Genomic DNA, 72,089 nt, shown 5'->3' on the forward strand with positions numbered 1-72,089 from the left:
ATACTTGTTCGGCTTTAGTTAGAGTTTTTGAAATGAAGGTTATTGGTTTTCCTTCCTGAGAAAGAACAGCACCAATAGCTAGATCGGATTAAAGTGAATTTTTTATTATAATCAGGTTCTACCAATTCGATTAGTGCAATTAAATTATCTTTGAGCTCGTTAAAAGCTTTTACAGCTAAATCGTCCAACTGTATGGAAGTTTAACGGGACATTTTTTTTGATACTTTACCATTTTGACCTTCCAAATACTTTGATAGCGGTCTTGCAATTTTTACGTAGCTTTGTACAAATTTTCTGTAAAAGCCGGTAAGGCCTAGGAAGCTTCTAAGCTCTCGAATGTTTTTGGAATTGGATACTTTAATATTGTAGTTATACCCGTTACTCGTAGAGTAAAAGGGTATACTAGATTCGTCGGAAAGTATGTAACAGGCAGAAGGAAGCGTTTCCGACCCCACAAAGTATATATATTATTGATCAGGATCACTAGCCGAGTCGATCTAGCCATGTCCGTCTGTCCGTCTGTCTGTCCGTCCGGATGAACGCTGAGATCTCGGAAACTATGGGAGCTAGGCTATTGAGATTTGTCGTGCAGATTCCTGAGCTTCTTACGCAGCGCAAGTTTGTTTCAGCAATGTGCCACGCCCACTCCAACGCCCACAAACCGCCCAAAACTGTGGCTCCTACAGTTTTGATGCTAGAATAAAAATTTTAACTGAAATGCATTGTTCTCATCAATACCTATCGAATGACCCACTTTAAAGCCCACAAACCGCAAAAACCTGTGACGTCCACAATTTTCATGCAAGATAAAAAATTTTAACTGAAATGTATTAGTCTCGTCGACTAATACGCCCACTCTAACGCCCATAACGCTTAAATCTGTATACCGCCGGTAGGTGGCGCATTTTAATCTCGCTTTGCTGCTTGCATATCTCCATTTAGCTGAGTAACGGGTATCTGATAGTCGAGGTACTCGACTATAGCGTTCTTCCTTGTTTTTGTCTGTTTTGATTACATTGTGGGAAACAACGTAGCCAAGAAATGTGGTTTCTAATTTGAACAAATTGAAAAAAAATTGAAATTTTCATATTTGCGTTCAGCAATATATTAATTATGACGATTAAGTCCTCGAAATGTTGTTCTATTATTTTAGAAAATATAATAATGTCATCCATATATACGTGACATGTTTTACCTGCTTGTTCTCTCAAAATATCATCCATTGCACGTTGGAATATTCTGGGAGCGTTTGTTAGCCCAAATGGCATTCTCAAGAATTCATATTTTCCGTTAGTTATAGAATATGAGGATTTTTTAATGTCTGTTTCTTTCATTAGAATCTGGTGAAACCCAGACTCCAAGTCGATCGTGGAAAAGTATTTAGCCTTTCCAAGATTTGACAAAATCACTGAAGGATCTTGCATTGGATATCTTTCGGGAATGGTGTTTTCATTTAGTTTCTTATAGTCTATAACTAATCTTAGTTTTGCAGTACCACCTTCATTAAATCCTCTTTTTGGTACCACTAAAACTGGAGAATTATAAGGACTCTTGCTTGGTCTTATAATTCCTTCTTTTAACATTCGATTAACTTCAGAGTTTACGAAATCTGAAGCCGATAGAGCATAGGGATACTGCTTGCTATAAATAGCTCTATCGTTTTCAGTGTTTATCTCACCGCGAATATCAGTCCTGATAGGAATTTGCATGTTTATCTTCGAGTGCTCTTTATTGATAATATTTATAATCTCATTTTCCAAATTCATTCTTTGGTTTGGAATTGATTCACTCATATTGTTTATTTCATTGTTGTCGGATAAATCAACGACGGCGTGTTCAGGACTTTTTAATCCCAAACTAGAATTTTTGTCGGATACTTCAACGACGGCGCGCTCTGGATTTTTGAATCCCAAACTATAATTTTTGTCGGATACTTCAACGACGGCGTGTTCAGGATATTTTAATCCCAAACTTGTTTGGCTTTGATTTGCCTCTTCAGACTCAGTTCTGATTTTGGCCTTTTCATCAAAGTATTTTCGTATAATAAATTCCTTTAATGGAAGAATTTTTTTTTTCTTCGTGTAAGGAAAGTTGGTTAAAAGAGCTGTCATTATCATAAATCAATTTTTCCTCTTTGCTCCCATATTTTATTACTCCTTTTTCTGTAATGCATAACACTAAGTACAGTGTGCATTCGTTATGACTACAGTGGCTGCGCGTGGAAACTGCTGACTGCTGGTTTCTCTCATTGAATCTTTTTTCTGTGCCTTGTTGTGGCGATCTTCTGCGTTGGCTGTCCGCCCCTTGTAGCCGGCTGTACGATTTGCAGGATCTAGTCATGTGACCACTTTGAAGGCAAAGAATTAATAATCGATGCCTTTTCGCATACCCGCACCGTCCGTTGGCGAAGCTCCGTTGAATTCTCTACAGTTCCCGACTGCATGTTGCCCTCCAGAAATTGGACAACTTCTAAGGCGACCCTGTTGGTCTCCATGGTCTTGGTCAATGCTTGCATGAAGCAACCGACGCCTCGGATCCTTCCCTTCGACGTCCACAGTAGTACACACTAAATTGGCATACTCCGTTAACCAAGCACTAAAATCCATCGCAGCATGCCTGGCCCACTTTACTCGTTTGTTTATAGGAAACTTGGTCACAAGGTCTTTTATATGCGTTAAATTCCCCAAACGCTGATCTGCCTTCGCTGACGGCAAGATGGCTGTGAGGATACTCACACGTGTTGCGAACGGTACAATCTTCGCCAAGTTGTTCTCCGAAAAGCGAATACCACTTGAATACCACTCAACTGGTTGCAAGCAAGTGTCATACCTAAAGCGCATCTGCTCCACCACAGCGTCCAAGTTCCTTGGATGGGTCAGAAGAGACTTGACGGCCTCACGTGCCTCATCATTTAGCGCCTTCAGCAAGCCTTGGTTGTTATCCAGATCCGTACAGTTGTACGTTTGCGTTGTCTCAGTAAACGCACAATAAAAGATCGGCCAGTCCTCTGGCTGACCATCAAATACTGGCAGATCGCGTAGCTTGCGTGGCATATAGATTCCATTATTTTCGTTTGGGGTCATCCAAGCGTAGGATCCATCTTCTGTCGTCGGAGTCATGATGTTCTGGATGCTCACACCCGGCGGTGCAAGCCCATGCTCTGTCTGCGTGGTACTTGTTGCACAAAATGGTGGATGATGACTGTTACTCGCTAACAGTGCTGGCCCGCTCCAAGATGGCGGTGCCTCTAATGCCGCACTGTTCGTGCTGACCCCGTTTTATGGGATCCCGTTACCACTCGTGAACAATTGCGGACCAATCCGGCGGCCCTGACGCTGCATTAACCACGCCGACTTCGCCAAGTGTTACGCAATCTTTGTGCATGTTCATGTTGTTCCGGGCTCTCACGCCTTCCATTTCCCTCTCCAGCGTTGCGATTCTCTATAAGAGATCCAACATTGGGAGTGGCTGGACCTGTCCTGGTTCTATAGCTCCAACCGTGGTGACAACAATTCCAGGCTGGGAAGCTGTTACCGTGGACGCAGTCGTCTGGCTGTGAATCAGGGGCGCCGTAATAGCTCCCACTTTCTTCTTCACCTGCTTATTTCCCACGCCACTACTCGCGGGTGTAGGAGCCGCACTCATTAACACGAGAGTTACCTGCTCCTTGTTCAACCGGTAATTTCGCTTGGGGGACTGTTGCATTGCTGTATTCTTCTCAGGAACTCCATCAAATCTGCACGCTGTCCTCGTCCCAACGTTGTCCGCGTCTATCCCTGCGCTGCCTGCGCCCGACGCCGTCAACGTCTTCAAGCTGTCCGCGCATGTCGCTAGCCTACCACAATCTGTTAACTAATCTTACCGCATTATGTCCATAGAGTAGAGTAGAGTAAGAATCTAAATAGAGACACCATTTTCTCTGCCGCCCTCTTTTGAGACTTTGCCAATGATGCCACCCAGGCGAAAAACGATAATTTCCCTAGTTTTTAAAATGGTTGATGTGGCCTCGTTATTCGATATCGCGGTGAGCTTTATAGGAAATTATATATCGAACCGCTCTTACTCACTGTTTTGTTTTTGTAATGTCTTTATTTCTTGCTTCCTCAGTAAAAAAATAAAACTTGTGCAGAGTTGGTGGCATATTATACCACGGATAAGGCTTCACAAAATGTCTAAGCGTTTTTAGAGGGCATTCTCTAAAATTTTATAATTAAATGTCCTGATTGCATGAAACATCGATCAAAATATAATTAATTTAATCTTTTTTCTGCTTTAGACACACACATATAACGCAAGACCTTAGGAACAAGCTAATAACACTATGTATAAGTAAGTGAGTCGATTCTGTTTTTAGTCTACTGGTACCTGACCTAACAGCAATATTAATATTGTACAAGTCTAAAAGAAAAGGAAAACTTAATCAATTAATTGTATTTAATCGGAATAAATAAATGTATGGTTGGTGTACACAAAAGATTCGCTGGACACAAATCAAATTCCAACACGTCACTGTTTTTATGGTAGCCACTGACATCATACGAAAAATAATGTAGACAAATCGAAATTTTCGTAATATAAATGAGATGGTCGTTTTCTACAAATAATTTTGGGGCTATTCAATAATAAAATATGTGAAAAATGTTACCATTCGTTTATTATATCCGTAACTCGTAGAGTAAAAGGCTATACTAGATTCGTCGAAAAAGTATTCGACAGGTAGAAGGAAGCGTTTCCGACCTGGTAAGGTATATGTTTTCTTGATCAGGATAACTAGTCGATTCGATCTTTCTATATCCGGGTTTCCGTGGGAAAGCTGACATCGCGGAAATGTTAGAATGTTGGGATTAAGCTTTCAGATTCTTGGGCATCCTACTCAGCGCATTTTTTTTCAGCAGGGTGTCACACCCACTCTAAAGCCCATAACGCTAAAACTCGTCTAGCGCCCACATTTTCTAATATTTTGTAAGGAACAGTCGGGCTTGAACCATTTTTGGCATGTAGATGGGTACTGAGAACTAAAACCAAACATAACAGTCTAGAAAAGAACAGTCTAGAAAGAAAAACGGCGAACAAAAGTAAACAGAAAACAAGGAAGAAAGCTATAGTCGAGTACCTCTACTATCAGATACCCGTTACTCAGCTAAAGGGACCAAATGGAAATGGAGATATGCAAGCAGCAGAGCGATATTGAAATGCGCCACCTACCCGCGATCTCACTGATTGACTGATTTAAGCGTTATGGGCGTTAGAGTGGGCGTGACAAACTTTTTTTTGGGTCAATCCATAGGTATTGACGAGACTAATACATTTCAGTTAAAATTTTGTATCTAGCGTGAAAGTTGTGGGTGCCACAGAGTGGTCGTGGCATATTCGCGTAACAAACTTGCGCTGCGTCCGTGGCTATAAAATCCCAATTCTCTATCTTTGATAGTTTTCGAAATATCGGCGTCCATACTTACGATTTGTTGAAGTTTGTGGGTGGTTTATGGGCGTTGAAGTGGGCGTGGCAAACTTTTTTTAAGTTAATCGATAGGTATTGATGAGAGCAATACATTTCAGTTAAAATTTTCATTCTAGCATCAGAACAGAGGGAGCCACCGTTTTGGGCGGTTTGTGGGCGTTAGAGTGGGCGTGGCACCCTGCTGAGACAAACTTGCGCTGCGTAAAAGGCTCAGGAATCTGCATGCCAAATCGTAATACCCTAGCTCTTCTAGTTTCCGAGATCCCAGCGACGGACATGGCTTGATCGACTCGTCTAGTAGAGGGGCGCCCAGTATTGTGGGACTTGACTCACAAGCAGCATTTCGATGCTGTTATTAAGATGAGAACCTAGAAGGAGATAGCGCTGGTCATGGACAAAGATTGTTAGTTTTAATTTTGCATTATTAAATATTTGTAATCATATATAATAAATATATATATATATACATATATTATTAAATATAAATATATATTATTAAATATTTGTAATCATATATAATATATATATTTTATATATTAGGCTTACAGCCTAAGGTACCACAAGGAGATCCTCTGGAGAAGGAGCATGCCGAGTGGGAATTCAATTCGTATGTGGACTTATTTCCGGACGTGTCCTCGCAAAGAAGGTCTATTGCATCCGCCTGTTGATTTCCGTCAATTTGCATGCATTTGCTGCCGATTTGGACCATTCTTGCAGTGCCTACATTTCTACATTCCACCAGATGCTCTTCGTGGATTTGTATAATTTGTTCTTCATCAAAAAGTCACACAGTTTGATGTTGACCATCAGGTCAGCTTCTGTACTTTATTTGTTCAAATTATAATCGCGAGTTGAGCTGTAGACGACAGAAGTTTCCTGGTCCTATGTCCGTGGATGCATTTCGATCTACCAAGTCAGGGTCGCCGTGTAAATGTTCTCCAATTAATTCAACCAGGCCAACCTTTATGCTTGAGTACTCTTTATTGAATAATTCTAAACTCTATTGCAATTACCCGTACAGCTAGTGAGAGTGTAGCTGCGCCGCCAGGGACGCCGGCAGAGCAGCGTTCAACGCTTATGTATGTTATGTTCACATGGTGACAGAGCGGTCGCGCATTCCCAGTCCCAGTGCACTCAACGGCGATTATATTACCGGGCACTTAAAAAACTGTTTGGAACTTGTATTTGTGTATACATATTGTGGCCAAGTGCTACAATGGGTTTGTAATGCATAACACTAAGTACAGTGTGCATTCGATATGACTACAGTGGCTGCGCCTGGAAACTGCTGACTGCTGGTTTCCCTCTGTCAATCTTCTATCTTTTCCTTGTTGTGGCGATCTTCTGCGTTGGCTGTCCGCCTCTTGTAGCAGGGTGTGATCCCTTTGACGGCATCCATTAAACTGACACCCACCATGCGATTTGCAGTATCTAGTCATGTGACCACTTTAAAGGCAAAAAATTAATAATCGATGCCTTTTCACATACCTGACCCTGTCTTTTGGCCGAGCTCCGTTGAATTCTTTACAGTCCCTGACTTCACGTTGCCCTCCAGAAATTGAACAATTCTAAGGCGACCCTGTTGGTCTCCGTGGTCATGGCCGATGCTCTCATGAAGCAACCGACGCCTCGGATCTTTCCCTTCGACGTCCACAGTGGTACACACTAAATTGGCATACTCCGTCAACCAAGCACTAAAATCCACAATGGTCGGGAAAGGTTTAATCATCGCAGAATGCCTAGCCGACTTTACTCGTTTACTTATAGGGAGCTTGGCCACAAGATCTTTTATATGCGTTGGATTCTCCAAATGCTGATCTGACTGCAAGATGGCTGTGAGGATACTCACACGTGTTGCGAACGGTACAATCTTCGCCAAGTTGTTCTCCGAAAAGCGAATACCACTTGAATACCACTCAACTGGCTGCAAATAAAAGTCATACTTAAAGCCTTGGTTGTTATCCAGATCCATACAGTTGTACTTTTGCCTTGTCTCAGTAAACGCACAATAAAAGATCGGCCAGTGCTCTGCGTGACCACCAAATACTGGCAGATCGGGTAACTTGCGTGACATATAAATTCCATTATTTTTGTTTGGTGTCATCCCAGCGTAGGATCCAGCTACTGAAGTCGTTCTGGATGCTCACACCCGGCGGTGCAAACCCATGCTCTGTCTGCGTGGTACTTGTTGCACAAAATGGTGGATGATGACTGTTACTCGCTAACAGTGCTGGCCCGCTCCAAGATGGCGGCGCCTCTAATGCCGCACTGTTCGTGCTGACCCCGTTTTATGGGATCCCGTTACCACTCGTGAACAATTGCGGACCAATCCGGCGGCCCTGACGCTGCATTAACCACGCCGACTTCGCCAAGTGTTACGCAATCTTTGTGCATGTTCATGTTGTTCCGGGCTCTCACGCCTTCCATTTCCCTCTCCAGCGTTGCGATTCTCTATAAGAGATCCAACATTGGGAGTGGCTGGACCTGTCCTGGTTCTATAGCTCCAACCGTGGTGACAACAATTCCAGGCTGGGAAGCTGTTACCGTGGTCGCAGTCGTCTGGCTGTGAATCAGGGGCGCCGTAATAGCTTTCACTTTCTTCTTCACCTGCTTATTTCCCACGCCACTACTCGCGGGTGTAGGAGCCGCACTCGTTAACACGAGAGTTACCTGCTCCTTGTTCAACCGGTAATTTCGCTTGGGGGACTGTTGCATTGCTGTATTCTTCTCAGGAACTCCATCAAATCTGCACGCTGTCCTCGTCCCAACGTTGTCCGCGTCTATCCCTGCGCTGCCTGCGCCCGACGCCGTCAACGTCTTCAAGCTGTCCGCGCATGTCGCTAGCCTACCACAATCTGTTAACTAATCTTACCGCATTATGTCCATAGAGTAGAGTAGAGTAAGAATCTAAATAGAGACACCATTTTCTCTGCCGCCCTCTTTTGAGACTTTGCCAATGATGCCACCCAGGCGAAAAACGATAATTTCCCTAGTTTTTAAAATGGTTGATGTGGCCTCGTTATTCGATATCGCGGTGAGCTTTATAGGAAATTATATATCGAACCGCTCTTACTCACTGTTTTGTTTTTGTAATGTCTTTATTTCTTGCTTCCTCAGTAAAAAAATAAAACTTGTGCAGAGTTGGTGGCATATTATACCACGGATAAGGCTTCACAAAATGTCTAAGCGTTTTTAGAGGGCATTCTCTAAAATTTTATAATTAAATGTCCTGATTGCATGAAACATCGATCAAAATATAATTAATTTAATCTTTTTTCTGCTTTAGACACACACATATAACGCAAGACCTTTGGAACAAGCTAATAACACTATTTTTTAACATCACTGTGGACGGCAGTTTGCGTAGGGACGAAGCGCACCAGGAGGGTGTGCGAAGGCGACTACTATGTATATATACACGAAGAAATTAAAATCTACAGTAATCGTCCACTTGTTACGAGTGATACATCAATCGAAAGGTATTGCAACAACTAAAAGGATTGCATACCAAGACTTTAAGAAAATCAATTGGTTTGAGAGAAAGAGAAAAAGTACAAATTTTATCTGTTGGGGCCGGTGGGGATAATTACCCCCAGCTGTTCACCTAGTTGTGTTCTCACTAAAAATACGCGTCAAATGAGGAATGACTTAAAATCAGATGCTCCGTTCAAAAGTAACATGCAAAACAAGATTTTGGGGGACTTTTGAAAATAAAACAAGGAAGAACGCTATAGTCGAGTACCTCGACTATCAGATACCCGTTACTCTGCTAAATAGAGTTATGCAAAAAGCAAAGCGAGATTAAAATGCGCCTCCTACCGGCGGTATACAGATTTAAGCGTTATGGGCGTTAGAGTGGGCGTGGCAATCGATAGGTATTGACGAGACCAATACATTTCAGTTAAAATTTTTTATCTAGAATAAAAATTGTGGGCGTCACAGGTTTTCGTGGTTTGTGGGCGTAAAAGCGGGCGTGGCATATTCGCGTAACAAACTTGCGCTGCGTATAAGGCTACGGAATCTAAATCTGAAATTCAAATTCTCTCTTTGATAGTTTCCGAGACATCCACGTTCATATTTGCGATTTTTTGAAGTTTGTGGGCGGTTTATGGGCGTTAGGGTGGGCGTGGGTCAATCGATAGGTATTGATGAGAACACTACATTTCAGTTAAAATTTTTATTCTAGCATCAAAACTGTAGGAGCCACAGTTTTGGGCGGTTTGTGGGCGTGGCACTCTACTGAAACAAACTTGCGCTGCGTAAGAAGCTCAGGAATCTGCACGCCAAATCTCAATAGCCTAGCTCCCATAGTTTCCGAGATCTCAGCGTTCATCCGGACAGACAGACGGACAGACGGACAGACGGACATGGCTAGATCGACTCGGCTAGTGATCCTGATCAAGAATATATATACTTTATGGGGTCGGAAACGCTTCCTTCTGCCTGTTACATACTTTCCGACGAATCTAGTATACCCTTTTACACTACGAGTAACGGGTATAAAAATAACTGTCAGTTTGTTTCAAAATGATGTTTTAGGATCTTCGAAATTTTAGATGGTTTCGATATAAGAAACATTAGTTCTACGACTTTAAAAAAAAAAAACCGCTAGTTTAGCGGGAAAACAGCTATAAAAAGCGAAATTTTGGAAGGCACTAACTTCTGTACTACTGAAGCTACAGACTTGGGCTATACCTCGTTGTAAAGGTATTTTGAAGTTTTAATTTCCCAAAAACGGCTCAATCGATTTCCTTGAAAACTTGTATCTTATTTTATTGTATAGCCCATGAGACTCTTTACATTTTAGCATATAACACGTTATTGTACGTTTAAAAATTAATTAAAAATTAAAAAAAACTTTTTCGGCACGCTACATTAAAAAATGTTCGTGTGTGTAAAATCTTAAATATTTTGTTGAAGCGGGACAAGTGAGTACATTTTATAAAGTGTTTTTTTCTGATGTAAAATTATTTTTCGTCACAAATTATGATAAAAGAACTTCTGTATGTTTATTTTTTCTATTTTTTACCTCGTTAAGAGGGGTTTTGGTTTGATTACTAAGACATCACAATAGCTCTAAAGCAGAAATACATCACAATTATAAGAAAATACCTCCGACTTCACTTTCATAAAGCAATTGGAACTAGACTTAATAAATGAAAAAAACGTTTTCGTTCTTTGCTAAATAAAATATAATTTTTCGGAAGAGGCACAAAATTTAAATATTAAGTTACAAGTTAAAAAAAAACAAGGAAGAACGCTATAGTCGAGTACCTCGACTATCAGATACCCGTTACTCAGCTAAAGGGACCAAAGGGGAATGGAGATATGCAAGCAGCAAGGCGAGATTAAAATACGCCACCTACCGGCGGTAGACAGATTTAAGCGTTATGGGCGTTAGAGTGGGCGTGGCAAATTTTTTTTTGGATCAATCGATAGGTATGGACGAGACCAATACATTTCAGTTACAATTTTTTATCTAACATTAAAATTGTGGGCGTCACAGGTTTGGGCGGTTTGTGGGCGTGGCAAACTTTGTTTTGGGTCAATCGGTAGGTATTGATGAGAACAATACATTTCAATTAAAATTTTCGTTCTAGCATCAAAACTGTAGGAGCCACAGTTTTGGGCGGTTTGTGGCGTTAGAGTGGGCGTGGCACTCTGCTGAAACAAACTTGCAACTCTCAATAGCCTATCTCCCATAGTTTCCGAGATCTCAGCGTACATCCGGACGGACAGACGGACATGGCTAGATCGACTCGGCTAGTGATCCGGATCAAGAATATATATACTTTATGGGGTCGGAAACGCTTCCTTCTGCCTGTTACATACTTTCCGACGAATCTAGTATACCCTTTTACTCTACGAGTAACGGGTATAAAAATAATAAAAGCAGACTATTTAAAAAAAATCAGTTACTTTGAACTAAAATTGTTCCGTTCTTTGCTAAATAAAAGATGATTTTTTCGGAAGAGGCACAGAATTTAAATATTTAGTTAAAAGTTAACAAAAATAATAATATTAAAAGCGGACTATTTAAAAAGAAATCAGTTACTTTGCACAAAAATTGTTTTTTTTTAATATGCTAAGAATTGCTTAAGGGGGTATTCTAGTCTAGAGGCTCTAGTTTCGAGCCTTTTTTAACAATTAATTAAAACTAAACAATTGATATTTTTACTGTCGGGTTTTTTATAATTTGTTTATTTAACTTAGAAGAGTACAAAAAATAAAATTTAAAAAAAAAATATTTTTTTTTCATCGAGTTATGCGTCCTTGAAGTAGAGGGGGAAAAAAAAAGGCCGTGTCCTCGTCGCCATGATTTCTACCCTTGTGGTCATTTGAAAAATAAAAAAAAAAAAGATTCTTAGTCAGTACGAAAGTCGCTGTCATGAACCAGCCAAACTAAAAAAAAAAATTTTTTTCATAAAATGGCGGCCACTCAAAAAAAAGGTCGATTTTTTTTACTAATTTTGTAATTTTATCTAATTTTTTAAAAATATTACAAATTTTAAATTCCAATTTTTTGTTGGTTCATGCGATAGAGAGATATTGAAAGAATATTCATGCCAAATTTTAAGTAAATCGGCTGATTAGAACTTGAAATATTATGGCTACCGTATCAGAAAAAGTAGTTTGGAGAAAAACGCGTTTAAAGTTTTACGTTAAATTTCAGGCAGTTTAACTGATAGAATAGCACGTATAACTTACATTCTCTTAATCAGCCATAATTTTAAAAATAATTTGAATTTTGAATAATCCGTTTAGGGAGATATTTTTAAATATCTAAACTACCGAATTATGAAAAAAAAAAAATTCGATTTTTTCAAATTTCTAGACTAGAATACCCCCTTAATATAAGTTCAATCAATACATACACAAATCAGGATCATTGTTGCTCTAAGAACAACTTCAAAAAGTATAAAAATGCCGGTACCTGTTGCACCAAAACGAATATTAGCCCCTTGATGGCGCATTCACCCTTAAAATTGCCCAAAATTGTTTCTCAAATACAACGACATAGTCAAAGAGTCTTACGCGAGGAAGAAGTTACAAATTGTTAATTGGTTCCCAAAGGTTCTGACTTTCGAAAATTCTCGTGGCGTCCTTGCTGGCTCTAATCAATTTTTACAACGATTGGCTGATTGGAAAGCCCATCCTTGATCAGTTTGCTAATAGCAATCAAGAAATCATTCTTGTATTGTATTTAGTTTTGCGTTGCTTTCCGTTTTTTTACGGAAAAGCTTTTCTCCCTTTGGATGCGATTTGATTATGCCGATCAGCTGTTTGCTTGAGCGATTCTCTATGCGACCAAGAATCCGCTTAAAATGGCAACGATTTTAAGCGGCAGTGTGCAGAGGCTAAGATTTTTTTTTGTCAAAAAATATTTTTGATTTTTTTTTTTGGCAAATTATTTTTTACATAAAATTAACCTTATAGCCTCTGCACACAGTTTGACAAAAAAAAGTTTACTTTCGGTGCCTGCAATAAACGCGTACGAATTCAAAAATAATGTTCACGCTTTTAGAATTATTTGCTAACAGTTTATTTTTACTGCTTTTTTGTGAATAATCAAGTGAGTATATAATACGTCTCAAAATGTACTTTTTTTTGTATTCACCAAACTCGAAAAAATTTCGTTTGGCCTCGTAAAAATAATTCAACTCTATTTAATCAATTAAAATGCCTTAGCCATCAAAGCTATAAAGGGCCATCGGGATTGACCAATAATGTTATAATATATCAATTTTATATTGATGTAATATATTCATCCAATTTAAATGAAATCTTCAACAAAGTGGAAAATATTGAATCACAGTATAACGTATAAAAAAACATACAAAAAAATTTGATTAGAATTAGAATAAGATATTTGGTTGAAATTTATATAATAATAATAAATAGAATATTCTGCAAAACATGAATTTTACTATAAGGACTTGGTGTATTTTGGTTTATTTCCCTATAAGACAGACAGATCATTAAATCGAGCTTTTTAAGACAGTAGCTTAATTTATTTTATTTCTCTTCGGAGTTTATATTTTTTGTAATTGTTATCATAAATGTTAAATGGCTGCTATCCCGATTTCGAAACACAGTATTCATCATAGTGAAAGAACTTATTGCTGATTATTGGGATTCATTTGTCCATTGACGATAGGTAAAAAATACGGATGAGCCATAGCTTCGCGAGCTGTGAGTCGATCCACGTGATCATAGCGCAATAGTTTATCTAGAAAATCTAGTGCTTCTGGAGAAACGAGGTGTTGGTTGTCAGAATGAACAAACCTTTCCCATCGTTTTCGTGAGTGACGTTGTAGAATGTCGTGAAATCTTGGATCTAAGTCAATATTGTATTTATCTAAATATGCATAGAGCTCTTCGGTGCCCAGCACCTTAGCAATGCGTACCAATTGATCATAGTTATCATGACCGTGAAAGAACGGCTCTTTTCGAAATATCATCGATGCCAACATGCAACCCAGTGACCACATATCAAGTGAATAATCATACATCTGGTAATCTACCAGTAATTCGGGTCCTTTAAAGTATCTTGACGCCACCCGCACATTATACTCTTGGCCGGGATGATAAAATTCAGCAAGTCCCCAATCAATAAGGCGCAGTTTCCGGTTTTCGTGATCGATCATAACATTATGAGGCTTCACATCGCGATGCATTATTCCCATGCTGTGGCAGTAGTCAAGTGCCTTAAGAAGCTCAAACAAATAGTAGCGAATCTCATAATCAGTTAATGTTTGATAAAGTTGCTTGAAATCGGTGTTATTGACGTGTTCAAAAATTAACGCCGGAGTCCTGGATACTGGATCCTTTACAACGGCCAACAGTGTAATAATATTAGTTCCTCCACGTAAGTTCTCCAAAATTTTTATTTCACGCTTAATCTTCTTCTTTTTCACGGGTTTCAGAATTTTGACAACGCACTTTTCTGTGGTCGTTATATTAATAGCCTCAAAAACCTCAGAATACTTTCCACGTCCTAATTTACGGACCAGTTGATAATCATCTTGATTGCCCCAATCAACGACATAGTTTTCATAGTCCCAATATTCATCTGGTTTGTGCGCATTCACATCTGTATACACACGAGCCGCACTGGGAAGCGTCATTTTTTTTAAATTGTCCCTTTTTTTTTCTTGAGCTTCAAAAATTAGTTTGGGATATATAAGTAAGTTCTTGTGAGTTGATTCTGTTTTTAGTCTACTGGTACTGGTCCTAACAGCAATATTAATATTGTACAACAGTCTGAAAAAAAGAAAGACAACCTTAATCAATTAATTGTATTGTAATCGGAATAAATAAATGTATGGTTGGTGTACACAAAAGATTCGCTGGACACAAATGAAATTCCAACATATCACTGTATTTATGGTAGCCACTGACATCATAAGAAAAATAATGTAGACAAATCGAAATTTTCGTAATATAAATGAAATGGCCGTGTTCTACAAATAATTTTGGGGCTATTCAATAATAGAATATGTGAAAAATGTTACCATTCGTTTATTATATCCGCAACTCGTAGAGTAAAAGGCTATACTAGATTCGTCGAAAAAGTATTCAACGTAGAAGGAAGCGTTTCCGACCTTGTAAAGTATATATTTTCTTGATCAGGATAACTAGTCGATTCGATCTTGCCATATCCGGTTTTCCGTGGGAAAGCTGAGATCTCGGAAACTATATTATTTAGAATGTTGGGATTAAGCAGCAGGGTGTCACACCCACTCTAAAGCCAATAACGCTAGGACCCGTCTAGCGCCCACATTTTCTAATATTTTGTAATGAACAGTCGGGATTGAACAAAACATAACAGTCTAGAAAAGGAACTTGTACTCCAAAATCGGCGAACAAAAGTAAACAGAAAACAAGGAAGAACGCTATAATCGAGTACCTTGACTATCAGGTACCCGAGACCAAATGGAAATGGAGATATGCAAGCAGCAGAGCGATATTGAAATGCGCCACCATTTAAGCGTTATGGGCGGTAGAGTGGGCGTGGCAAACTTTTTTTGGGTCAATCCATAGTTATTGACGAGACTAATACATTTCAGTTAAAATTTTGTATCTAGCGTAAAAATTGTGTGCGCCACAGAGTGGTCGTGGCATATTCGCGTAACAAACTTGCGCTGCGTCCGTGGCTATAAAATCCCAATTCTCTATCTTTGATAGTTTTCGAAATATCCGCGTCCATACTTACGATTTGTTGAAGTTTGTGGGTGGTTTGTGGGCGTTGAAGTGGTCGTGGCAAATTTTTTTTTGGGTCACTCGATAGGTATTGATGAGAACAATGCACTTCTGTTAAAATTTTTATTCTATTGGGTGGGCAAGAAAGTCATGTCGTTTTTTTTAGTAATCGTTTTTAATCTAATTTATTTACGACTAATCGAGCACCAGGGTCACACTTTTAAGTATCGTTTTAAAGCTTATTGTCTTAGGTACTATCGACGAAAATTTGGTAATTATTCGATAACATTTGTGGAAGCTATAGCAAATTAAACATGGAGGACCAAAGTGAGCATTTTCGGCATATTTTGCTTTTTTACTTCCGAAGAGGAAAAAAAGCGGTCGAAGCTCGCGAAAAATTGTGCGAAGTGTATGGTAAAGATGCCATGAGTGATCGCCAATGTCAGCGCTGGTTTGCCAAATTCAGGCTTGGAGATTTTGGAGTTAAAGACGCCCCACGTTCTGGTCGACCATCGGCCGTTTTTGACGAACAAATTCAGGCTTTGCTGGATGAAAACCGGCGCTATTCAACGCGGGAGATGTCAGAGAAGCTCAGTGTGTCGCATACAACGGTTGAAAACCATTTGAAGAAACTTGGCTACGTAAGCAAGCTCGATGTTTGGGTTCCGCATAACTTAAAGGAAATTCACCTAACTAAGCGTATCAACATCTGCTATTCTCTGCTGCAACGGATTAAAAACGATCCTTTTTTGAAGCGGATCATTACTGGCGACGAAAAGTGGGTTGTTTATAATGTCCAACGAAAAAGATCATGGAGCAAGAAAGATGAGCCAGCCCAAGCCACATCAAAGGCCGATATCCATCAGAGGAAAGTTATGCTGTCTGTTTGGTGGAATTGGAAGGGTGTAGTGCACTTTGAGCTGCTGGGACGGAATGAAACCATCAATTCAGATGTGTACTGTCGCCAGCTATCCAATTTGGCGGAAAAAATTAAAGAAAAGGAGCCGGCACTAGCTAATCGCAAGGGTATAGTCTTTCACCATGACAACGCTAGGCCCCACACATCTTTGGTCACTCGGCAAAAATTAACGGAGCTGAATTGGGAAGTGCTACCACATCCACCTTATAGTCCGGACTTAGCACCTTCAGATTACCATTTGTTTCGCTCTCTTCAAAACTCTTTGAATGGTAAAAACTTTGATTCAGATGAGGCTGTCGAAAACCACTTGTCTCGATTCTTTGCTGGAAAAGACCAAAAGTTCTTCGAGCGCGGAATTATGCAGCTGCCCGAGAGATGGTCATTAGTGGTCGAACAAAACGGCCAATACATAATTGATTAATTATAAGTCCTGATATAAATAAATCATCTTTGAAAATATTGAAAAAAACGACATGACTTTCTTGCCAACCCAATAGCATCAAAACTGTAGGAGCCACAGTTTCGGGCGGTTTGTGGGCGTGGCACATTGCTGAAACAAACTTGCGCTGCGTAAAAAGCTCAGAAATCTGCATGCCAATTCCTAATAATTCGTAACACCCTAGCTCTTCTAGTTTCCGAGATCTCAGCGACGGACTTGATCGACTCGTCTAGTAGAGGGGCGCCCAGTATTGTGGGACTTGATTCACAAGCAGCATTTCGATGCTGTTATTATGAAGATAACCCTAGGAGAAGATAGCGCTGGTCATGGACAAAGATTGTAAGTTTTAATTTTGCATTATTAAATATTTGTAGTCATATATAATGTATATATATATAATATATTATGTTTATATAATAGTTGCAAGCTGGCTTGGAAGTACCTGCGGGACAGCCTTCGGTACCACAACAAGGTGAGGAAGCAGAAGAGTGCAAGTGCTGGAGAAGGAGATCCTCTGGAGAAGGAGCATGCCGAGTGGGAATTCAATTCGTACATGGACTTCTTGCTGGAGGTAGGTTCTGGCCAAAAGAATTTGGTAACGTTGTACTAATCATTTGTATTATACCAGATCCACTAGTAGTGCGATCTGAGATAAGATCTCCATTGAAGAGTCACTGGACTCCACCACTATCAGCTACTTTGCAGCTGAAACGGAGCTGGAAGCCGCGCTAGCGGATGAGGTACTCGAGTAATTATATTCCTACGTAAGTTGCTCTATTCGTGTTTGGTTTTATAACATTTATATGATTTTATGTGTACTTTCATAGGGAAGAGGAAAAAGGCCGCCCCAAAGAAGAGAAGGCTGGATGTTGATGGCTCACCAACCGTGGTCATGTATGACATGCTGGGAGACTCCCTGCAGCATCAGCGGGGCTAATCCGTCTGTCCGTATGAGTAAGAGTGTCACGCCTACTCTAACGCCCACGAACCCATAATATTGATATTTATTAAGTTGGTTAACAATTATCTGCAAACATATGCTTAACTATGGATAAAATAGGGCACAAAAAAGGAGTATAATTACGAGTCTAATGATACAAAATGTCTTTATATACCAATCGGAAGAGTACTAATATTTAAATCAAATAACAATATATTATATAGGCTGTTGTTGTTACATATTGCACGATAATGTTCATGTTGGGCATAATTAGACCTGCACAAAGGCAAGCGCAATGGGCAAGTTAATCTTACGCAGTGCAGAGATCAGAAATTGCTTTTGTATAGATTCGATAATGGTTTGAGGCTCCTTATACTGTGGACTCCACACACAGCAATAATAATTCAAATTTTTTGGACCGTCGCTTTATAAAAGCTAACACACCCATGGCTTTGTTCACCATTGCAGTAATATGGCTATTGAAGCATAGTTTATTATCTTAAAGGACTCCAAGGTCATTCAAAGTGGAAATGCTGTCTAAGTTGTGATTACCAAAGCTATAGGAAACAAGATGCGGAGAGGAACGGTAGAAAGTCAAAAGATTTCATTTTGCATGGTTTAAGAAAAGGAGATTACTGTCGCACCACTTCTGAAATTCGTTGAGGTCAAATTGATGGCGTGAATGAAGGTACCAATGAGAATAGGAGAAAAAATTTTAACGTCATCGGTGTACATAAAATAGAAGAGTACGATACAACTTAAGGGAGATCGTTTATAAAAAGTATGAAAAGTAAAGGTCCAAGGTGGCTGCCTTGAGGAACAGCAGAAGTAACATCAACAATATGAGATACCTTATTCAAAAAAGTACTCGTTGGGTGCGGTTTGATAAATACGACTCTATTTGGGAATCCCAAATAAGAAAGTTTGAATAGAAGTAGTAAATGGTTTACCGAATCGAAAGCCTTGCTAAAATTCGTGAATATAACGTCAGTTTGTAGACGGTACTGAAACCCTCGATTAATCAAGTATGAGAAATCAAGAAGATTGGTCGTCGTTGATCAATGCCCAACAAACCCATGCTGAGAATGGGATATTAGGGAACTGCAGAGATGTTGCAGAAGGTATGATACTTTGGCAATGCCACGGTAATTTTTAATGTCCATTCGAGAACCTTTTTTATGAAGAGGTATTATGTAGGACTCATTCCAGATCCTAGGCAGGTAAGGCAAAGAGACTAATAAGTTGATAAACGTGTAATCGGAATTAACAGATTTTGCGCACATTGTTTTAAAATGCAGCTTGGCACCTTATCAGGACCAGCTTAGTATGAAACGCCAATAGAGGACAATCCTTCCAAAATGTCGCTCTCTGTTAAAGGGGATAAGAATATGTTTTTAGCGTGCGGTATGAATTAGGAATGCGGTGTAGTGGTGTTGTACGGTTTAGAAGAATAAGTTGTCTGGAAAAAAGAATCAAATAAATTTGAAATCACAGGAGCAGAATTTTTCAATTTTATTGAGTTAGCGAAGGGACGGAGGAAATGAGTTAGATTTTCGTTTAGAGCTAACAAAAGAGAAAAAATTGTTTTGGATCTATGCGATAGTTTTATTTACACTGTAAAAGGTATTGATTATAGGATTGACTATTTTCAGTAAGGAACTTGAAGCGGATGGAGGAGTAACGGAAAAAGTCAAGTAGAGATCCGGATATTTGACAAAAAAAACCATGGGGCTTGGAAGAAGGGGAAACAGCTAATGATGGGCAAAAAGCCCAGGATAAATGGATTTGTAAAATTGTAGGACAGCGGAATCCAAATCTTGGATTGCTAAAAAAAGACCAGGAAGAACGCTATAGTCGAGTACCTCGACTATCAGATACCCGTTACTCAGCTAAAGGAACCAAAGTGAAATGGAGATGTGCAAGCAGCAAAGCGAGATTGAAATGCGCCACCTACCGGCGGTAGACAGATTTAAGCGTTATGGGCGTTAGAGTGGGCGTGGCAAATTTTTTTTTGGATCAATCGATAGGTATTGACGAGACCAATACATTTCATTTTTTATCTAGCGTAAAAATTGTGGGCGCCACAGGCTTGGGCGGTTTGTGGGCGTGGCAAACTTTTTTTAGGTCAATCGATAGGTATTGACGAGAACAATACATTTCAGTTAAAACGTTTTATCTACCATCAAAACTGTAGGAGCCACAGTTTTGGGCGGTTTGTGGGCGTGGCACTCTGCTGAAATAAACTTGCGCTGCGCAGGAATCTCAGGAATCTGCATGCCTAATCCCAGTATTGTAGCTTATATAGTTTACGAGATCTCAGCGTTCATACGGACAGACGGACATGGCTAGATCGACTCGGCTAGTGATCCTGATCAAGAATATATATACTTTATGTGGTCGGAAACGCTTCCTTCTGCCTGTTAAATACTTTCCGACGAATCTAGAATACCCTTTTACTCTACGAGTAACGGGTATAAAAATAACCTGTCAATCCTCGAAGGGTACAAATTTAGACCAGTATAATCTGATTTCCGAAAACATTTTCTCAAACAAGCTATTAATAACCGCAATTTGTAAGAATGTTTTAAAAAGCTCAAAAGATATAGATAAAGTTGGGTGATAAGGATCTTTAGGAAGTCTACACCGGGATTCGATTCCCATACAGCTTAGACTGGTAATCAGATGTGTTATCCTCTAGGCCAGCTTCTGTACTTAAATAAATATATTTAAATAAAAAGGAAGAATTACCAATGTTGTAAAATGATACCACTCCAATGGTCTTCTGAATGTAGTTTTTCTTACACCGTATATACCAATGTTACACTATACAGCAAAATAAAAACAACTATTAAAACACCATCACTATTTTATAAAAAGCTGGTAGTTCTTACCATTCTTCCGCCAGGCTAGGAGGTCAAAGTCATAGGGTTATTTCACCTCTAAGTTTAGGTCTGCTAGCGTTAAGACCACTCCTTATGGAACTTGTGCCTTAGGAGGTTTGATGTGTACTTTCGTACACCTAGAGTCCCAACGTCTTCAACGTACTTCCACTCTAGCTGGATGTCACTTTTAAAAAGTGCATTTTGATAATTTCTATTTATACCCGTTACTCGTAGTGTAAAAGGGTATACTAGATTCGTCGGAAAGTATATACAGCTGTGTTCATTAAAATAGCAGTACGACAGAAGCGAAACTATATAACGGTTTATAAGCATAGTCCTTTTCGTTAGTTGATCGCTAGTATATTTCTTTTGTAGAATGTATCATAGAGACACAAAACAAGCAAAAACCCCATTAGATTTGGTCAGTTTTTGGGTTTCTTTCATATTTTTGCACACGAACAACATTTTGACTGTTCACCAAAATAGCAGTTTTTGCTTTTCTTCCAGGAAAAGTCCCGAAAATATTTGTAATTTGGTAAAAATGGGTTTTAATGAAGACCACTATTATAAATTGAACCATAATAGCAACTATAACTATAGGAAAAAATTAACTTTAGTGGGTAGAGGACCTCATTGCTTCAAAGGAGAAAGGAAAAATTGATTAAGCTTAGAAAGGAGGGCAAAACGTATCAACATATTCAGTGTCCTTTAAAATGTCCAGCCAATATGTCAATTATGAACCGAAGCCCGAAAAACGTTATGCGATACGGAAAACCACAATTATTGAGGACGTTCGCAATGTGCGCTTCAGCAAAACTTATCCTTTTGCATCCTGTAGGACTATAAAAGCGGATCTGAGCTTAAGAATCAGGGATGACACTATTCTCCGAAGTCTGTTTGCTGAAAATTCGAATTCGAAAGTCCACCAAAGGAGCCATTACTTTGTAAAAGACACCCCAAAGACAGGTTGAAGTTTGCCAAAAGCCACTTGAACTAGCCACTTTCAAAAGGTCGATATATCCTTTGGACAGATGAGTCTTAGCTGGTGTTTATCGGTGGAACAGGTTCAAAATAGTATGTCCGTCGACCACCAAACACCGGGTACCACCCAAAACAAAATCTCAAGACCGTTAAGCAGGTGGCCTTAAAATCATGGTATGCGCATGTTTCTCATACAGCAGTGTGGGCCCCATAAGTTTGATCGATGCGATCATGGACCAACATGTTTACGTAAATATACTGAGAAACTTCATTCTGTCGTATACTGATGATGAAATGTCTTTAATATGGACATTTCAGCAGAACAATGATTCTAAACACACCAACAAATTGGCCAAGGAATGGTTTAGCCAAAAACAAATTGTCGTAATGCTGTGTCCAGCACAGTCCCTGGATTTAAATTCGATTGAGAACTTATAGAGGGACATAAGCGTTATGTTGCCAAGAAATCCCCGACTTCTAAGCCACAGCTTTGGCAAGTTGTGCAGGTGGGATGGGGTCAGATTTCCCGCAAACGTTGCAAGGACTTGGTGGACTCCATGCCACGTAGGTGTTAGCATGTAATAGCCAATAAAGGGTATACAACAAAATATTTGGTCGTAATCAAATCGATATTTAGTAGGACTAAGTTATTTATGAGCCATATTGAATTTTATCATATTTTTCTTTTAAGACTGCTATTTCAATGAATACCATAATTCAGTCTTTCTTTTTTGTTATTATCCATAATTGCTAAAATATTGAAGTACCCAAAAAGAAAAAACAGCTAAATTATTTAAAAGTAAATAATTAAAACTGTTGTATTTAACTTTTGTTTCAATGTTGTGTTTATAATAGTGTTTGTCGATTTTATACGTGCAGGTCGTATACACTGCTATTTCAACGAACACAGCTGTATATTCTTGACCAGGATCACTAGCCGAGTCGATCTAGCCATGTCCGTCTGTCCGTCCGTCCGGATGAACGCTGAGATCTCGGAAACTATTAGAGCTAGGCTATTGAGATTTGGCATGCAGATTCCTGAGCTTCTTACGCAGCGCAGCAGGATGCCACGCCCACTCTAACGCCCACAAACGGTGGCTCCTACAGTTTTGATGCTAGAATACAAATTTTAACTGAAATGTATTGTTCTCATCAATACCTATCGATTTACAAAAAAAAAAGTTTGGCACGCCCACTTTAAAGCCCGCAAACCGCCCACAAACTTCAAAAAATCGTAAGTATGAACACGGATATCTCGGAATTATCAAAGGTAGAGAATTGGGATTTCAGATTTAGATTCCGTAGCTTTGTACGCATCGCAAGTTTGTTACCCGAATATGCCACGCCCACAAGCCGCCAAAACCTGTGGCGCTCACAATTTTCATGCTACGTAAAAAAATTTTAACTGAAATGTATTAGTCTCGTCAATACCTATTGATTGATATAAAAAAAAGTTTGCCACGCACACAAACCGCCAAAACATGTAGCGCCCACAATTTTCATGCTAGAAAAAAATTTTAACTAAAATGTATTAGTCTCGTCTATACCTGTCGATTTCCCCAACAAAAAGTTTGCCACGCCCACTCTTACGCCCATAACTCTTAAATCAGTCTACCGCCCACATAACCATATATTATATAGATCGCGGGTAGGTGGCGCATTTCAATCTCGCTTTTCTGCTTGCATATCTCCATTTCCCGTTGGTCCCTTTAGCTGAGTAACGGATATCTGATAGTCGAGGCACTCCACTATAGCGTTCTTCCCTGTTTTCTTTAAAATTACCATGTTACAACAACGTATCTATGAATTTAATTATTTATTTATAGGCATATATTTACTATACAAAATTCACTAAATATATTTTAAGAGTTGGATAACTATAAAAAAAAGTTATTTAACTACAATCCATTAGTTGGGTCCGTTCTACGTTTTTTTTATAGTTATATGATTATTTTTATAGTAATTAAAACGTAGTGGGTTTACGAATTACGTAAGAGTAACTATTTGGTAGAAAAATTGACAATTCTAATTCAAAAAATCAAAAAATACATTTTTTTCAAAAATGTTTAATGGAATGATTTGTTCACCCTTAAGAATTTTTCAAAAAGTGAAAATCTTGGAAAATGTACAATTTTTAAGTTGTTTGAAATTAAATGGGTGAAAGTTGAATTTATTTAAAGCTTATTCATGGATTGATTTGATTATTTCATTTGTTGTTCGTTTCAAATTGCACTCATGCTAAAAATAATAATCGCGGTATGGTGGTCGAAAGGGTTTTGCAAAACTTAAGCAGGTAATTAAAACATCAACTTTTTGAACGGTTCGCCATTTTCTAGAATTTGAATATATGGTTACCCGAGCACAAGTTTTACCTTATTTTAACCACTTTTTAGGGTTTTGGGAATAAGGGGTATTTCCGCAACCTGCTCTAATTTTAAGCCTGAAACACTGTTAGCAATTTAAAAAATCGCTTTCCCCCTCTAAAAAGTGTAGAAAACGACACGGAAAATTAGTCTATTGTTATGTGAAGTGAAGTGAAAAGATATTGGCTGTTTTTAAATGACAGTAAAGTACTTTCATAGTTATGTTTCAAAGTGTATTAAAGCAAAGTGGCATTGCACGAAATTCTGACTGTTTTGTGCACCCTTGTGAATTTTTTTGACAGTGTCTTTTAAGACTTGTTTGATATAAACCGCTTATGTTTTTTGTTAAAAATGTTTTTTGAGGGGTATGTTTTTTTAGTCCAAAAATTGTATTCTATGGGGTGGGAAACGAATACAAAATAATTTAAAACTTAAAAATGTTCACTGAAGGGCGGGTAGACAAATCATTTCATAAACTTTTTTTTTTGAAAAATTCAACTTTTTAGTTTTTTAAATAAGGTGAAAAACTCAAAAGTAATATATTTTCTTAAGTTTTCCCTTTTTCAAAATTCTGAAGGGTGAACCAATTATTCCATGAAAAAATTAGATTTTAAGGTTTTAGAAATCAAGCAAAAACACCTGTTAACGATGTGAAGGGTCGTGACGATCGCACCTTTAACATACAAAACTTCTGAAGCGTGCCGAATGTGCAAATTTAAGGCAGTGTAGTTAAATTTTAATCGGAACACCGGATCTTAGCAAATGCGGTGTTAATAGACGCGAATTTTGAGTAAAAATACAAATAGACTAATAAACTTGAGTATATCACCAACGGCCTAACAGATAAAATTTTCTAAAATTTCAACTTTTTGATTTTCACAAATGTTTGAAATTTTATATTATGGAGACTAGATGTGGACAAAAAATTAAAATGTGGACAATAGTGGGATAACGGTGAACGAACGTTAACGTTTTCAAATTTCATTTTACCCGACCCAGCTTCATTAAGCTCTGGAAGCATGCTCTTCGACCAATTTTCGTTTGAATTGACTTAATTTTTTATATTGGTCCTAACTGACTAAATGTTCATCCGATTAAATACTATTTGTTTGCTGCAAACAGAGTTCTGAACACCACAACACCCACCTAAAAACTAAGGCTAGGCTGTCGCGGTTTTAGTATGGATTGGGCATGTACGGAAGTACAGTTTTAAGTTTTACCAGGACAGCAACCCAAAGTAAATTTTCAAAGTACGCTATTGGCATTATAAAATCAAGTATCCAAAAGAAATGTTTTTTTCAGTGGAAACATGTTTTAAAGATTTTATCAAACATGACAAAGGAGTTGAACAAATTTTTAATATATGTTTTAACACTAGTTTTAGGGATTATGTTGCCTGCAAGAAATAAGATGCGGCACGTAAAGCCACTTTTATTATATATTTTAATTTTAAATGTTAATTAACGGAAATAAAAATAAAATAAAACAAGTCAATATAAACTAATATAAAACTGCAAGCTAAATTTTGTTGATACCTTTCTTAGTTTAGGAGAACTTTGGTCTTACATTTAATTCTATTTCTGCACGAAATAAGCTGAGATCCACTGTACATGGGTAAGACGTAAGTTATTCTAGATAATTTGTACTTTTATTTGACACCTTGGTCATTCAAATATTCCTTTTAAATACACTCCCATGTACATATGTATCTAGCGTTAAGTTAAAAGTGTACACTGCAAGATTTACGCTGTAAGCCACTATAAATCCCACATAAATATTAGCACAGGAGATAGAGCAACAGTCTTGAAAATTTAGTTGAAAATGCTGGCTTTGCATATAATTAAGTTCATCACTGTAACACGCTATTTTAGACGTTTTATTATCTGCATTGATCTTCTTTTAAACATTCAAAGATTACTCTTCAAAACATTACAAAAAGGGGTGCCACAAAAATCAATTCAGCACTTAGTCGTGTAAAATTTATATTGATGCACCCACCATGATGAATCTTAAAAACCAGGCCGAACAACATACCTAAACTTAAAAGGGTGTTCATAATAATTAGACGGTTTCCCAAAAGGATTTGGATGATAGCTGCGTCCCGCAAAGTATCCAATGGAAGTTCGAAAATGAACGCCGGGTACGATCCTCAACGATTTCGACTAAATTTATATAATACACAATTTTAGAGATGCACATATATATATTTTATATTTACTTGCATATATATAAATACATAGATTTAAATGTCTGTGTGTATTAAGCGAAATTGCAAGTTCCCTACAAATTTGTGAAAACATATATACGTATATATACATATGCATGTGTAGGCATTTAATTTTAAATTTAAATATATGTATTTACAAAACTGATAAAACAAAAATATACACACACCAATATTATCATAATGATTCGCGAACGAATTTAAAAATAGAATTCACCGGTTTGTGGTCTAAAAAAGAATAACACGCAGATATTCAGGTGTACATCCATATGTAAGATGCATAGCCATTTCACATAAAAAGTACAGAATAATGAATCAGTTTTACACGTATTGTACTTGTATTATCAAACATGGCATTCAGCGTTAACACACTTTGAATAACTTTTAAAACAAGAGGCGTGTTTAAAAATATACGTCATGGTACTTACGTCTTTGTAAAAGGCAGCGTGGCTGGTTAGAGTGACAATATTTTAGAAGGTTAATCTAAACGGCTGTCCATTACAGAATTGGTGCTGCATAACAACACAAAAGGCTGTCAAGATGGAACAACAAATCATCAACTTGCCAGAAACAATGGAATTAGAACGTAATTTTTTTGATTTATTAATTATGGCCAGTTCTGGTTCTGGGTTAAGCCCAGTACTCACATCGACGAAACCGCGAGCTAACCATAGGAGTGAGCGAGAGGCAAACAGGCGGCTAAAGCTTTTCGTCGGGCCTTTTTTTCAGCGCGGTACTCAGATGAGCTAAGGAAATACCAGAAAAAATACCAGATATAGCGAGTGAATTTCGATGAACGCTGTTAGCCGCGGCCCATATAATAAGAAATTTAATCTTTGGGGGTGTTAGTGCAGAAGCGGTGGGGAATTTAAAAATAAAAATGGAAGAAAAACGGCTAAAAGAGGTCAGTGCAGATGAAAAAGGACGCCTAATCCAAGCTGTTGCCACTTATTGTGAGACTTGACCGACAGGAAGCAATACCACAACGGGTCAAATCCGCAGAATAGTTGAAGCGCTGGAGGAGATCCCTTAAGAACCCCAGTGGGACGGAACATGAGACATCGTTCGATCTCCGACGAGCTCTCCATTGAGGACTCCACCTCCACCAGCTACTTGACAGCTAAAGCGGAGATGAAGAACGCGCCGGCTTCTATAGAGAGGAGAAATTATGGTCGCCCGCTAAGGGACAGCTGGAGGAGCCATCACCAGCCATTATTGACCAGCCTATTGGGACTTGGAGTTGTACTAGAGATGGCGCGGGAAAGGTAGCGAAGCATCCGTGGGACGAAAAGGAAGCCTTAAACTGTTAATTTACATAAATAAGAACATTTATTTTTATTTTCATTTCTTTGCGCACCAGCAGACTCTTCTTTTTTAAATTGCTCCAATTGATTTGTTTTCCGTTTGGCAACAAGCCCAGCTGCTTGACAATATGACCATGCCACATGCATTGCGGGTGAACTTTGAACACTTCGGTCTCACTACAAAGAATACGATTTTTCGACTAGTGAAACTCTTAGCCGATCTGAGTACTAGTCTTTAATTCCTAGCTGGGTTTGCAGACAAACGGAAAACAAATCAATTCGAACAATTTAAAAAGCAAGAGGTTTGTTGAAAAACGGAAAACAAATTAATTCGAACAATTTATAAAACAAGAGTTTGCTGGTGCACACTGAAATTAAAATACCGGCGGTAGACAGATTTAAGAGTTATGGCCGTTAGAGTGGGCGTGGCAAATTTTTTTTGGATCAATCGAGAGGTACATTACATTTCAGTAAAAATTTTTTTTTTGGCATGAAAATTGTGGGCGTCACAGGTTTGTGCGGTTTGTGGGCGTCAAAGTGGGCGTGGCAAACTTTTTTTTTAGGTTAATCGATAGGTATTGATGAGAGCAATACATTTCAGTTAAAATTTTTATTCTAGCATCAAAAATGTAGGAGCCACAGTTTTGGGCGACTTGTGGGCGTGGCACTCTGCTGAAACAAACTTGCGCTGCGTAAAAGGCTCAGGAATCTGCACGCCAAATCTCAATAGCCTAGCTCTTATAGTTTCCGAGATCTTCATTCGTACAGACCGACGGACAGAGGGACATGGCTAGATCGACTCGGCTAGTGATCCTGATCAGTAATATATATACTTTATGGGGTCGGAACCGCTTCCTTCTGCCTGTTACATACTTTCCGACGAATCTAGTATACCCTTTTACTCTACGAGGAACGGGTATAATAAATGGATTGTTCAACGAATGTTTTTAATTATGTAAATTCGTAGTTAAAAGCTTCCTTCTCGTCCCACGGATGCCTCGCCATCTTTTCCGCGCCATCTTCAGTCCTGCTCCGAATCCCAATAGTCAAATTGGACCTAGAGGAAGTTGGAGCCGGATTGGGAACGAGGTGGTTCCGTCTCATGGCACCGATAGTTGTCCCTTAACGGGCGCACCTTTTTCCTCCTCCCTATAGAAGCAAACGCGTCTTCCATTACCGCTTAAGCTGCCAAGTAGCTGGTGGAGGTGGAGTCCTGTGGTTCCAAAAGAGAAAGCTCGTCGGAAATCGTTCTGGTGGTTCTGCTAAAAAGATACTTCTATTATTACATCGTAACCAAATTCCTTTGGCCAGAAATTACTTTCTCTGCGATGACAGTATGTCAATGTTGGAGCGAAGTCCCTCCCTTCCCACTGGGATTCTCTAGTGCATCTGCTCCAGTTGTGGTAATGCTTCCAGTCGGTGAAGTCCCACATTAATAGGCAACAGCTTGTATTACGAACACCGCCAAATATTAAATTTTTGACCGCGGCAAACGGTGTTTATCGAAATTCACTTGCTAAACCTGGTATTTTTCTGGTATTTTCTTAACTCATCTGAGTAGCGCGCTGAAAAACAGAACCGACGAAAAGCCTTAGCCGCGTACTAGCCTCTCGCTCACTCTTATGGTTACCTAGCGGTTTTCGACGATGTGAGTACTAGGCCTTAGCTATTCTTCTAGCTAAGATTTCTAACAAATGTCATATTCCGATTCCCACCAGCTACCATCCGCCTTCTTCGAAACATCTGTTTCACACGGACGGACCCAGGCTATCTTGTGCATTATACACCCTAGATAGAACAACATTGAAACCAATAAAATACTAACTTTTGTCAGGCAAGTTGTGCTCGCACCGCCGACACAAGAAACGAAAGAGCAACCCTTTTACTAGTCGTAAAATCATATTCTTTGTACTGTTACTAAAGTTTTCAAAGTTTTTCCCCAATGCATGTAGATGGTATTACTGTAGAGATGCTGGACTCTTGACAAAATAGAAACAAATCAATTGAAGCAAACAAAATTGAAATGTTCAACGGATATGTTTATTTATATGTAAGTTAAAAAGTTAAAACTTCATTCTCGACCAAAAGAAGCTTCGTTATCTCTTATGAACCTTTTTTTCATATAGGCGAAAAAGGGCAGACCGTCTAGTCAGTTCTCAGGAAGTGGTTTTTTTCCTCGATGCCCACAGGTTTTACCATGTTACCAAAAAAACGCAAGTAAAAAAGTGGAAACGGACATTGGCTGACCTACCTCACGCACCCTCCCTTCCTGAGATCCGGATCCATTGGTATCTTCCAGAACTCCCTGCCATGGTTGGTAGTTGGCTCAATACAGGTCAGTGTTTTCTCTATTTCCTCCCACCTTAAGCTCATCATCAATTTATATTCGCGTTATAGTTCATTTAAAAATAACTTATGCCTATTACATCTAAATGTAAATAGGATCACACAGGTCACCTTGGGCCTCCCACATATAATAGAAATTTATTATTCCTAATTCGATGATTTTTGTTCAATTTGTATATTTTTATATATTTCTTGTTTTGTTTTATTTTTAATTTGATTTTAGGGGTTTTACCTGTAAGGGCGCGTGTACCAGTAATGTATCTGGGTTTCGGATAGCCTAGACCAGCACCTATGAATGCTTAGCAACAATGTTTTTGCGGATGCTTAGCAACATGTCTCTTAAGAACATCTGGGAGAAACAAGGCAGCGCGCTGCGTTCCTAGTAGGTCCGGAAAAACTGTGGCTGTGTGTTGCTAGGAGAGACTGATCGAGAACAAGGAGAGAAAAGATTTTCGCGCCTCTCTGTGGGCAAACGGCGGAGTAGTGGAATCGCGGTCCGCTGGCGTCAGCCGCTCATAGCAAGTGAGACTCTGAGTGTAATTTCAAGTGGGTGAAAGTGGAAAAGTTGTGGTTCTTCAATGCTAATTTGCACCTTTTGCAGCTTAGATATTTCAAACTTAATCCCGTGAGGAGTGATTCAAGCCCCGTGCAACAGCAGTGGCTCAAAAAGTGAGTCAGGCATTTCCTCCCAGTTTGGGTTTAACTTTGACTTTTTGGCGCAGCAGCAAGCGACAGCGACGCGGAAGAGCGATCTCGGAGCACTGCGACGAGTATTTCCAAAGAGGGTAGCACCACGACGGCGGCAGGCCTGGATTGTGACAACCACACCCAAGAGTTGGCGCAAGCAAACCACGGCGCTTCTAAGCGCCAATCCACCAAAGAGAATTGCACATGCGCATTTCTTTGTTTAACGCCAAGCGACTTTTGGATCAGCCGGCAGCGGCAAGGCCGTATCGAGGTTTTCCCTCAAACTTAAATTAAAAATGGAAGAAAAACACCAAAAACGGCTAAAGGAGGTCAGTGCAGATGAAAAAGGACGCCTAATCCAAGCTGTTGCCACTTATTGTGAGACTTGACCGACAGGAAGCAATACCACAACGGGTCAAATCCGCAGAATAGTTGAAGCGCTGGAGGAGATCCCTTAAGAACCCCAGTGGGACGGAACATGAGACATCGTTCGATCTCCGACGAGCTCTCCATTGAGGACTCCACCTCCACCAGCTACTTGACAGCTAAAGCGGAGATGAAGAACGCGCCGGCTTCTATAGAGAGGAGAAATTATGGTCGCCCGCTAAGGGACAGCTGGAGGAGCCATCACCAGCCATTATTGGCCAGCCTATTGGGACTTGGAGTTGGACTAGAGATGGCGCGGGAAAGATAGCGAAGCATCCGTGGGACGAAAAGGAAGCCTTAAACTGTTAATTTACATAAATAAGAACATTTATTTTTATTTTCATTTCTTTGCGCACCAGCAGACTCTTCTTTTTTAAATTGCTCCAATTGATTTGTTTTCCGTTTGGCAACAAGCCCAGCTGCTTGACAATATGACCATGCCACATGCATTGCGGGTGAACTTTGAACACTTCGGTCTCACTACAAAGAATACGATTTTTCGACTAGTAAAACTCTTAGCCGATCTGAGTACTAGTCTTTAATTCCTAGCTGGGTTTGCAGACAAACGGAAAACAAATCAATTCGAACAATTTAAAAAGCAAGAGGTTTGTTGAAAAACGGAAAACAAATTAATTCGAACAATTTATAAAACAAGAGTTTGCTGGTGCACACTGAAATTAAAATACCGGCGGTAGACAGATTTAAGAGTTATGGGCGTTAGAGTGGGCGTGGCAAATTTTTTTTGGATCAATCGAGAGGTACATTACATTTCAGTAAAAATTTTTTTTTTGGCATGAAAATTGTGGGCGTCACAGGTTTGTGCGGTTTGTGGGCGTCAAAGTGGGCGTGGCAAACTTTTTTTTTAGGTTAATCGATAGGTATTGATGAGAGCAATACATTTCAGTTAAAATTTTTATTCTAGCATCAAAAATGTAGGAGCCACAGTTTTGGGCGACTTGTGGGCGTTAGAGTGGGCGTGGCACTCTGCTGAAACAAACTTGCGCTGCGTAAAAGGCTCAGGAATCTGCACGCCAAATCTCAATAGCCTAGCTCTTATAGTTTCCGAGATCTTCATTCGTACAGACCGACGGACAGAGGGACATGGCTAGATCGACTCGGCTAGTGATCCTGATCAGTAATATATATACTTTATGGGGTCGGAACCGCTTCCTTCTGCCTGTTACATACTTTCCGACGAATCTAGTATACCCTTTTACTCTACGAGGAACGGGTATAATAAATGGATTGTTCAACGAATGTTTTTAATTATGTAAATTCGTAGTTAAAAGCTTCCTTCTCGTCCCACGGATGCCTCGCCATCTTTTCCGCGCCATCTTCAGTCCTGCTCCGAATCCCAATAGTCAAATTGGACCTAGAGGAAGTTGGAGCCGGATTGGGAACGAGGTGGTTCCGTCTCATGGCACCGATAGTTGTCCCTTAACGGGCGCACCTTTTTCCTCCTCCCTATAGAAGCAAACGCGTCTTCCATTACCGCTTAAGCTGCCAAGTAGCTGGTGGAGGTGGAGTCCTGTGGTTCCAAAAGAGAAAGCTCGTCGGAAATCGTTCTGGTGGTTCTGCTAAAAAGATATTTCTATTATTACATCGTAACCAAATTCTTTTGGCCAGAAATTACTTTCTCTGCGATGACAGTATGTCAATGTTGGAGCGAAGTCCCTCCCTTCCCACTGGGATTCTCTAGTGCATCTGCTCCAGTTGTGGTAATGCTTCCAGTCGGTGAAGTCCCACATTAATAGGCAACAGCTTGTATTACGAACACCGCCAAATATTAAATTTTTGACCGCGGCAAACGGTGTTTATCGAAATTCACTTGCTAAACCTGGTATTTTTCTGGTATTTTCTTAACTCATCTGAGTAGCGCGCTGAAAAACAGAACCGACGAAAAGCCTTAGCCGCGTACTAGCCTCTCGCTCACTCTTATGGTTACCTAGCGGTTTTCGACGATGTGAGTACTAGGCCTTAGCTATTCTTCTAGCTAAGATTTCTAACAAATGTCATATTCCGATTCCCACCAGCTACCATCCGCCTTCTTCGAAACATCTGTTTCACACGGACGGACCCAGGCTATCTTGTGCATTATACACCCTAGATAGAACAACATTGAAACCAATAAAATACTAACTTTTGTCAGGCAAGTTGTGCTCGCACCGCCGACACAAGAAACGAAAGAGCAACCCTTTTACTAGTCGTAAAATCATATTCTTTGTACTGTTACTAAAGTTTTCAAAGTTTTTCCCCAATGCATGTAGATGGTATTACTGTAGAGATGCTGGACTCTTGACAAAATAGAAACAAATCAATTGAAGCAAACAAAATTGAAATGTTCAACGGATATGTTTATTTATATGTAAGTTAAAAAGTTAAAACTTCATTCTCGACCAAAAGAAGCTTCGTTATCTCTTATGAACCTTTTTTTCATATAGGCGAAAAAGGGCAGACCGTCTAGTCAGTTCTCAGGAAGTGGTTTTTTTCCTCGATGCCCACAGGTTTTACCATGTTACCAAAAAAACGCAAGTAAAAAAGTGGAAACGGACATTGGCTGACCTACCTCACGCACCCTCCCTTCCTGAGATCCGGATCCATTGGTATCTTCCAGAACTCCCTGCCATGGTTGGTAGTTGGCTCAATACAGGTCAGTGTTTTCTCTATTTCCTCCCACCTTAAGCTCATCATCAATTTATATTCGCGTTATAGTTCATTTAAAAATAACTTATGCCTATTACATCTAAATGTAAATAGGATCACACAGGTCACCTTGGGCCTCCCACATATAATAGAAATTTATTATTCCTAATTCGATGATTTTTGTTCAATTTGTATATTTTTATATATTTCTTGTTTTGTTTTATTTTTAATTTGATTTTAGGGGTTTTACCTGTAAGGGCGCGTGTACCAGTAATGTATCTGGGTTTCGGATAGCCTAGACCAGCACCTATGAATGCTTAGCAACAATGTTTTTGCGGATGCTTAGCAACATGTCTCTTAAGAACATCTGGGAGAAACAAGGCAGCGCGCTGCGTTCCTAGTAGGTCCGGAAAAACTGTGGCTGTGTGTTGCTAGGAGAGACTGATCGAGAACAAGGAGAGAAAAGATTTTCGCGCCTCTCTGTGGGCAAACGGCGGAGTAGTGGAATCGCGGTCCGCTGGCGTCAGCCGCTCATAGCAAGTGAGACTCTGAGTGTAATTTCAAGTGGGTGAAAGTGGAAAAGTTGTGGTTCTTCAATGCTAATTTGCACCTTTTGCAGCTTAGATATTTCAAACTTAATCCCGTGAGGAGTGATTCAAGCCCCGTGCAACAGCAGTGGCTCAAAAAGTGAGTCAGGCATTTCCTCCCAGTTTGGGTTTAACTTTGACTTTTTGGCGCAGCAGCAAGCGACAGCGACGCGGAAGAGCGATCTCGGAGCACTGCGACGAGTATTTCCAAAGAGGGTAGCACCACGACGGCGGCAGGCCTGGATTGTGACAACCACACCCAAGAGTTGGCGCAAGCAAACCACGGCGCTTCTAAGCGCCAATCCACCAAAGAGAATTGCACATGCGCATTTCTTTGTTTAACGCCAAGCGACTTTTGGATCAGCCGGCAGCGGCAAGGCCGTATCGAGGTTTTCCCTCAAACTTAAATTAAAAATGGAAGAAAAACACCAAAAACGGCTAAAGGAGGTCAGTGCAGATGAAAAAGGACGCCTAATCCAAGCTGTTGCCACTTATTGTGAGACTTGACCGACAGGAAGCAATACCACAACGGGTCAAATCCGCAGAATAGTTGAAGCGCTGGAGGAGATCCCTTAAGAACCCCAGTGGGACGGAACATGAGACATCGTTCGATCTCCGACGAGCTCTCCATTGAGGACTCCACCTCCACCAGCTACTTGACAGCTAAAGCGGAGATGAAGAACGCGCCGGCTTCTATAGAGAGGAGAAATTATGGTCGCCCGCTAAGGGACAGCTGGAGGAGCCATCACCAGCCATTATTGGCCAGCCTATTGGGACTTGGAGTTGGACTAGAGATGGCGCGGGAAAGATAGCGAAGCATCCGTGGGACGAAAAGGAAGCCTTAAACTGTTAATTTACATAAATAAGAACATTTATTTTTATTTTCATTTCTTTGCGCACCAGCAGACTCTTCTTTTTTAAATTGCTCCAATTGATTTGTTCTCCGTTTGGCAATAAGCCCAGCTGCTTGACAATATGACCATGCCACATGCATTGCGGGTGAACTTTGAACACTTCGGTCTCACTACAAAGAATACGATTTTTCGACTAGTGAAACTCTTAGCCGATCTGAGTACTAGGCTTTAATGCCTAGCTGGGTTTGCAGACAAACGGAAAACAAATCAATTCGAACAATTTAAAAAGCAAGAGGTTTGTTGAAAAACGGAAAACAAGTCAATTTGAACAATTTATAAAACAAGAGTTTGCTGGTGCACACTGAAATTAAAATACCGGCGGTAGACAGATTTAAGAGTTATGGGCGTTAGAGTGGGCGTGGCAAATTTTTTTGGATCAATCGATAGGTACATTACATTTCAGTTAAAATTTTTTTTTTGGCATGAAAATTGTGGGCGTCATAGGTTTGTGCGGTTTGTGTGCGTTAAAGTGGGCGTGGCAAACTTTTTTTTTAGGTTAATCGATAGGTATTGATGAGAGCAATACATTTCAGTTAAAATTTGTATTCTAGCATCAAAAATGTAGGAGCCACAGTTTTGGGCGACTTGTGGGCGTTAGAGTGGGCGTGGCACTCTGCTGAATCTAACTTGCGCTGCGTAAGAAGCTTAGGAATCTGCACGCCATATTTCAATAGCCTAGCTCTTATAGTTTCCGAGATCTTCATTCGTACAGACCTACGGACAGACGGACATGGCTAGATCGACTCGGCTAGTGATCCTGATCAGTAATATATATACTTTATGGGGTCGGAACCGCTTCCTTCTGCCTGTTACATACTTTCCGACGAATCTAGTATACCCTTTTACTCTACGAGTAACGGGTATAATAAATGTATTGTTCAACGAATGTTTTTAATTATGTAAATTCGTAGTTAAAAGCTTCCTTCTCGTCCCACGGATGCCTCGCCATCTTTTCCGCGCCATCTTCAGTCCTGCTCCGAATCCCAATAGTCAAATTGGACCTAGAGGAAGTTGGAGCCGGATTGGGAACGAGGTGGTTCCGTCTCATGGCACCGATAGTTGTCCCTTAACGGGCGCACCTTTTTCCTCCTCCCTATAGAAGCAAACGCGTCTTCCATTACCGCTTAAGCTGCCAAGTAGCTGGTGGAGGTGGAGTCCTGTGGTTCCAAAAGAGAAAGCTCGTCGGAAATCGTTCTGGTGGTTCTGCTAAAAAGATACTTCTATTAGTACATCGTAACCAAATTCTTTTGGCCAGAAATTACTTTCTCTGCGATGACAGTATGTCAATGTTGGAGCGAAGTCCCTCCCTTCCCACTGGGATTCTCTAGTGCATCTGCTCCAGTTGTGGTAATGCTTCCAGTCGGTGAAGTCCCACATTAATAGGCAACAGCTTGTATTACGAACACCGCCAAATATTAAATTTTGGACCGCGGCAAACGGTGTTTATCGAAATTCACTTGCTAAACCTGGTATTTTTCTGGTATTTTCTTAACTCATCTGACGAAAAGCGTTAGCCGCGTACTAGCCTTTCGCTCACTCTTATGGTTACTTAGCGGTTTTCGACGATGTGAGTACTAGGCCTTAGCTATTCTTCTAGCTAAGATTTCCAACAAATGTCATATTCCGATTCCCACCAGCTACCATCCGCCTTCTTCGAAACATCTGTTTCACACGGACGGACCCAGGCTATCTTGTGCATCATACACCCTAGATAGAACAACATTGAAGCCAATAAAATACTAACTTTTGTCAGGCAAGTTGTGCTCGCACCGCCGACACAAGAAACGAAAGAGCAACCCTTTTACTAGTCGTAAAATCATATTCTTTGTACTGTTACTAAAGTTTTCAAAGTTTTTCCCCAATGCATGTAGATGGTATTGCTGTAGAGATGCTGGACTCTTGACAAAATAGAAACAAATCAATTGAAGCAAACAAAATTGAAATGTTCAACGGATATGTTTATTTATATGTAAGTTAAAAAGTTAAAACTTCATTCTTGACCAAAAGAAGCTTCGTCATCTCTTATGAACCCTTTTTTCATATAGGCGAAAAAGGGCAGACCGTCTAGTCAGTTCTCAGGAAGTGGTTTTTTTCCTCGATGCCCACAGGTTTTACCATGTTATTAAAAAAACGCAAGTAAAAACAAAACAAAAAATGGAAACGGACATTAGCTGACCTAACTCACGCACCCTCCCTTCCTGATCCGGATCCATTGCTATCTTCCAGAACTCCCTGCCATGGGCGGTAGTTGGCTCAATACAGGTCAGTGTTTTCTCTGTTTCCTCCCACCTTAAGCTCATCAGCAATTTATATTCATGTTATAATTCATTTAAAAATAACTTATGCCTATTACATCTAAATGTAAATAGGATCACACAGGTCACCTTGGGCCTCCCACATATAATAGAAATTTATTATTCCTAATTCGATGATTTTTGTTCAATTTGTATATTTTTATATATTTCTTGTTTTGTTTTATTTTTAATTTGATTTTAGGGGTTTTACCTGTAAGGGCGCGTGTACCAGTAATGTATCTGGGTTTCGGATAGCCTAGACCAGCACCTATGAATGCTTAGCAACAATGTTTTTGCGGATGCTTAGCAACATGTCTCTTAAGAACATCTGGGAGAAACAAGGCAGCGCGCTGCGCTCCTAGTAGGTCCGGAAAAACTGTGGCTGTGTGTTGCTAGGAGAGACTGATCGAGAACAAGGAGAGAAAAGATTTTCGCGCCTCTCTGTGGGCAAACGGCGGAGTAGTGGAATCGCGGTCCGCTGCCGTCAGCCGCTCATAGCAAGTGAAACTCTGAGTGTAATTTCAAGTGGGTGAAAGTGGAAAAGTTGTGGTTCTTCAATGCTAATTTGCACCTTTTGCAGCTTAGATATTTCAAACTTAATCCCGTGAGGAGTGATTCAAGCCTCGTGCAATAGCAGTGGCTCAAAAAGTGAGTCAGGCATTTCCTACCAGTTTGGGTTTAACTTTGACTTTGTGGCGCAGCAGCAAGCGACAGCGACGCGGAAGAGCGATCTCGGAGCACTGCGACGAGTATTTCCAAAGAGGGTAGCACCCGCCGCCGTCGTGGTGCATTGTGGCAACCACACCCAAGAGTTGGCGCAAGCAAACCACGGCGCTTCTAAGCGCCAATCCACCAAAGAGAATTGCACATGCGCATTTGTTTGTTTAACGCCAAGCGACTTTTGGATCAGCCGGCAGCGGCAAGGCCGTATCGAGGTTTTCCCTCAAACGCGGCGTTCCACAGAGCAGCACACTTTGTTTTTCCTTAATGTGATCAAAACTCTGAAATCCACCAATTAATATTGGTAATTAATAGAAAAGAACAGTCGGTCATGTAGACGAACAAAACAAACATAAAAATCAAGTAACAACAAAAATTATGCGCGAGGCTTGTTAGCCTTGTTAGCGGCAGCCTCTTTGGAAGCGCTTTCATCGGAGGATGCGGCAACAACTTTACGTAAGTTAAACTTTCATTTAATTTAAACACCTAAACGCGAACGGCGAAATATTCGAAAAAACTCCCCCGCAGGGCAAACTAGAGCGCACCGTCGCAAAGAAACGCGAGAAATAAATGAAAAGAAGATAAGAACGTAGTCGCCCGCTAGCATCCCTCCCTTTCCCCCTTACCGCCACTTGGGCGCACAAGCAGCGGCGTCAGAGCTCGCTAGTAGTCGCGCATGCGCGCCTGGTATCACATCCCGGCCGTTGGCGAGGGATTTTTATGTTGTAGTTTTGGTTCTATCAGATCCACAAATGGTTTTGTAGTTTTGATTTAATTTGCTTTTATATATTCTGCGTGTAGTTTCTTTTGGCAGCGCTGACTGCAGTCGCTGCGCGACAAATTTTCGAGTTTACGATTTGCGAATGCAATCCAGGGCTCAATTAAAGTTTTAAGATATTGTTTAATTAAATGTTATATTGTATTTTTTTTATTTAACGTCCTGTTTCTATTCTAATGATTCTATGTTTAATGTATCATTTTTAGAGTTAGGAAATAAATTATAATGATTTTCTAAGAGATTTGTAGTTGAACTCGGGCCGGGGCAGCACCGGTAGGGATGTGAAAGGGGCCGTGGGAAGAGGTCTTCCCCAGGAAGTAACGGCCACACGTAGGGGGGCATTGACCACAACAACATCAGTGGTCAGGTTTGAATGTGTGTGTGCATGCCAGATGTCAGTTCGTAGTTTCGTTTTTCTCCGGTTGTAGTTTGTGCCGTACAGTGCATGTCTATGTGTATCTGTGTGTCCAATTTTGTCGCAGCACGCTAATTTTAAGATAAACCATCCCCTCAAGCCGACGACCGCAGCCGAAACAAGAGCGTGCGTTGCATCGAGAGTTTTCCAGCTGCCACTCTGAACGTTGTTCGTTACATACCTCATTTCGATTCAGCGTTCTTGGCCTGCCTAATCGGAGCTTCAACCAGCGCTCAAGAGCTGAGGTGAGACCTAAGTATAAATGGTAATTTGATTATGGTATATAAATATAGATACAGCCATGATCATATAAATAGCACAGAAAGTACGCTTTCTCTATTTGTTTTTATTGTGCAGACAACATATTATTTAATGGACAAACTTGTTTCTAAAACATTTTTCATAATAAAAATAACATTTTATAGCAGTTGGCGCCATGATTCTGAAGAAAATTCAATTTTTAGGCCCATATTAGCACACATTGAATTTAAGAAAGTGTTCAGATTCTTGTAAAGACTCTTATTTATGAAAAGTATGTTCAAATGTGACTTGCCACACAGCTTCGAGCCATGTCTCCGGGTAGTTCAAGGTCACCATCCCAGCTTAAATCAGTTTTAAAGCTTTAAAGGTACAGTAACATCTACTTTGGGCTCAAGATCCTTGAAAATTATTTTTTGAAGTCCCACGGGATTTCACTTGTTCCTTATACTCATTTGTCGTATGGCCTGTCACGTGCCGGTGACACGTCCCACGTGAAATCACTTTGGGGCCGTCCATAAACCACGTGGACAAATTTTAAGCACTTTTTAACCCCCCCTCCCCCCTCGTGGACAATTGTGGATTTTTAACTAACCCCCCCCCCCACCCCCCCTCCCATTTTGTCCACGTGGACTTTTTCATTGAAAATTTTTTTTTTCTTATTAAAAATTATATCTAGATATTTTTAAAAATGGTAAATAAATAGAAGTTTAATAGTAAATTTAAAAGTGGAATAAATAACATAAAGGTTAAAATTAAATTTGTACTATGTCCACGTGGACATTTACCTCGACCCCCTCTTCCCCCCCTCGCGGAAAATCGTGGACTTTTGACGAGCCCCGCCCTTCCCCCAAAACTGTCCACGTGGTTTATGGACGGCACCTTTTGAAATTCAGAAAATTTCCAATGAGTTTTCACTTATGAAAATATTGAATTTAAAATACATCGATTTTTATTTACTTTTAAATTCATTTTAATTAAATCGTATTATTTAGGTTTTCTGTTAAGGGTAAGTCTACCTCTGTTGGTAAGTCTAGTTTTATGTTAAGTTAATTTGCTTTTTACATTGGTCACCGCCTTCCTTAAACATTTATCCGGCTCCTCCGAGTCCTGATAAAATGTGTGGGCATATGTCTAAAAAATGCGTTTTATTTGTTTATTTGTATATTTACCTTTTAGAGCTGTGTATAACCCTTTGCGTGATTTTTATTGGCACAAAACATTTCATCATCCCCTTTCGGCTAACGGAACCCATTGAACACCTTAAAAATTTACGTACACTTAACTAAGATCAATGCACAATATAACACTTACCTGACTTTATTATTTTCACTTTACACTGATGCGCACAGTTTAAGTGTATGCTTACCTTTCAATCACTCAAACAGAATGCACCAAGTCTTCCTCTCACCCCTTTAGTTGATTTCTTTTGATTTCTCTTCGCTGTTGGCGCGTGCCACTGTACCTATACCCTTTTTAAAGCGAAAAATATCCGACTGTGTTTTTACTTCTTGAGTAAACAAGAAAGGAAGTTAACTTCGGCAAGCCGAAGCTTGTATACCCTTGCAGTTATATTTATTAAATTTAAAATTCAAAAAATGATATTCCCAATAGTATATATGTCAGAAAACACGGAAGCTATAATTTGTTTCATATTATTTTCCAACCAATTTTCCGATCGTTCCTATGGCAGCTATATTAAATGGTCGTCCGATTTTGATAAAATTAAATTCGAAATTCAAAACTAACTAAAAAATGTTATTTCCAAGCGTAGGAGGTTATATGTTAAAAAACACCGAAGCTATAATAACTGTGTTAACTCAAAAAACAGATGGAACAAACTAAAACGATTAGGTATTGGAAAATCTAAGCAACAGACAGAGTCTGAGGTGGATGTCGAATTAATAAACAAAAAGTTTTTGGAAATAAATGTACCTGAAGCAACTTGCAATCCGTACCTGAATACTCAACCCCTCTGTCATAATAGTTTTAGCTTTATATATATAAACCAAAGTGATGTCCTAGCTAGTATTCTGCATGTCAAGTCCGATGCTGTTGGTCTCGATAATATGAGTCCAAAATTTGTTAAGCTTTTGCTCCCCTTAATGTTGCCCCATGTTACACATGTTTTTAACACGGCTATAACAACATCTTCATTTCCGACAATATGGAAAAACGCCAAAATTTTTCCAATTCCTAAGCTAAACAATGACTATAGACCTATTTCAATATTACCTTTTCTATCAAAAGTCTTTGAAAACCTTATGTCCTCACAGATTCAACTATACTTAGCTAATAATTCTCTACTTGATGAAAAACAATCTGGATTCTGTAAGAAAAGGAGTTGTATTACTGCAATCACTAATATTGTTGAGGATATAAGACAAGAACTGGACAGTAACTGCGTAACGTTTTTGACGCTCCATGACCACAGTAAGGCTTTTGATTCTGTGAATCATAACAATCTCTGTACCAAGCTTAGGAATATGTTTAATTTCTACTTAACGAATAGGTATCAAGCAGTCGTCTGTGGGACGCAAGTTTCTTCTCTCCGGAACTTATCCAGCAGGGTGCCACAAGGATCCGTGCTACGCCCCTTATTGTTTTCTATACATATATGTCAATGATCTCCCTAGTATCCTGTCTGAGTGTGAAGTACATTTATATGCTGATGATGTCCAAATATATGTTAGTAGACCCGTAACTGAAATACATGCCTGTGTCCGTATAAGTAATAAAATGTTGTGGCTAATTGAAAAATGGGCAAGGGAAAATGGCTTGGGTATAAATCCTAAAAAATCGAAATATTAAAATCGAAAAAATCAACTACAATTTTTTAAAAATATTAATATTAAAATGTTTTGAATATTTAAATCACTTTTAAAGAACAAAATTTCTATAACTAAAATAAAATAGTTGTTTGTGCCTAACCGAAGTAGACACTTCCGGGTCACACCGCGGGACAAGGGGGTAATGAGTAGTTGTCGCTGGCACGGGGACGCTTTGCTGGCAGGACGATCGCGTCGCGGCAATGGTAACGATGGTTACTGCGTTGCCGGACCACAGGCGATGCGGATCTGCGCTGAGGTAGAGCTAACGTAGGTTAGCTGCTAGTGGAGATAGTGTATTACGGGCCCTATACCCAGATGTAGGAAGTAGAACCGCGGAGTTAAGAGGTGTGTTGATAACTGATTTATTCTTCATTTGGTACATGTTTATGTACTACTTGGAAGACGACAGTTTAGTGTAATGATTAGTGAAGTGCGCTATATTCTAAAGTAGGTAGGTAGGTCAGGGAGTTTTGATTATGGTAGCAGCTTGTGTAGTTGGCTCGGCAGACACTGCAAAATGTGCTGACTGCATTGGCCGGTCAGTGTGCCGTTGAGTCAGTGAGACGGTGAGTTAGTGAGACATATAATATGCTGATCAGCCATTCTCATATGCAGTGGGTGCTACTGAGCGCCTGGTACTGTTCCCAACTTGGCTACTGCTTGATTTGTTGGGTGTGGTCATGTTGAGTACCTTTGGGTACGAACATTCTCCCCCCATTGAGGGGTACCCTCAATTAAGTCGTGATGTCGGTCAGCCCTTGACAGAATTGTATAGGAAGCACCGAACAAATCATTGACCAAGGTGGATCTTTCCTTCAACTGCGGTTCATGTTTGTGTTTCAGGTCCTTCACATCTTCTTGATGCTGCTTAACACTCCCCTTTGCGATAAAATTGACATTACCGTGGGGACTGAAATTGTGCTCTCGTAGAACTTGATCATTTGGCACGTCTATGCAACAAAACTAAGATATTTCTTGGTTAGGTTTAGAAATGTTGAACCAAAGTCAGCCTTCTTGTAGGTTTAAAATTGATGAGAAGCCGGTTCTATATTCATCGGATTTTTATCTTTTGTTGGCTCATAAGCAGCGTTCGGTCCTGCAAAATCACCTCGGCCTTCTACCAGAATAGGGTTGATTTCCGTGTCAGATGAGGTTTCTTTATTGAGATATCCTGTGATTACATAACCAAGCCTAGTGCCTTGTGCCAAAGGTTTATTAGGTCCTAGTTCAAGAAGTTCACCGGTTATTACACGAGAATACACCTCAGCCCCTAAGGTTAGGTCAATGGGTCCAGGTTGCCGAAAGTCAGGATCTGCTAATGGCAGTCCCCCGGGAATATTAAGATCGGTATCAATCGATACTGACGGTTGGTCTGTAATGACTGTGGGAATAAGAAATACCTCTATTAGTCTTTCAAACCCTGATGTAACTGATGAGAGCTTTAGTGTTGATCTAATTGCTGTTGATATTTTTCCTCCGATTCCAGATATTTCAATCGGTGACCTTTCCTTAAGAGATAGCAGATCTGCCATTCTCCTTGAGATGTGATGTGATAGATGGTCTATTACAGCGCGACATGTTTGTAATAGACCGTTTGGCCCTTGTAACGATACCTTGGCGGTCGGGAGCAGAGTATATCCTCCTAAGTCGTAGCCTGCAATGGTTACTGCGCCGGCCACTGGATTGCTTTTCGGTCCTTGGTGTAAGAGTGAATGATGCCGTTGCTGGCAGACTCGACAAGTGGTCGGTGATCCACAGTTTTCAACCTTATGAGCTGTAGACAAACAATTTGTGCATGCTCCTACTTGAATAATGGCTTGGCGCCGTGCTTTGGGGTCCATTTGCTGGATACGGCTACATGCTCTATGATTATGTTGTCCTAGGTGACAAATCTTACAGCTCTCTTCGTTGTGAACTGACTGATGGCGGAGTGTTGCTGTAGGTTGAGCGCTTATCGTCTCCAGCATGCAAGCGCGCCGCTCAATAAACGTCAGTACACTCCATAACGTTGGAATTTCCGTTGGTGCATCCGCTGAATTTTCTAGAGCAGCTTGAGACTGCTGGTCTAGTTTTCTTCTGATAAGAAAACACAGGATTGGATCCCAGGATTTTGTGCTGATATCGAGGTTTTGAAGAGTACTCATTGAGTTTTTTATAGTGTCATGTAAGGCCCTTAGTTGGCGCGAGGAACCGTCTATAGGCGTATGGTCAAAAATTTTTGCTATGGCGGAGAATACTAGTATTTTTCCGTTTTGGTACCTGGCCTTCAAACGCAACCAGGTATCGTCATAGCCACCCTGTGAGAAGGCTGTGTCTGCCAAAACGTTCCTCGCTTCACCACGAAGCGAACCAAAGACCATAGAATAACAAGATGCGTAACAGCCATACAACTGAATGTACGGCAAAATTTTTGGTGTGGATTTTCGATGTGGATTTTCGATCTTGCTTGTGTGCGTTGTCCGTGTAAAGCTCTTTGGTTGTGTTGGTGAATCATTTCGTGTGGTCTGCTGCAATAAGGGCTCAATGTCGCATTTGACTAACGCAAGTTGTCAAAGGCCTGTAGGCCAGGGGTCTAGTCGCTCAACCGCGAGAATTGCAGGTCGGAGTTCAACCCCGGCAAAAGATGTGAAGCGATTATTTTAAAACAGGGAGAAATGTTAAATTCGCCTTCCGAAATTTTTATTGCAGAAAAAAATTTCTGTAACGATTCGGACTTTGGAAAGTTAAGTGCTCTTTCAGATATATTTTTTAATGTATGTAAAATACATATAAAGGTTTTTGAAAACATTTTTAATACTAATAAGAAACAAGAACACATTTAACAGTTTATAATGAGTAAACGTGTAACGTGTACTGGAGAAAGCCATTTTTCATCGTGGTTTGATGAAAATGATGAGTGCTATTCACATAAAATGCTAATGTTAGATAAATTAATTAAAGTTTTTCTGTACAAACATTGTAAGTGGCTAGACTCCCCAGACAAATGTAAAAGTAGCGATAAGCTTAATATACTGCGTCATAAATAAATAAATATCTGGGGATCTTTGAACAGTAAAGCTGAAATCTATTTATCGAACATTTGCATTTTATATGGAAAGCACTCACCATCAAAATATAATGAAAAATCCTTTTCTCGAGTACATACTTTGATTCAAAGTGAATTACTTATTGTGTTCATGTTTTTATTGTTATTAGATATTTTATTAAAACCTTTAATATGTAATTTACACAAAATAAAATATATCTATAGGAGCGATTAATTCCTAAAGTCCCAGTTGGTACATCTAAATGTTTTAAAAAAAGGAAGAAAAACTAAAAAAAATAAAAAAAAACCAAAAAATAAATTTAAAAAAAACTAAGAAATCTATTTGTGAAAAACTAAAAACAATAAAAAAAACAAAAACGAATTTAAAAAAACTAAAAAAACTATCAAAAATATTAAAAAAAAAAATTGTCAAAAAAGTACAGCTAAAAAAATATTAAAATAAAAAAAAAAATATAAAAAAATATAAAAAAATATAAAAAAATATTAAGTTGAATCCAGCCTCAGAGTGGACTCGAACATCGAACTCAAATCCATTATCCACGGGCCACCAACATACGCAGAGCGCAACAGCCCTCTTATAATTCGCATGAGCAATACGTCTTTTAGATCGATTCCTTTTCGTCAACATAATTCAAGAATCGACAAATGAGACAAAAATTGAATTTTGACTACACGCGAAGTGTAGTGAGCGAGATAGCAAGAGAGAGGGAAAGAGAAGGAAGCAAAGCAACGGCATTCTAAAAATAGATTCCTATACGTGTAAGGGTTGCTTTGCAAAAATTAGCCCGCCTGTGTACACTTTCTTACTCCTAGTTACGCATCTTGTTATTCTATGGTCTTTGAGCGAACTCTGTAGAATATGTAGTTTTTGACTGGCCGAATATGGTTTATTATGTACCAATTCCACAAAGAGATCATGGAACCGTATCCAGTCTAGATACTCGCCGTTGAACTCCGGAATGCTAATTGGCGGAAGGTTCAAGTTTAGGCTCATTGGCGCGTCTTTTCCTCGAAGCAGGTTCATTTCGTATTCCTCGTATAATGTGTGGAATTGAGCTAGCTCTGCTTCTGCCAGGGCTGCGGCCCCAGGTGTGCTGTCCAATTCGTCGTGGGCTTGCCTCAGTAACGCCCAATGGAGATCCAGGTGCCTTTGTAGGGCTGGGGTGACGGTTGGGGCGTTCGAGGCTAATGTTAATGATGACTCCAATTCGTTGCATCTTCTCTGCAACTGTCGGATCACCGTGTCAATTGCGGAATCTCCTTTGACTTGATCTCTTGTTGTGATCTTGATGTTGGCCGACGTTCGTTTTGGGGCCTTCGGAAGCCCGCTTCCAGTCGGCATGTTGTCCAGAAAGATATTCTGATATTTTTCGACCAGCTCCTTAAGTGCTACTAATCGTGAAGAGAACTCACTTCCAGTGGGTAATGCCGCTTGCTGGACTTCTTCATCTAGGTCGCAAAACTGCTGCCAGAGATCGTTTAACTGATTTAGCTTACCGGAATAATAGCCGTCTCGGTGGCGTCGGTCGGCAGAATCCTTGCCATAATTCTTAATGAGCTGTTGGATTTTCCCTTGCAGCTCGTTTTGGGTGTCTAGTAATCGATTGTGTACATCGATTCTTGTGTGACTTGTTTCCTCAATGAATGAAGTAGACATATTGTGTGTCTTGGAAACAAAGAACCTTGTGAAGCTGGATGAAGCTGAGTATCCTGTGAAGCTGGATGAAGCTGAGTATCCTGTAAAGCTAGATAAAGCTGAAGTTCCTGTGACGCTGGAAGAAGAAGCGTATCCTGTGAAGCTAAATGAAGCTGAAGTTCCTGTGACGCTGGAAGAAGAAGCGAATCCTGTGAAGCTGGATTAAGCTGAAGTTCCTGTGACGCTGGAAGAAGAAGCGTATCCTGTGAAGCTGGATTAAACTGAAGTTCCTGTTACGCTGGAAGAAGAAGCGAATCCTGTGAAGCTGGATGAAGCTGAAGTTCCTGTGACGCTGGAAGAAGAAGCGAATCCTGTGAAGCTGGATGAAGCTGAAGTTCCTGTGACGCTGGAAGAAGAAGCGTATCCTGTGAAGCTGGATTAAGCTGAAGTTCCTGTGACGCCGGAAGAAGAAGCGAATCCTGTGAAGCTGGATTAAGCTGAAGTTCCTGTGACGCTGGAAGAAGAAGCGTATCCTGTGAAGCTGGATTAAGCTGAAGTTCCTGTGACGCTGGAAGAAGAAGCGTATCCTGTGAAGCTGGATAAAGCTGTGAGTCTTTTAGTGGGAAGGGGGTTGCTTGAGTGTGATCCTTTGTTGTTAAAGGATCACGTCGGGGTCACCAATGTTTGTGCCTAACCGAAGTAGACACTTCCGGGTCACACCGCGGGACAAGGGGGTAATGAGTACTTGTAGCTGGCACGGGGACGCTTTGCTGGCAGGACGATCGCGTCGCGGCAATGGTAACGATGGTTACTGCGTTGCCGGACCACAGGCGATGCAGATCTGCGCTGAGGTAGAGCTAACGTAGGTTAGCTGCTAGTGGAGATAGTGTATTACGGGCTACTGAGCGCCTGGTACTGTTCCCAACTTGGCTACTGCTTGATTTGTTGGGTGTGGTCATGTTGAGTACCTTTGGGTACGAACAATAGTAAATTGTAATAAAAATGTATAATAAGTAAACATAACATTATATGTAAATTGAATTTAATTAATTTCCCTACAATCAAATAATTTACTTTTATAAAAGAATATTAGTTCTTTTTTTTATATACAATAATGCTCCTAGAATGTTAGGGCACTCACATGTCGCTGCTCCACGAACATTTTTCCGCCGAAATGTTAGTCGCTAGCCAAACATAACAAAATTGTCTCTGAGAGCGCCGAGTGCAGGCAGATTATAAGACAAAGAAAGAGAGGGAACTTCCGAATATCTGCCTCTCTATTGCACGATCGTTTTCGTAGACAGTCTTCCACGCTGCGCCGAATTTTCTGCTGACGTCAACGGCGGCACAGCGTTTTAGGCAAAAAATAAACAAAAAGCTTTTTGGCTTGAGCCATGTCACCGCGTCCCTACTGGTGACTTTGAACTACCCGGAGACATGGCTCGGAGCTTTGTGGCAAGTCACATTATCCCAGACTTTTCATAAATAAAAGACTAAAGACTAAAGAATCAAACACCTTTTTAAAAACAAAAATTTTTGAAGCAACATTTTCTAGTTTAAATTCTATAGGTGCAATGTAGGTGCATAGGTTTTTTTTTAAATATGGGCCTAACACTTGAATTTTCTTGAGAACCATGACTGCTATAAAATGTTATTTTTATTAAGAAAAAATGTTTATCAAACACAATTAGAAACAAGTTTGTCCATTAAATAATTTGTTGTCTGTGCAATACTCACAAATAAAGAAAGCGTACTTTTTGTGCTGTTTATATGATCGTGGCTGTAAGTAATTATAGATGTTCTGGACTATATTAATCGTATTAGTACATGTATATATGGGGTCTGGGTTTTGGCCACTTCATTTATTTTCGATTAATTTATTAAGTCTCATCTTTTTTTTTTCAGATTTTCCATTTTAAATTGCTGATGATCTGCTCTCCTGCGATATTCTGGACAATTGTGATGTTTTTATATTTTGTAAACTAAATTTTAGAGTTTAGGCTGAATTTTGTTGTTGTTGGTTTTCTGCTATGAGATGTGAAAATAAGTCCTGGGGACGGCAATTAGAAAGAAGCCCATAACATTTGAAGACTGTTAAATTTTCGTCAATATTTTTTTGTGCTGTTCAAGTTATCCAATTAATCAACAATTTTTAGCGATATTGCCATTGTTTTGTTTTAGATTTTGCCTTTGCCATTAACTTCGAGGGCAGCACTTGGTCAGTTTCCGTTTAAAGCCCAAACTCTCCCAAAAAAAAACAAGGAAGAACGCTATAGTCGAGTACCTCGACTATCAGATACCCGTTACTCAGCTATATGGAGATATGCAAGCAGCAAAGCGAGATTAAAATACGCCACCTACCGGCGGTATACAGATTTAAGCGTTATGGGCGTTAGAGTGGGCGTGGCAAATTTTTTTTTGGATCAATCGATAGGTATCGACGAGACCAATACATTTCAGTTAAAATTTTTTATCTAGCATGAAAATTGTGGGCGTCACAGGCTTTCGCGGTTTGTGGGCGTTAAAGTGGGCGTGGCAAACTTTTTTTTGGGTCAATCGATTGGTGTTGATGAGAACAATACATTTCAGTTAAAATTTTTATTCTAGCACCAAAACTGTAGGAGCCACAGTTTTGGGCGGTTTGTGGGCGTTAGAGTGGGCGTGGCACTGTGCCGAAACAAACTTGCGCTGCGTAAGAAGCTCAGGAATCTGCACGCTAAATCTCAATAGCCTAGCTCCCATAGTTTCCGAGATCTCAGCGTTCATCCGGACGGACAGACAGACGGACAGACGGACAGACGGACAGACGGACAGTCGGACAGACGGACAGACGGACAGACGGACATGGCTAGATCGACTCGGCTAGTGATCCTGATCAAGAATATATATACTTTGTGGGGTCGGAAACGCTTTTTTCTGCCTGTTACATACTTTCCGACGAATCTAGTATACCCTTTTACTCTACGAGTAACGGGTATAATAACTCCGACTAAACTAATTTCATTTCACCGGAGGTACAGCTAATTTTTCTACAGGTGGCTTAATTAATAGATTAATTAATGTTCAATTAAGTGAAGCGAAGTGTGCAAGGAAATAGATAGTTTAGGAGAAAAGATAGCTACAGAATGAAAATAAAAATAAGGAAAATAACTAAAGATTTAATCCATCAAATTCCAAACAAAATAATAATACTAAAGAAATGGGAAATACCTGGAATTTTTTTCAAAATAATTGGCGACAAATTTGGAATTTTTGGCAAAACAATAATCAGAATAACAATCAAAAACCAAAAACTATCAATCCAATGCACGTTGATCCATCGCTCTAAATTCAAAATATTCATATTAATAATTGGCAGCAAATAATAATCAAGGCAGATATAATAATAATTATTATCAAAACTATTATCGTAAAAACCAAACCAGGGAGCAAAGTCGAGCTCAAGAAAGGGAACCGGAAGCAACAGTTAATCAGCCTGCTAGCATGGTACCAATATTAAATTATATCAATGAAGATCACACAGAGGAATACCTTTTTTATAAAAAGTAGACAGAAAAACTAAAAAGGAGCTAAATATTTTTTGCAGATACAGATACACAGCTTTTTATATTAATAAGTGCATTTTGGAAAATAAAAATGAAGTATTAACATTCACAAAAGTATAAAAGTATCATGGATATTCCATTATTATATATTACCACTATATAAATATGTTTGAAACAAGACATTGGTTGTATGAATCCGAAGGATTGGTATCCGTCCTACTAATTGGGATTAATTTATTCAGAAAAATTGCATCTATAATTGTTCAGGCCCACTGTCCGGCGAATCTGGACTGGCCCCGCTATCCAGCTGCACCAGCTGCACCGCTCTACCGCTCTACCGCTCTCCCGCTCTCCCGCTCTCTCGCGCTCCCGCTCTCCTGCGCTGTTCCTAGCTCCCGCCATGAAGTCTCCGCTGCGCTTTGGAGCGCAGAGCGGAGCTTAGACTAAGTCAGTTCGATTTCTGAAGTTCAGTACAATAAACCGCGGTCGTACCCCGCCTACTTTTACCCAGTTTAACTTCTTGTGCACATTTATTTCCGACTAAGGGGCAAATACGCGTTCGAGTGGTTTCTCCCCTACAGCTTCATCAGCACCAGCAGCAAACCGCACCAGCAGCAAGCCAGCGAAGCCCAGCGAACCAGCCCGCCGACGCCGACCGTTTTCCCGCCGTCGCCTCCCACGCCATTCCACCAGCGCCAGCACGGTACCCCGCTGCCCCCCGGCGTACATTTTGATCCATTCGAGCCGATAAGATAAGTAAAGCTTTTCGTTATATTAATTGCCGGTCTGCAGTCAGCCACTCGAAAATAATTCGTTTGACTTTCTGTACGATTTGTCTAAAATCCTAGTCCGATTAAATCCGACAACGGCAATTAAAAATTACTTCGCCATTTTTTTCTTCGATTTTCCTTTTGCTACGTGCGGCCATATTGCCAATTTTTTCCGACTCCTTTTTTAATTGCATTTGGCCGCTCATCCATACTTACATACACATATACAAAATCGAGAAAAAAAATTCCAAGCTTAGAGAAAATATTGTGCAAATATAAGCCAAGCATACAGTGAGAATTATTAAATTTCTAGTGTTCTGCCAATTCAGGCCCCCAAAACTTTTCAAGATTTTTCTCTCTGTATATCCGCAGCCGCTAAAATACTTGCACATATTTTTTCGTTTTTCCAAATACAGTCCACACACAATAAATCGAAAACTTCCACAACAACACATACCCCGCCGGCAATAATTATTTAACAAATTTAAAACCGGCGAAAATTACATACATACAAATATATTACATCCATACAAATATCTACATCCATACAAATATCTACATCCATACAAATATCTACATATATACACATATCTACATCCATACAAATATCTACATCCATACAAATATCTACATCCATACAAATATCTACATCCATACAAAAATCTACATATATACACATATCTACATACAGTCACATATAATTTTTAACTCCACCATCCCGTTCCGACTAATTAAAGTTTTCCGTCGGCCATCCGGTAAAAAAAAAATAATAAAATACAAAAATTACACCAACCGACGAGAAAATTTTTTGGTCATTGTGTTTTTATTTACCATCAAACTTTTTTAGTATTTTTTTGGTATTTGGTATTTACTCCGTAAAATTTATTTTATTTAAACGGGAAAAATACCAGCACTCCACTGCATGCATAGCATCCTCCGTCCACCATTTTTTGGTATATTTTTAGTATTTTTTCCTCGAAATATTAAATCAAATTAAAGCAATACTCCAATATCAAATAATCAACCGATCGCATCCTCCGTCCACCATTTTTTTGGTATATTTTTAGTATTTTTCCTCGAAATATTAAATCAAATTAAAGCAATACTCCAATATTAAATAATCAACCGATCGCATCCTCCGACCAACAAATTTTGGTATTTTTTCTTCATTTAGAAGTTTAAATAAAGGCGAAAATATTACAATTACTCCACCGTGGACTATATATATACACATAGTTGGTATTTTCCCCCCTCAATTTATCCAAACGCAAAAATACCAGCAAAAAATATACCAAACTTGATCCCAACCATAATACATATACCAAAAGGGTTAAATATTATAGAATTACTTCTCAACGGGTGATATTCGAACTCATCACTCACTGTTCCTAATCCGTATTATTGGGTTTAATTCCGCAAAGTAACCAGGTCGGTGCTTGCTTCCAATTTCTATTTCTCCGATCCACTACTTTTTTGTCGACACCTCGTTCCACTGTTCCAGAAGTGGGCCAGGTTTCCTATTTATCCGACATAAACAAAGGCGAACAGATTCAGACCCAAATAAAGGTAATTTCTCTTTAAATGTCCGCTGGAAGTGATAACAACAAGTTGTCTATTCCACCTGCCGTAGTCCCAGGCATATCCGTAGATCCGCCCACACCCGAACTAACTGCCAAGACCTCGTCGCCCCGAAAAAGGGTCACCCGTGCAAACGTCAAAATGGCACTAACACCTTCCCAGATCGCTCTAAGCAAATTTACTGAGGTCTCAGATCGGCTGAGTGAGTTTGAATCCAGAGCAAACACTCCTTCGCCGATCCCTCCTACTCTGTCTATGCTGAACATCCGCCGCGAAGAAATACGCGCGTTATGGGACCGCATCAAGGCAGAATACGATGAATGCACCGGGTGCATAGCAGAAGCCGGAGACAGTGCAGCTGACAGTTTGCCAGTTCTCAAGGCTAAATACGGCTACTGCTATTCCGTTTACGAGAGATGTGGGGCTCAGATCGCGGATATGATAGCCCAGGCTCCCCAAGTTCAAGCTGTTCCTACCCAGACTTACATTCCCTCTGGATGTCGGCTGCCTCCGTGCGATACCGAGGTTTTCACCGGAGACTATCTGCGGTGGCCGACCTTTAGGGATCTGTTTACGGCCATTTACATAAACAATCCAAGGCTGACGCCAGTCGAGAAATTGTTCCACCTAAATGCCAAAACAAGCGGCGATGCACACACGATAGTGTCAAACTCCCCCCTTACTAACGACGGCTTTCGCTCAGCTTGGGCTAACCTAACTGAGCGTTTCGAAAACAAGCGGTTGTTAGTAAATAGCCAATTGAAAATACTTTTCAATGTGCAGTCCGTTAATCAGGAATCTGGGTCAGCTATCCGTGAACTTCAACGTACCATCCAGGGTTGCCTTACGGCTTTAGAAATGTCCGGAATTGAAACAGAAAATTGGGATTGCCTCCTAGTGTACATGTGCTCCTCCAAACTTCCTAAGCTCACGCTATCCTTGTGGGAACAGTCCCTGCACAATAAGGCAGAGATTCCGACGTGGCAGGAACTGAACGCCTTCCTTACGGAGCGTCACCGGACCTTAGAAGCCATAGACGACGTACGGCCGTCGGGATCGAGTCAATCTCTGCCAAAAACATCCGCCCCCACTGCAGCGCCTCGAAGAATAAATTCATACGAGACAAGGGTAGCACCCAAGCCAAAAGGATGTGACCTTTGTAAGAAGGAAAACCATCCTGTCCGCACATGTGCACGGTTCCTCCAGATGACGGTCGACGAGCGTTCGGCATACATAAAGAGGAAGCAGCTGTGTCTAAACTGCTTCGCGCGAGGGCACCAGCTGCGTGATTGTGAGAGCACTCATAGTTGCTTTACGTGCCGCGGCCGCCATCACACCTTACTACACAGAGGCAACTCCTCCCAATCGCCTTCGAATCCCGCCCCAAGACCCAGATCAAGACCAAGTACACCAGTTGCCACCGCTTCCCGGTCCACGGACTCGACAGTACAAAATTACTTCGCGACGGGGTATAGATCCGTCTTGCTGGGCACCGCCATAATTGACATATGTCACTTGGGGTCGAATTTTAAAGCTCGTGCCTTGATAGATTCAGGATCAGAGGCAACCTTCATTTCTGAGCGGCTGTTCAATCTAATTAAGTTGCCTCACCAGGTAATCCGAGCCCAAGTATCAGGCTTAAACCAGACAGTATCCGCTGAATCCAAAAAGCTCTGTCAGTTTACCATCCGTTCTCCGACCAGGCCTGGCTTGCAAATAAACACGACGGCCTATGTTCTTCCTCAATTAGCTGGAAACCTTCCATCTTGTCCGATTCCGCAACAGTTTCTACGGGATCTTCCCGAACTGTCACTAGCGGATCCAAAGTTCTACGAGAGTGCACAGATAGATATTCTGGTCGGGGCCGACATACTGCCATCCATTCTCCTAAGCGGCACCCGGCCGAATATTTGTGGCTCTCTTCTCGGGCAAGAAACCATTTTCGGGTGGATCCTAACAGGACCCGTTCCTGCTCCAAGGGAAAATCAGATTTCCGTTTTTTCCACACGAATCTCCCACACAGTTGACACGTCCCTGGATAGGCGTCTCACCAAATTTTGGGAGGTGGAGGATCTGCCAGTAAAAGTGACAAAATCTTCCGATTTGGCTTGTGAGGAAAATTTTCTCCGAACGACTACGAGAGACGATAACGGCAGGTATGTCGTAAGTCTTCCGTTTCGTGATCCTCAAAACGTAAAATCCGCCCTCGGTCACTCCAGATCCTCCGCGTTGTCGCAGTTCCTAAGAACCGAGCAACGCCTGAAGAGGGACTGTCAGCTGAAAGCCAAATACGACTCCGTGATTCAAGAGTATCTCGACCTCAATCACATGAAAGAGGTCCGTCCCACCCATAATTCTGCCAGTTATTACCTTCCGCATCATGCCGTGCTCAAGCCGGAAAGTACAACCACTAAGTTACGTGTGGTTTTCAATGCCTCCAGCCCTTCAGAGAATGGGGTCAGCTTAAATGATATCCTTCATGCTGGCCCAGTCTTACAGTCCGATCTAACTATCCAGATCCTGAAGTGGCGATATTTCCGATACGTCTACAGTGCCGATATCGAGAAAATGTATCGGCAGATATGGGTAGATCCGAAGCATTCCCCGTTCCAACGCATTTTATTCCGCAACAGCGAGGGGCACATTCGAGATTTCGAATTACAGACGGTAACTTTTGGAGTCAATTGCGCGCCATTCCTGGCCATTCGAGTCCTGCAAAAGTTGGCAACTGACGTGCAGCTCAGCCATCCAAGAGCGAGCAATGTCATTCGAAATAATATGTATGTAGACGATGTCCTTGCGGGAGCTGACTCCGCCGAGGACGCTAAGTCCATTGTTCGCGAGCTACAAAGTGCTCTAGATTCCGCGGGGTTTCCACTGAGAAAATGGACCTCCAACAACAAAGAAATATTAGCTCATATCCAAAGCGATCATCTTCTGACAGCCGACTTCCTCGAGATCGACACTGAGAGCACAGCCAAAACTCTCGGCGTACGATGGAAGGCGACGTCCGATGAGTTCTTTTTCGTCCCACCAGATTTAGCAACGGAAATCTCCCACACGAAACGACAAGTCCTTTCCCAAATTGCCAAGCTATTTGATCCAGCAGGCTGGCTCGCTCCATTTGTTGTGTGTGCCAAAATCTTTATGCAAGAGATTTGGCTTCAGGATCTAGGCTGGGACGATAAACTTCCAATTGAGCTGTGCCAAAGGTGGAACAGCTTTCTCCAGAGCTATTCGGTCCTAGACCAGGTCAGAATACCCAGATGGGTTTCCTTCCGTCCAGAGTTCCGCGTAGAGCATCACGGATTCTGTGACGCCTCGCAAAAGGCATACGGTGCTGCGATCTATGTGCGCGTAGAAGTGGGCCATAAGACGATGGTGCACTTGCTCACGGCCAAGACGCGTGTGGCGCCAGTCAAAACGGTGTCCCTTCCCAGGCTGGAGTTATGTGGGGCTCTCCTTTTGTCCGAGATGGCCGAAGCCATTCTTCCAAAAATGCCGAGGCTGACCTCAAAATTCCATTGTTGGACCGATTCCACGATTGTGCTAGCATGGTTAGCAAAACCAGTGCCATTGGACTACGTTCGTTGCCAACAGGGTGACGAAGATCACCGAGTCCACTGAGGCGGCCAATTGGTCGCACGTTCAATCCGAACATAATCCAGCTGATTTGGCTAGTCGAGGAGTTCCCCTTCAAGAGCTGGTGGATAACCCGCTTTGGTGGCATGGACCCACTTGGCTGCAACGGCCACGCGATCATTGGCCCAGCCAGGGAACCGACCTGCCGGTGACTGAGATCGAGAAGCGTGTCGTTAAAGTCCATGTGGCGTCTATGCCGTCAGAAGATTTCCTAGATCGCTTTTCCAATTTAGATAGAGCTTTGCGGGTCCTCGCGTATGTCCATCGATTTGTCCAACGATGTCGAAGACAATCACCGCCTTCCGGGGTCCGTGTAGAGGCCCAGGACGTTGCCGCCGCGGAAGAACTCATGACGATTTGCACTCAGCGCAGGTATTTTTCTGAAGAATACCGCTGCTTGAGTCAGAAGCGTCCTGTGCCCGCGGCGAGTTCGATTCTCTCCCTGAACCCCTTTCTAGATAAGAAAGGGGTAATCAGGGCATGCGGCCGCGTAACGGCCTCCGACAGTTTGCGGTATGATGAACGACATCCGATAATCCTGCCGTACGAATGTGCACTCTCGCGGCTTCTGGTCAAATTCACGCATCTCATTACGTTGCATGGTGGCAACCAGCTAGTGGTGCGTCTCACTCGGTCCAGATACTGGGTTCCGAGAATAAAGAACTTGGTGAAGGCAGTGGTTAACTCCTGCAAGGTCTGCGTTATCCACAAAAAGAGATTGCAAGTCCAGATGATGGGAAGTTTTCCGAAAGAGCGAGTGTCCTTTTCCCGCCCGTTCACGTACACAGGGATGGACTACGCCGGCCCGTTTGACATAAAAAATTATACCGGAAGAGCTTGTCTCATTACGAAAGGGTATGTGTTGGTTTTCGTTTGTTTTTCTACAAAGGCCATCCATCTAGAGCCTACATCCGACTTAACGACTGAAAAGTTTCTGGCCGCTTTCGCTCGTTTCGTCTCTAGAAGAGGGTGTCCTCGCCAAGTCCAATCCGACAATGGAAAGACCTTCGTCGGCGCCTCCACCGTGCTTTCCCGAGACTTCCTGCAAGCCGTTAAGGAGTCTGTGACCGATGCCTATAGTCATCAGCAGCTCACCTGGCAATTCATTCCTCCGGGGGCACCCCACATGGGAGGCCTATGGGAAGCTGGTGTCAAGAGTTTCAAGACCTTGTTTTACAAGTCCACCGCTACGCGGAAGTACACCTTTGAAGAGCTGTCCACCCTCCTAGCGAGAATCGAAGCTTGTCTGAATTCCAGACCGCTATCTCCCATGTCCGAGGATCCAACTGATCTCTTAGCGTTGACACCAGGGCACTTTCTTGTTGGTGGACCTCTTCTATCCATAGTGGAACCTGAAGTAAAGGGCGAATCCAAGTCCATTCTGAACCGGTGGCAGCACTTAAAGTCTCTCCATCAACAATTCCGCACTCGATGGAAGGATGAGTACCTTAAGGAGCTCCACAAGCGCAACAAGTGGCAAGTCCCCACAGAAAATCTGCGTGTTGGCGATCTGGTCGTCATTAAGGATGACAATTTGCCCTCAAATGAGTGGCGACTCGGAAGAATAGACTCCGTTTTTCCGGGAGCCGATGGTAATGTCCGCGTAGTCGACATTCGTACGACACGCGGCATTGTCAAACGTCCAGTGACCAAGGTGGTTCTTCTTCCAAGAGAGCCGCCCAAAACTACCTCGTAACGAGCCGCGTTTCTTACACACCCTAGTCCGTAGCCATTTTCCACGTCAGTGTTAATCAGCCGTTTGTTTTTTTTCCTTATCCACACTCTAAACAGGAAAATGGCTCCCCGTCCACGTAGCGCTCAGGCTCTGGATAGCAGACGTACTCGAGGTACTCAGTCCTACCGATGCCGAGTCTGCCGCGGAATCCATCCTCTTCGGAAGTGTCAGAGGTTCCTAAAGCTGAGCGCAGAGAAGCGGCTGCGGGCAGTGCTTATTAACAAGTACTGCGCGAACTGTCTCGCACACGAGCACTCCACTGGGAGCTGTCGTAGCGGTGACCGGTGCAGAACGTGCAACCGGGATCATCACACGCTGCTGCACATGCATGACCTTGGTTCCCGGAAAAAGTCCGGCTCCAAGCAAAAGTCCCGCCCCAAGCAAAAGTCCCGCTCCAAGCCACAGCCCGCTTCTCCGCAGCGTTCGCGCCGGCAAGATCCGCCAACTCGCCAAACGCCTGCTCCTCCACCGCGCTCAGCATCCTCGACACCAGCTCCGTCGCTCGCCGCACTTCTCCAGCGGCATAGCGTTAATGTCCTCCCGACTGCTGTGGTGATCGTCGAGACCGGAGAGAAGAAGTTCGACACCGCCGCTCTCATCGATCCGTGCACCCCGACAAGCTCCATTGATGCATCCCTGGCCGCCGCGTTGCGTTTGCCGACAACGAACGTGGGCGACGAGAGCATATGCACGGCGACGATTCGTTCGAAGGTCGACGAGGCCATCAAGCTGGAGGTGGTCCTCAAGATCGAGCCGAACGTGCGCATCCGCACTCCCATCCGTGCGCTCAGTGAGAGCGTAGTCCAAAAATTTAAGGAGCTACCGCTCGCGGATGAGGTTTTCCACCGGCCAGCCACGATCTCATTGATCCTGGGCGCCGACGTCTACCGGAAGGTGATAAAGCCGGGCTTTCACATGGTCGACGAGGGACTGCCGGTAGCCCAGAAGACGGTGTTCGGGTGGATCGTCTCCGGCGCCTGTACGCAGGCTTGAGGCGTAGGCGGCTGGCCGAAGTTCCGTCCCCGTTATTATTTTTGCAACGCTAGCGATTGCAAGGGGGGCGGAATGTTCAGGCCCACTGTCCGGCGAATCTGGACTGGCCCCGCTATCCAGCTGCACCAGCTGCACCGCTCTACCGCTCTACCGCTCTCCCGCTCTCCCGCTCTCTCGCGCTCCCGCTCTCCTGCGCTGTTCCTAGCTCCCGCCATGAAGTCTCCGCTGCGCTTTGGAGCGCAGAGCGGAGCTTAGACTAAGTCAGTTCGATTTCTGAAGTTCAGTACAATAAACCGCGGTCGTACCCCCGCCTACTTTTACCCAGTTTAACTTCTTGTGCACATTTATTTCCGACTAAGGGGCAAATACGCGTTCGAGTGGTTTCTCCCCTACAGCTTCATCAGCACCAGCAGCAAACCGCACCAGCAGCAAGCCAGCGAAGCCCAGCGAACCAGCCCGCCGACGCCGACCGTTTTCCCGCCGTCGCCTCCCACGCCATTCCACCAGCGCCAGCACGGTACCCCGCTGCCCCCCGGCGTACAATAATAAATATAGAAACGGGAGTTTTGGAATATAAAGAGGAGAATAATAATAAAGAAAAAACGAAATAAGATAGAGATTCATAGAACATATGGTCCATAAGGATATGCCGTTACAAAAATTTTCTCAGTTAGTTCCCCATCCAAATTTGATTTGAGGCGATGTTCTTTTCGGTGCAACTATGAGTTCTTCTTGACAGTGGAAATTAAAACACTTACTACGAAAACTTAAACAATGATGACTGGGAACAATCTAAAATGGCTGGTTAGGTTAGCCAGATTAGCTGTTATCGGATTTTAGATGGTGGATGTGCTCTGTGGGAATCGGAGTTTCACATTTGAAAATGGGAGTAGCAGAAGCAACAGGTTTGGTTTGACTAGCCACAGGCCTTAGATCAGCTGTTATCGGATGGTAGATGTTGGATGTGCCCTGTGGGAATCGGAGTTTCACATTTGTCAAAAATTCCAACCGTTTTGAGTGGAAGGGGGTATAAAATTAACAATACACTTCCTTTAAAATAATTTTTTATAAAAAAATATTTTGATGAAAAAGTTGCGAGTCCTGAACACGCCGACGTAGAAATATCCGTCATTAAAAATTAACGAGTGTAGACGGGTGCGGGGGTGCGATCCGTCGTCGCTTAATAAAAGGCGGCGTCGTTGGCTTGCGGTGGCAAAATCTTGCATTGCAAATGCCGTCCAGATCCCTTCATCTCTCACTTTGGTCGTTGGCAAGCGAAAAGCGGAGGCCAAGGAGGTACCAATGGAGCTAGTCGGGGTGGACGGGTCGACGAGTGCGGCGGTGTTGAATGTCTTTTCCCCGTTCTCGAATAGTTGGAGAAGTGCCGCGGGCGTCGGAGCTGGTTTCGAGGATGCTGAGCGCGGTGGAGGGGCAAGCGTTTGGCGAGTTGGCGGATCTTGCTTGCGCGAACGCTGCTGAGAAGCGGCCCGTTGCTGGGAGCAGCGTATGGTGGTTCCAGTTGCACGTCTTGCACTGGTCACCGCTACGGCAGTTCCCTGTAGAGTGCTCGTGTGCGGGGCAGTTTGCGCAGTACTTATTGATAAGATGTCGTGGCCACTTTAGGGTTAGGTTAGGGTTATCAACCTGCCAACTTATCCATGGGGCAAGGTAGGATGGTCACCCGGGTATCTCATTGGTCAACGACCGGAATTTTCGAATCTGGAACAACGGAGTTTTGACTTCATGGCTAAGCAAAGAGATAAAGAGAGAACAGATCTGAGAAGTTGAAAGTCGAGGAAGGGCGTTTTGGCTGCTGCGCTGCACAGTTTTTATACCCGTTACTCGTAGAGTAAAAGGGTATACTAGATTCGTCGGAAAGTATGTAACAGGCAGAAACGCTTCCAACTCCATAAAGTATATATATTCTTGATCAGGATCACTAGCCGAGTCGATCTAGCCATGTACGTCTGTCCGTCTGTCCGTATGAACGCTGAGATCTCGGAAACTATAAGAGCTAGGCTATTTGGCATGCAGATTCCTGAGCTTCCTGCGCAGCGCAAGTTTGTTTCAGCAGAGTGCCACGCCCACTCTAACGCCCACAAACCGCCCAAAATTGTGGCTCCTACGGTTTTCATGCTAGAATAAAAATGTTAACTGAAATGTATTGGTCTCGTCAATATCTACCGATTGATCAAAAAAAAAGTTTGCCACGCCCACTCTAACGCCCATAACGCTTAAATCTGTCTACCGCCGGAAGGTGGCGCATTTTAACCTCGCTTTGCTGCTTGCTTATCTCCATTTCCCATTGGTCCCTTTAGCTGAGTAACGGGTATCTGATAGTCGAGGTACTCGACTATAGCGTTCTTCCTTGTTTCCCTTTAGCTGAGTAGCGGGTACCTAATAGTCAAGGTACTCGACTATAGCGTTCTTTCTGGTTTTTTATTTAAATTATTTCAAGAAGCTTAATAAGAATAACTGTAATTTTTTCGCAACGACAAAGTCGGTTGCGCAGTTGAAGCAGCGCACCAGTGAACATCAATTAATTGTGCCCGAAAAATAAGCCTTGGAAGCTGGATCGAGAAACCCTTGAGGTGAGGAGTCGACGTCCAGGAGTCCGTGCTTATTGGCTTTTCCTTCTAGGCCAGGTCAAGACGACTGACCTGGCACAGTTTTTGGAAAGACGGTTGCATAATCCGGTCTTGGTTTTCGTCTTAAGAGACCGACACGCCTTCCAAGTGACGACACCGGGAGCTAGTAGGGTGCAATATTTTTTTTTTTGTTATTTTAAGGATTTTTGTAATATTGTGTTTTTTAATCATTTTTTTTAGTATTTATTTATTTTTTCTTATTTGTTTGTCCTTTATATATTTACATATACATTTAAACTTTTATATAAATATTTATATTTTTCCAAAAATGTGTTCCGCAAACTAATTGGCAACAAAATTTCTGCAAGTGTGTGTTAGTGAAGTTTTGTGTGGTTAATGTCTATATATTTAAATCTATAATTTGCTAATATCCCCACCACCCCCTCCATGAGAGATCTTACGGATAACTTACGGCCAACAATCTTTAATTACACTGGAAACAAAAATTCGAATTCAAATTATAATTCACCGGGAGCCAGAAGGCTTCTATAATTTTTAAACCCTTTACTCGTAGAGCAAGAGGATATACTAGTTTCGTCGGAATGTACATATGTAAGATTTAATTTTTTAAGGTACTATTCAAAGAAAAATAATTTATTAACATTATAAGGTAAGCTGTACAATAGCGGTGGACGACAGCCGATAGATAAATGCAATACACAGCGTAACCTTTCATGATATCGTTATCGCCATCTCGCGCAGAATAATATTCATTCTCAGAATATTTTGTACATGGTGAAATTCAGTTAACAAGTCCTACATCGTTTCTCGGCTTGCATAAAGGAGTATTCTGGTAAGTACTCTTGATAACATAGTTAAAAAGAATAGTTCATAATATATACAAACGTACACTATATAGGACTGTTTTTTCCCGAACTTTCCTTCTTACATACATATGTACATACATACTGAAACTGCGCATATAATTTAAAATTTATTTTCTTAAAATTAGTTTAAAACTTTCATAAAAATGAGCTATATTTTGGCTTTTAGTTAATTTTACAAATATGTACGCAAGAAAATGTCTTTGCATTCACATATGTAAATGTATATGTGTGCAAATTAAGTATTTCACTTGCGAATAATTAAAAAAAAAATTTTTTATATTTTTTGTTCACTAAGTTACAACTTTACAACTTTTCCTTAATACCGACTTTTATTCTACTGCTCACAATATCGGCTTAAGAGAATTGGGGAACTCATTAAGAGTTGGACAAGGGTTGGACTCAAGAGAGTCGGGAAATCGGATGATCAAATTCTCTGCTCGATTGCTAATCGGATTACGCTGCAGTTTTGGGGCTCGCCGGGTGTTGACCGGATGCTTGTGTTTACATTAACTGGACCGCGGCGCAATTGAATCTTATAAATAACCTACTGAAGTGGGGAAGCTAATTGGGATTCTGTGGGAAAGCTGAGTAAGGGGTTCCCAGCTAGGAATTGTTTTGAAGAAATTGTTTACGACTTGGGTAAGTCGGCTGGGCATTTGAGCTGGATAACTCTCCCCCTTCTAAATTGAATCGTCCCGATTTATTGGAAGTTACGGAAAAACTGAATTTAGATGATTTGTCAATTCGACTATAATTTCATCCTCAGTGGTATTTGCATTTTTGGATATATTATTTTCGGGGTTTATTTCAATATGAATTTGCCGTGGTTTGCATATTAGATATTTTTTTAATTTAAATATAAGCGTGTAAATGTAATATATATAAGTTAATATGATCAGTTTTAACGTTATTGGGATTTGAGTTTGTTTAATTTGAATAAAGGGGTTTAATATGTTAATGTTATCGAATGAAACTTCCGAATCATTTGACAAAGGATATTCGCTTACTAAAAAATTTGTACACTGTTTAGCAGTGATATATTCTATTATCTTATGGTCTAGATTAGTGTAGGGTATATGATTTATTACAGTAGTTGGATTATATCATTTTTTTTATTATACTTCCTGATTTTATTACAAAGAGATTTTTCTCCAATTAGTAGTCTAGTAAATCAAGTACTTTCCATAATTATTAAAAATTTCTGTCTTAAAATTAGAAATTACATAGTACCTATTATTACATTTAGCGACATGATTTTCAATCAATAGTTTTCCATCATTGTGTGAGATGGATCTTGCGTTGTACACTTTATATATATTACAATTAACTCTTGGTGTAGGCAATTTTAAATTTGGATATATCTAATATGTCAGTAATTATTGCAAGCGAAGACGGTGTTTTCTGAATGGAAACTCTTGGTTTAAAAGAACGATTTAAAGATTCTGAGATAGGGTTTTTATTTCTTTAAATAATTTAAAATTAATAACAAATTGATTGTTATTATTTTGGATTAAATCATCAATTTTATTTTTGACCGTTATCAAATCATCATGATCGGGGGTCTCTGCTATCCATTTCCAAAGCGTTCCTAATTCATTAATTCCTCTTTTTTTCCTACTTGGTAAAATTTGTGAGAGATGCATTTCAATAATATCTAAATCAAAGGAATTTTCCAACTGTAAATTCTGATTACTTTTGTTTATGTGTGTTTATTCGAGTTTGATTATGTCTTTATATAAACCTAAATTAGTTATATGAAATAGTTCAGCGTATGAATCATAAATAAGAAAGTCTTTTGTATCCTTGTAGAGAAAATATCATGGTTCGTGTAATCCATTATTTCGGAATTGGTGGCCGCTACTATTAATATTATATATATTATTGGAAAGAAGAAGAAAGTGAAGTGTGTAGTCGAGTTTTTTATCAGGCTCCGAGAAAAGTGTCGCTTCTTAAGACACCCGCACCATAAAAAACACAAACTTACGGCCAAACGTCGACGCTGTGCTCACTGACCGCAGAAAACACGGAGGATCCGCAGTGGACCAGCGTACCTTACGAAAATCAGCATTTAGTTTTGCAGAGAGCTGATCTCGGCTTTCACTCATTTTTTCGACGAAAGTTGTGGAAAACCGGGAAAAGGCAGGAAAGCGCGGATGAGTTGAACCGGCGTGGGAAGACGTAAACAAGACTAGAGGTGGTAACCATCAGCTGGTCGCAGCCGCAGTGAGTTGCCTAACACTCAGAGAGAACGTTGAACATATCGGGTAGGGGCCACCACGGAAGGGCTCTAGGCACCTTTTTTTATTAAATTAGAGCTTACTGCTAGGCGGGTAAATAAAAGGTGTTATTAGTCATGTCGAGTTCGGATGAAAAAGATAACTACTTATCACCGGTGCAGGCATCACAAAAGCGGAAGCTTGAGAATATGTCCCAAAACATTGCAAGTGGAACATCTTTGAAGGATCTGATATCAGCTATGTCGAAGCTGCTCGACATAAAGTTAAAAAATCTGCCAACTAAATCGGAAGTCGAAGGGCTTAAACAAGATCTGAAAAGCAATATTGGGGGTATTTCTCTGCAGGACAAACAGCTTACCGACGACAATGCGCGGCTCAATGAAGAGGTTATAAGCCTTCGCTCAGACAGAGAAGCTGATAAGCGAACCATAAATATGTTGCTAGAACAACAAAAGAAAAAAAATGTAGTTGTAAAAGGTCTGAAGGTGGAAAAAAATGCAAGTTGGCTGTCAAAACTCTGATTGAAGAGAAACTACAATTAAAAGGTTCAAGGGTTTCCGATGTGCGAAAGCTTAAAGAGCGGGATGGCAAAATGATGGTTCTAGTGGAATGTGAATCCCAAGGAGAAGCGGAGAGTATTTTGAAGAATGGCCATAAATTGCGTGGAAGTCAGGTGTTTCTTGACAAGGATTTGACAGTGGAAAAACAGGCAAATAAAATGGCTCTTCTAGAGCTAAACAAGTTTCTTCTGGTTATTCGCAATGAAACAAAAGTAAAACTCCAAAACGACGGTATCAACGTAGACGGAAATTGCATGTCCTTTAATAATAATAAGGTGCTGATGTGGCAAAGAAAACCAGCTGTAACAAAATTAAAGGAAATATACGGAAACAGTTTGGAAATGTCTCACATTAATTTTGCGTTCCTAAGCCAAAAGTCTAAGTCAAAATACTAAAAAGAAACAAGATTAAATGTAGTCCTTTGTTAGAATGTAGTAATGATGCAGGTGCAAATGCGAATAAAGAGGCCGATACCATAGAGCATACTGGAGATAAGAATATTGTCCTAAAACGTGGCAGGAATAAAAAAAAGCTTAAACAACTTGGGTAGAAACTATCAAGGACTTCCAAGTGAGCAGTCAAATATTCTCTGACCATCTCCCGTTGGGAGTTACAGTCATCCTCTCCACAACATCGGACGCAAGCACAGCGCCGCTTGGACTTCCACCAAGTTTGATCTGACGAAATCGAGAGAGTGAAAAATATAGGACAAAGTTGGACCGAAACCTGGCAACAAATTGTGTGGCAGATTTGATAACCCCTGACGAAATTGAAGGATTTCTTACAGAGTGCATTACCAAAGCCGCTAATAATCGAGGACTAAGAAAGCCCAGAGACTTTAAGCAAGAGTGGTACACGGAGCAGTGTGAGGCAGCTCGAATACTTTCCTTCAACTTGCTAAGGCAGGCCAAATCAACTAACGCAGCAAGTGCAGCGGTAATGTATCATGAAGCAAACGCTGCATACAAGTTAACTTGTCAAAACGCTCGGACGCAATTTTACATTAACATAGCGAGATCATTGAATTCCATAACAGATAGCAGGGCATATTGGAGTACTATTAGGAAACTCATTTGTAAAATCAATGGAAGTTAATGCAGACGTTCTAGGAAAACATTTCCTTATCTTCTAGCGCCTCCAGACTGGACGCTATCGCTGCACTTTGCAATGCCGTGGGTAAGGTATCATTCTTTAGATGGATGTGTGACAGGACTAGAAGTGGAAAATGTACTTTCAATGTTAAAAGAAAGAAAAGCACCCCGGCCTGACAGGATACCATCGGAATTCATAAAGTATGCTACACCTCAATTTAAAGCCAGCCTTGTCACTGCTTTCAACAAGTTCTTGGGATCGGAAACAGTCCCAAATAGCTTTTAAAAAGCTGTAATTTTTCCCATTTTTAAGAAAGGCGAACCGAAAGTGACATCTAACTACACAGGAATCTCTTTTCAAAATGCGTTCGCTAAAGTCTTCTCTGCGTTGCTACTTACTGAATTCCAAGCCGGTTTTAGAAAAGGATATTCGACAGTAGACAACATTTTCAGTCTTACAAGTATAGCAAGGTCATATATCGACAGCGGGAAAAAGTTATACGCGTTCTTTGTGGATTTCAGAGCTGCCTTTGACTCTATAGACAGAAGAACCCTAAATTACAAGCTGAGCAATATCGGCATGTCAACGGCATTTTTGAACGTCATACAAAGCTTGTCCACGGATAACCTGGCGGCAGTATGGGATGGAGAACAACTATCCGAGTGGCTTACCACGGAAGCTGGTGTAAAGCAAGGATGTCTACTCAGCCCCCTCCTGTTTTCCCTTTTTTTAAACGACATAACGGATAGCATGCCTTGCGGTATTCAATTATACGGATGCTCGATCAAGGCTCTGCTGTATGCAGATGACATTGTGATCCTCGCCGAAAGCCCCGTTGAACTGCAAACAATGCTCTGCACTAATACTGTTTGTTATGGGGATTGTTAGTAAACACCGAGAAGTCGAAAGTTCTGATTTTCAAGAGGCATTGGAGAAGGCTAGCACAAAACGAAAAGTGGAATTTTGGGTCTATTCAGCTAGAAATTGTCAAGTCGTATAAGTATCTGGATTTACCACAACGGTAGTTTCAACAACCATTTACAGGATAAACTTCGAGAAGCAAAACTAGCCATAAACTGCACATGGAAATCGCTGCTAGGAAAAAACGTTCCAATGAGTAGCAAGTTCAAGCTGTTTAGTAGTCAGCAATGCGGTCGATCTTTTGTTACGGCGTGCATCTCACCTTATGAAGAAGTTGAAAGCCTTCTAAGATTGTTCTTAAAGAAAATATTTCGTCTACCCAGATTTACTCTGAACAGGATGCTATATCTTGAAACAGGACTGTCCCCGCTGCATATCTTTACAGCTGAAATGCATTTCAGGTATATCCAGAAAGTGGTAACATTGCTCGAACATAGGCTGCCACGAATTTTAGCGAACTTTTTGGTGCAGGAGCGTAAGCAATGGGTCATAGAATGGGAGGCGCTTGCCTAGACCTACGGAGAAAGGCTACAGTTAGGCGATCCTTCACAATGGTCGCAGTGGGCGAAAAATATTCTAACACAAATGGACGAAACCTATAGGACTCAGTTCAAAATGGAATCAAGGAGAAGCTCAACTCGGATGACTCATAGGTCCCTTAATTATTATCTGGGACTTGATAACTATTTTACTGACGATTTCACCGTTGAGAAAATTCGAACCATTTTCACGCCAGGGGAGAAATCCTCCCACTAAGCTATATCCCAAACGTGACAGCCAGCGACACGGTGTGCCCGATCTGCAATATGAGGGAGCAGGAAAACGTCGTGCACTTTATAGGACGCTGCACCATTCTACGGGAGATCCGCCTGCTGCATTTTGGTAAGGCACAGCTGCAACCGCGGAATGTACTCAATTCGCTGGATGGGCAATGTTGGTCGACTCTCTACAGCTATATCAACCAGGTGCAGGAGCGTAAGCAATGGGTCATAGAATGGGAGACGCTTGCCTAGACCTACGGAGAAAGGCTACAGTTAGGCGATCCTTCACAATGGTCGCAGTGGGCGAAAAATATTCTAACACAAATGGACGAAACCTATAGGACTCAGTTCAAAATGGAATCAAGGAGAAGCTCAACTCGGATGACTCATAGGTCCCTTAATTATGATCTGGGACTTGATAACTATTTTACTGACGATTTCACCGTTGAGAAGATTCGTACCATTTTCACGGCAAGGGGAGAAATCCTCCCACTAAGCTATATCCCAAACGTGACAGCCAGCGACACGGTGTGCCCGATCTGCAATATGAGGGAGCAGGAAAACGTCATGCACTTTATAGGACGCTGCCCCATTCTACGGGAGATCCGCCTGCTGCATTTTGGTAAGGCACAGCTGCAACCGCGGAATGTACTCAATTCGCTGGATGGGCAATGTTGGTCGACTCTCTACAGCTATATCAACCAGGCTCCAAAATACCGAAACAACATTTTAACAGAAAGCTTTTAAACACTTCATATTATAAATCCAACACGTAACTCAGCTCACCTAGTTGTTAAACTGATTGGTAGAACGATCTGATATCTGGGAAAGACCCGGGAAGTCAGGTGTAGTACACTGTTCAGTTTTGACACTGGGAAAGCGGAGATCGACAGACGGTTAAAATAACCAAGTCGATATATTTCATTTCCTTTTTTAATTATTGTTTATATAAAAATGTGTGAATCTTTTTAATTGTACACTTTAAATGCCGTTTGTTCTATGTTTTTTATAAATAAAGAATACTACTACTACTACATATATTATTGAATTCATTTTCTGTTATTTAAGACAAACACAGTTTGATTGATTTGATGTTATCTTTATGAATCGTACGATTTCTATTATTTATGATATCCTTATTATGTAAATTCTCCTTAAGTACTTGTTATACCCGTTACTCGTAGAGTAAAAGGGTATACTAGATTCGTCGGAAAGTATGTAACAGGCAGAAGGAAGCGTTTCCGACCCCACAAAGTATATATATTCTTGATCAGGATCACTAGCCGAGTCGATCTAGCCATGTCCGTCTGTCCGTCTGTCCGTCTGTCCGTCTGTCCGTCTGTCCGTCTGTCCGTCTGTCTGTCCGTCCGGATGAACGCTGAGATCTCGGAAACTATGGGAGCTAGGCTATTGAGATTTGGCGTAAAGATTCCTGAGCTTCTTACGCAGCGCAAGTTTGTTTCGGCACAGTGCCACGCCCACTCTAACGCCCACAAACCGCCCAAAACTGTGGCTCCTACAGTTTTGATGCTAGAATAAAAATTTTAACTGAAGTGTATTGTTCTCATCAATACCTATCGATTGACCCAAAAAAAAGTTTGCCACGCCCACTTTAACGCCCACAAACCGCGAAAACCTGTGACGCCCACAATTTTCATGCTAGATAAAAAATTTTAACTGAAATGTATTGGTCTCGTCGATACCTATCGATTGATCCAAAAAAAAATTTGCCACGCCCACTCTAACGCCCATAACGCTTAAATCTGTATACCGCCGGTAGGTGGCGCATTTTAATCTCGCTTTGCTGCTTGCATATCTCCATATAGCTGAGTAACGGGTATCTGATAGTCGAGGTACTCGACTATAGCGTTCTTCCTTGTTTTTAATATGCACAGGCCCATTTATTATACTCTTACTTTGTGTTAAATATAATTGAAATGAGCGACAGCGTCTGCAAAATAAATAACGTCAAGCAATTTAATTCCATTGTGCCGCCGTAATTTCTTTTCAATTAACAATAGCGAAACGGAGCAAAATTGGTAAAAGCAAGAGTAGCAAAATGGTGGAGGTTGAGGGGCAGGTGGAAAAACTGGGCTGCTGTAAGAGCCACAAATTGCTGGAGTCTTTAATACAAATAACAAATGCATTCACAAACTGTGTTTAATTTCTCTCACAAAGGAGAATTTCCTCCTTTGCAGGGTTGGGGATTCCAGGCTGGCAGACGTGGGGGAAATTGCAATAACAATCCACCTTTCATTTAAGCCCTCGGAACTGGGACAATTTGCAGAGCTTAACTTTGTTTTTCAGCGTTTGTTTGTTATTATTTTTTTATTTTTTTTTTGCTTGTTTTTGATATCTAGAGTTTAGCTTATTCTTTTTCCCGTGTTTTTTTTCTCATAAATGACTTCCCCTACGAGATAGTCCTTTTCCTTTCTACTTTTGTTGTGAGAATTTAATATTTTCTCTTGTGCCTGTCTTAATATCTGTGGAATTGTATTATGTTCGATTTTATTGTATAATATATCGAACGGTCGTTGGTTGGTAATGGAATGTATAGTCATGTTATATTTCTGAGCTGCTGTAGTTATAATTTCAGAATAATAAACATACTTAAGTAAATCTTTGATGCAACGAGGAATTTCTGTAAGGGTTGAATGAGCCCTTTCTATTTGTCCATTGGACGTACGAGGATCCGCGAAATATAAATTAAGACCGCATCTTTGTGCGAAGGATTTAAATTGTGTTGATGAAAAACTAGGCTCGTTATCCATCATTAAAGTTTTAGCAAGTGGAAAATGTTGCAATATTTCTGAAATCTTAGTTTCTATGTTGAGTTTATTTTGAATCTCCTTTACAACTAAGTATTTAGAGTATGATTCAATAAAATCAATGAACATTATATTCTGAGCGTAAAAAATGTCGATATGCATATGTTCTCCTTCTTTATTTGGGATGGGTGCTTGACTAGTAGGAATTTGTACAGGGTGTCTATTATATTTGTTATTATTACAAGTTGTACAGTTGTTTATGTACACCTGGAGTTTTTTGTTCAAATTTGGCCAATAGTATAGACTGTTTATTTGCTTGTAATTTTCGTCCAGTCCCCTGTGCGCTCTACAATGAGTTTCTTTGATTATTACTACTCTGTCTTCTGGGTTTTCTACATCCTGGACAAATATTCCTGTACGTAGGAATTTATTCGTGAAATTTTCTTTAAGTGAATTTTGAATTTTATATAAGTCTTCTATTGATTGATACCAAATTTTCCGGGGTATCAAATTCTATTATTTGTCTGGTATTTCCGAATATATTGACCGTCTCATGTATTGTATACCTTCGCGTTGCTATTAGCAATTGTTGCTTAAACTAGTTTAAGGGTTTGTGGGTTTCTTGTATATCATTCTCAAAACTACTCTCTGCTGAAGGATGAGTGTTTTGATCTGAGACCGACTCGTTACTGTCAGTTAGGCTGTTAATTAGAAT

The 72,089-nt window shown here is 40.9% G+C and overlaps 1 protein-coding gene and 1 long non-coding RNA gene across 3 annotated transcripts; one reads left to right on the plus strand and one right to left on the minus strand.

Moving 5' to 3' along the window:
* Window positions 1-13,383: 13,383 nt before the first annotated feature.
* Window positions 13,384-26,961, minus strand: CkIIalpha (casein kinase II subunit alpha). The gene is made up of 2 exons (XM_070996500.1): window positions 26,841-26,961; window positions 13,384-14,725 (listed from the first exon to the last, which is right to left on the minus strand). Exon 2 carries the CDS (start codon window positions 14,587-14,589, stop codon window positions 13,579-13,581), a length of 1,011 nt encoding a protein of 336 aa, XP_070852601.1. The 5' UTR covers window positions 14,590-14,725; window positions 26,841-26,961; the 3' UTR covers window positions 13,384-13,578.
* Window positions 26,962-27,052: 91 nt separating this feature from the next.
* LOC139353141 (uncharacterized) lies at window positions 27,053-42,556 on the plus strand. Of its 2 annotated transcripts, XR_011604295.1 has the most exons (19): window positions 29,008-29,364; window positions 29,435-29,550; window positions 29,669-29,766; window positions 29,843-30,051; window positions 30,286-30,608; window positions 30,664-30,731; window positions 30,785-33,138; window positions 33,209-33,324; window positions 33,443-33,540; window positions 33,617-33,825; window positions 34,060-34,382; window positions 34,438-34,505; window positions 34,559-36,886; window positions 36,957-37,288; window positions 37,365-37,581; window positions 37,816-38,138; window positions 38,194-38,789; window positions 42,061-42,217; window positions 42,297-42,547. It is a non-coding gene; the product is annotated as an uncharacterized lncRNA (long non-coding RNA). The 2 variants fall into 2 exon arrangements; XR_011604294.1 differs by having other exon boundaries at window positions 27,053-29,364; window positions 38,194-42,217; window positions 42,297-42,556.
* Window positions 42,557-72,089: the final 29,533 nt, after the last annotated feature.

The sequence above is a fragment of the Drosophila suzukii genome, chromosome 3, assembly GCF_043229965.1.
Source record: "Drosophila suzukii chromosome 3, CBGP_Dsuzu_IsoJpt1.0, whole genome shotgun sequence".
Lineage (NCBI taxonomy): Eukaryota > Metazoa > Arthropoda > Insecta > Diptera > Drosophilidae > Drosophila > Drosophila suzukii.

Coding starts and splice junctions, on each gene's coding strand:
- CkIIalpha (XM_070996500.1), bottom strand. CDS start 14,589: ATGACGCTTCCCAGTGCGGCTCGTGTGTATACAGATGTGAATGCGCAC.